General features: G+C 42.3%; 1 protein-coding gene across 1 annotated transcript; it reads right to left on the bottom strand.

Annotated features, from left to right (window-relative positions):
• Positions 1-8,738: 8,738 nt before the first annotated feature.
• On the bottom strand, positions 8,739-41,205 carry LOC126452546 (uncharacterized). The gene is made up of 5 exons (XM_050091112.1): positions 41,170-41,205; positions 21,415-21,662; positions 15,111-15,185; positions 14,942-15,022; positions 8,739-8,831 (listed from the first exon to the last, which is right to left on the bottom strand). The coding sequence occupies exons 2-5, from the start codon at positions 21,646-21,648 to the stop codon at positions 8,820-8,822; spliced, it is 402 nt and encodes a 133-aa protein (XP_049947069.1). The 5' UTR covers positions 21,649-21,662; positions 41,170-41,205; the 3' UTR covers positions 8,739-8,819.
• Positions 41,206-72,089: the final 30,884 nt, after the last annotated feature.

Consider the following 72,089-nt stretch of genomic DNA (forward strand, 5'->3'; position numbering starts at 1 on the left):
CGGCATTCGGGTCTACATCTACATCTACATCTACATCAATACTCCGCAAGACGCCTGACGGTGTGTGGCGGAGGGGTCATTGATATTCCTTGGGCTGCTCTCTTCACTGCAGTTGTGACTAACCTCAGGCGCAGCTCGACAAAACTCAGCGCCGCATCAAGCCCAAAAGGAATACTGATACAGACAAACCACAACAACAACGACAAAACGTAATCTACAAAATGATCCCACCTAGGAATGTTGTAATTCTCGAGAAGATGAAATCATTCCTCTTTCCACTAAAGCGAAATTCGTCGCCCTTATTCATTTATGTGCTACTACAGTACGTAATTTTCCCACCAGACTACTACAAGAGTCAGAATTACTACTTATAAAATTACTGAAAATCTCTTATCAGAAGTGGCTATCAGGACTGAAAGCTCCATCCAGCCAGTTAACACGTTGGGTATAAAAACAGTGTGTTTCATTTGAGGTTCCCTATAGGTCTGGCAAGCTACCTGGCCTGAGTCGGGAAATATATGCATTATGTAATGTGGAATGGCCGAAGGCAGAAGCCGCTGATGCCCAATATCAGCTATTTAGAACGTAACCACAGTTCACTGAGCATGAAGAGTGGTTAGGTAAACTACTCTCGGACGTCATATTGTGATACCTGCTACATTGTGAAATAAAGTGTTAAAACAGGTGCATGATCATATACTAGCAAGACAGCAAGACATGGTGCCATAGAACAACAGACTGACATGCAGGTGAACAGTATTGCTGCTGCACACATAAACAAGATTATAAGAGGAACTGTGTGCCATGTGTACATAACAGCTTGAATCAAATCAGTGTACTCCACTGCAAAAATTACTGGAAGCCAGAAAATTCTTTGAGATGATCTTATATCTTATGTCATTTTGAACAAATAACAGCACGGAATCACTATTTATTTACGATAATCGATCACTTTTGTCACTAGCTGGCGATGGTGTCACTTGGTTCAAATTGCTCTAAACACTATGATACTTAACATCTGAGGTCATCTAACCTAAGGACATCACACACATCCATGCCCGAGGCAGGATTCGAACCTGCGATCTAGCAGCAGCGTGGTTCCGGACTGAAGCGCCTTGAACCGCTCGGTCATAGCGGCCGGACGGAACAAAAGAAAGATACAAAAATTGGACATGGAACGGTTTTCACTGATGCACGGGAAAAGAAGGGAACTAGAGGAAAAACGTTCCTATTGGAGCACAAATAAAAGGCTAATACGCTCCTGTTTATTAAAAGACTCTGGCTGAAAAGTGGGGTAGCAGTTGCCTCCTCCTATCTTCCTCCACACCTTTAAAAATTTTCGTAAAAATTTTGGCATACGAACATATCCGCGATTTTTTATGCTGGGAGAGGAGGAGACGGTGACAGTGGCAAAGAGATGGGAAACTAATAAATACTGGAAAACCGTACACAGTGGTTATGGAATAGAAAGAGCGAAGGAGACAATGCCAGTGTGCGAAAAAGAGGAGGACACAGTGGCAGTAGAACATAATAAACAGTGCCAGAACAGTCCTAGGAAAAGCGTGAAGGCGAAGGAACACGTGGGAGAAAAATAAAGGAGAAAGTGGAAGTGGGTGAGAGCCACTGATAATGAGAGACAGGGTCAATGACAATGAAGAAGAGAGAGTTAGTGACAGTGAGAAGGGACAGCAGGAGTGGGAAAGTATGAATGAGATAGAAGCAGTAAGAGAGCGCAAGAGGGACACAGTGGCAGTGAGAGAAGACAGCATTAGTGGAACACAACAAAGGAGAGTGTGGCTGTGAGATAGGGACACAAAGAGAGAATGACAGTGAGTTGGGCTGAATGAGTGACAGAATGGACAATGGGAGAGTGATCGGTATGAGCGACTTACAGTGATGGAGTAGTGGCTATGAGCAAGTTGCAGTTACGGGACTCAGAGGTGAGTTGCATGTCGAAGAGCGTGAATACGTTCGCATGCCAAAATTTTTGGGAAAATTTTTAACGGTGCTAAGGAGGGTAAAACGAGGCAGCTGACACAACAATTTCCAGTCAGTCTTTTAATAAACAGGAGCGTTATCGCCTTTTTGTGCTCCAGTAGGAGAGTTCTTCTGCTGTTTATACTTTGTTTATTTTAGTATCAGTCTAGTGGCCTAGTTTCCTGCTGTCTTTTTATCATATTTCTATCCTATGCTTGGAGAAGGAAATCGTAGAGCACAATATGTTTTATTTTGTGTTTCAGATCAGCAACCACTTTCCCTTCTACACTTCACACCGTGAATAAACTGTATAATATGTGGATCCATCAGTAATTGAGTGTGCATTTGCGCTGGTAGGTATCAGAGTAGTTTCTTCCTCTTTCTGTGTAGAGTCGTGGAAATTTTCCATTGGATCCTGTTCATGCGTGCCCGGTAATCAGATGTGGCCTGGAGCCAAGGTCATCTCGCCTTTTAGCGGCCTTTGATTGGCCAAGGACGCACCGATTTTGAGAAAACGGTCGTCCATAATTTTCCGTTACACACTGAAATTCCAATTCACCGTCCTTGGAGATATGTTTTGCCTAAGTGCAGTATGCATTTGTGACAGTGTTAATAATGAGCATGTCACGAATATTAATTGAATGTCTTTGGCTTCAGTAACAATGATGTTTTTGCCTAGGTAAATGGAAATGCCGCGTGGCTAGGGCCTGCCGTCGGGTAGACCGTTCGCCTGCTGCAAGTCTTTCAAGTTGACACCACTGCGGCGACTTGCATGTCGATGGGGATGAAATGATGACGATAAGGACAACACAACACCCAGTCCCTGAGCGGAGAAAATCTCCGACCCAGCCAGGAATCGAACCCAGACCGTTAGGTATGACATTCCGTCGCGCTGACCACTCAGCTACCTTTTTTTTTTCATTAGATTGATAACTTCAGCAGACAGCAGAATTGCGTTTTAAAAATGTAGCAGCGAATGTAACAGAACTTGCGACGTATTATCTACAGTGCGCGACGCTTACTGTTACGCTTCTTTTTTATGTTTTTTATTTAATTTTTTTATTTTATTTTATATTATCTTTTGTAAGGAAGGGAAAATAAACATTTGCTCCAATTTGTAATGAGAATAGAATGAACAAAGTATATATCATTTCGAGGCTGCTGTTGCGCAATATAAGAAAGAAAAAAGAAAATGTCTTCTTGAGTGTTCTTTTTTTGTCGATTAGTGAACAGAAAATTTTATGGTGTACAAAAGACTATCACTTCATTGTGGAAGGAAAGTTGCTCCGCTGCTCTGCGAGAGAAGGAAAATGTTAAAACGAAAATGGGAAAGAAAAAATGCCTTCTGCATTGGTGCGCGTCTGGATATTATCTTAAAATTCCGACAAGAACTAAGTCCCAGGAAGCAATTAGGCTTCACACATACAGATCACTGGCAAACTCTGCTATCCGAAATATCATATTGGAAGTATTTAACAGTTAATTATGATTTTCAACATATTTCCAAATATCCTCCAGTAGTCACAATGTTGGCTCATTTTAAAGTGTTCAATTTCTATGTAAGAATAATAGTCTAGGAAAGTAGCAAGCCTATTCTGCATAATAAACGTTACAGTGTGGCCCAAGATCCACGTTGCAGCGTTGTTTTTTGCTCGTGGATATCTCAGTTTTTGTGGCTGAATGATCTCTAAAAGGTCTACACCACTGGGCGTCGTACGGTCTATCACCGACAATCGTTGACGAAGAAATGTAATTTGTTCTGCATGTCCGCACGTGAACCTATGAAATAGCATATCGACTCTTACGCATGCGTCACAGTTGGGCGTTGGATGAAGGCCTATCTTCTGTATCTTTTCATTTGTTGCTACTTTATCGTTGACTGTTAGATACAAGTCGGCAATGACGCATGATGGTAACATGTCGCTGTGCACATTCCGCCATACTACACTCCAATGTGTATGTGGATGTTTTTCTTCGAGACGATTCCTGTGGTTTGCTGTCATGAAAAGGTCTTAAAGTTTCTGTTATCGACGATGTTGTGTCGAATGTAGCTCATTTCCATGTAGTACAGTCGCACATGTCGGTAAGAAAGTGGATTGCCGGTGATATTAACGGGTGGATCAAGGCTATGAGGCTTTCACAGCTGAATGAGGTTTGTGATACTGGTCCTCCAGGTACGAAACTCCTTCCTGATGCGATTTAGGAGCAGGGTGACACATTCTTTTTGTACCTTAATGAGGTTAAGGCCACCTTTGGATCTACCAGGTTTGCCTACGTGTGGCAGGCCTTTTCATATCCATTTGTGAGATTATTACTCATCAGCAAGTCATGAACATTAATTGAAAGTTTACGACTTTCGCAACAATGTTTTTACCTACGTGTGGTATGCGTTTGTGCTTACATTTGTGAGGCTATTACTGATTACCATGTTATGAACATCCATTGCCTTCGCTAACAATGAAATAAATTTGTCAAACCTGGAGAGGAGGGGACACATAATTGGCTCAAGAAATTAAATAGCTGGAAGATGAAAGCTGTCGGACGTAAGCATCAGCAGTCTAGCGAGTGGTACTCGTGTGTACCTACTGATAGCACTTCTTCCTAGGGAACATGGGTAGTAAACTTTAATTGCATCGTGATTAAATCAAGTGGAGTTAATCAGAAGCAGGAAGGAAGTGGGGACAACTTTCTGTGCCTGGGAATGACTTTTCATGGGACTGGTACCTAAGAATCCAAGAGAGCTGCATGAGCTACACGTTTTTTTCTTCCCCCATGCCTACCATCCAAGTTGCCCTTAGAACAGACGCCCATCTCTACAAAACCCTTCATCGCGCCCTCCCGTTCCCCCTTCCCTCTTTTTGGACACAGTGAATTGCTCGTGTGAAAAATGTTGTAGTAAAAAAAAGAGTGCAATAAACCGCTCATTATAATTCATGTTTCCCTGTGACCTTCTGCTCTTTATACTTGTATTGTGATATTGTCCACGCCGGGACACTGTTTCTGTTAAATTTGTGCTTCAGGAAATTAGGTTGTCATTTGAGATAATTAGTTAGTTACATGTATCATAGATCATTTTAACAATTCTTTTATCGAAATGATGTGGAACGTGTTAGGATATGTCTGCAAAGCTATCGGTAACATTAACTGATCAAATTACTCACTTAGTCTTACTCATACAACTACACTTAAAAACAAGGGTTTTCTTTTTTATACAAGTTACCAGTTTTCAATTAAAATTCGTGGTTATCTGTCAGACATTTTATGTTACTGGGAAAACGATAAAAAAAATTTGTTGGAGTATATTGAACTCCTTTCTGAGCCACTGACAACCTTTATAATCGGTAATAAAGGCCATGTTTCCCTCTAGTGTTGCAGATATGGGCATCACTGATCTTCTCAAATTGTGATGGATGATTTAAGACAAATTTCGTTGGCGCATATACGTATTGTGACGCCACAGTTAAAAAGCGTAGCTCGATGAAGAGCTATCTACATGACGTCTGTGGGTGAACACCACGTATTATTCTCACTGTTCGGTTTTGTGCAATCAGTATTTTCTTTCTAAGTGGTGAATTACACACGAAAATTATTCCATAGGACATTATTGAATATAAATTTGCAAAGCATGTCAAGAAGTTCAAATGGTTCAAATGGCTCTGAGCACTATGGGACTCAACATCTTAGGTCATCAGTCCCCTAGAACTTAGAACTACTTAAACCTAACTAACCTAAGGACATCACACACATCCATGCCCGAGGCAGGATACGAACCTGCGACCGTAGCGACCGCGCGGTTCCACACTGTAGCGCCTAGAACCGCATAACCACACCGGCCGGCCTGTCAAGAAGTTAATTCTTTTGATTCAAAGAGTAGCAGTTATACGAAGAGCAAAAGTAACTGAACTTAATTGTTTGAGAATCTCAATAATATGCTTCTCCCACATTTCATCAATATGTACACCCAAAAATATGGAGCATTCTACTCTTTTCACTGACTCCTGCTCATGTGCTATATCAGTTGTTGGTATGACTATTTCCTGTACAGATCTGAATGTAGCATTTTTTTTTTCAATTTTTAGGGAGAGTCCATTTTCAGAAAACGACTTCATAATTTTTTATGAAACATCATTAACAATCTCTTCTATAGCAATCTCTCTGATATGATTTATAATAACAATAGTATCGTCAGCAAAAGCTAGCAATTTTGCTAGTGTGAACATTAAATGGAATGCCATTCAAACATATAAAGAATAGAAGTGGATCCAAAGTTGAAACCTATAGAACTCAATTTGTAATATTTTTTCACAGATACCAAAGTTTTCTACTCTTCCGACGTAGCTTGAATTATTCATCAAAACGCTTTGCATTCTGTTTATTAAATATGCTTCAAACCAGCCTCGTGTAAAACCGTCAGTTTCATAAGACTTTAGTTTTTCTAACAGTGTAACATGATGTACGCAATCAAACGCCTTGGAGGGCTCACAAAAATACCAATCTGCCATAATTTATTATTTGAATTTTGTACTATTTGTTGAGTGAATGTATAAATAGCATTCTCAGACGACCTACCATTCACGAATGTGATTTGTTAAGAAAATTGTTTGTATTTAAATGTGAGAGTACCCTTGAGTATACTGTGTTTTCGAATATTTTGGATAAATATTTGTCAGTAAGGATTTCGGACAATAATTGATTAAATCTTTCTTGTCACATTTCCTCAGAAGATGTTTAATAAATATTTATTTTAACATATTTGGAAATATTCCCTGTGATACATTACATACGTCCCTACGGACATTATTTATGAAGTTGGAACAACTTTTGATAATTCCATTTGAAATTCCACCAACACCACATGACCTTTTGTTTTTTGGAAATTTTAGAGTTCTATTAATTTCTGTGAAAGATGCTGGTGCACTTCAAGTTCCATAAAGTTTTGTAGAATGCCATTTTGACACACTTATTTACGTCGTCCGCTGCTCGTGGTCGTGCGGTAGCGTTCTCGCTTCCCACGCCCGGGTTCCCAGGTTCGATTCCCGGCGGGGTCAGGGATTTTCTCTGCCTCGTGATGACTGGGTGTTGTGTGATGTCCTTAGGTTAGTTAGGTTTAAGTAGTTCTACGTTCTAGGGGACTGATGACCATAGATGTTAAGTCCCATTGTGCTCAGAGCCATTTGAACCATTTTTGAACTTATTGACGTCGATATTAATTTTACTGTAAAAACTTTCTCAGTTTATTGATTTCGTAAATGGTATTAGGTTTGATGCTGAACCAGTGCCTTCATCACCATCCATAGTTGTATTCAGGACTTGCTTCTGTGGTTAATAGTTGATTAAAATGTACATGCATTGCACGTGGTAAAGTAGGCAATATTTGGACAGATTTCTCTTGTTTTTTTTTTCTTATTTTTGTGAACTATGAGAGCAACCCTTTGTACCAAGTTAACACTGTGTAAAGTCTTCAAGCCATTCAGTTTACTGAGCGGCTTTAGCGAATTATCTGCAATTTCTGTTTTCTATTTTGATCATTCTAATTGTGTTTCTGGACATTTATGATTGTTCAGTTTGAAACTGTTCATCTGTGCAGTGCCAACCACCACGTGCATTCTGAGTAGTTTTTTTCAGCCAGGAGACGGACTAATCGAATAATTCGTACGTCATTGAGCAGGAACAATGCCTACATGCGTATCCAAACTGGAGTGTATCAAACATTATCAATTTTAACATATTTTGACAGGGTGAGTAAAAACTGGCATCCACCGTCAATAGCCACACATCATATCCAACTCAACTCTCTGAACAGAATGAATACTTATACACTGGGCGATGTTTCGATAGGTTGGGATTTATTTGAATTATTGATAGTGGGCTTAGATTTCAGTTCTTCAAAACCGTTCTGTAATAGTAGTGCTTGCTAATATGAATGCACTATATGTTCCTGCACATGGTTTTCTGTCGCATGAATGATTGTGTGTTGTGAGATTCAGAGTTATTTCACGCCCTAAAGTAATCACATTCCCTATTTCTTTCCACGAGGTTCGTGTGCTGGTGTTAAAATTGCTAGTAGCCATCCCCTATGCACCGTGTGTTACCATGTGGGTTTAGTTTTTTTTTTTTCACAATACACGATGTGCGACATAAGGATGAAGAGATTTTTCTGTTAGTAAATGTTCATTTTATGGAATGTTTGTCACTTTTGTTCTCAATTTCACTTATAGTCTACCATGCTCCTATTTTGTTCGTGAAATCTCTCATAGAAACAGAGCTCTGTTTACGAAACGTGAGGCGAACATGTAACGAGACATTCTCGCTGAATCGTCGTGTTGAAAGCTCCTCATTAATTCCGTTGTGCATTCGATTAACTTACAAGGTCATAAAATAAATTTTCAGTGGGATTTTGTATGACAGTGCAGACTGTGGAACTGAAGTATAAAAATACCGCTTCCCCAGCTGAGTCATGTAATTTTCCTGGTGAATAACATCTAAATGCAATTAAGAGTGCCGATCACCTTCGGCTGGATATGGCAGACCTGTAGAATTTGGATGACTGTTTTCCTCGTCAAAGTGGGGCCATTATCAACGCTGGACGTGATGTTACACTGTATTAGAGTGATGTCTCCCGTGGAAGATAATTTTTTTCCGGTGTGCTTACACTCTCAAAATTCCCCAACGTGTTCTGTGTGACAAATGCCCCAAAAATCTTATATTCATACTACCTGGAAGATATAAGGAAAAATTAAACTCTTTGCCAGATGTTGGCGCTCAGTTCATGTATTTCTGTTCAGATAAGATTACAGCATTAGTTATTTCCTTCACCGCCGTTTCGCATCTGTTGTCGTCCATTAAGGAAGAACCTGAAAAGAAAATGAGGACATAAGAAATAGGAACATTATCACATACACGAAACATGTTCGATACTTACAGCTGTATTGAAGAGCTGCACTTGAACCAATGACATCTCCTCAAATGCAATTAGTTGACAATATCAGTAAGAGAATAGAGTACCAAAAACTATTTCAATCGTTAAGAACTGTTAATACATAGGTGAAATAAATACTACTCCACTATAGCAGCATATGCAACATTTCAAATGGGCGGATCCCAATTGTGAGCAGCATCACATGTTGCCACTTCGTTTGTGAAGCTTTTTAAAATTTTTATTATGTGACTAGCATTTATGTCCGTTAAATGAAACAACACATTTACCTTGAAACTAGCCCAATGCTCTAAGTTCATCCTCAACATGCATCAAGCTGCTGGATTATTTATTTATTTATTTATTTTACACTTGTGCTCGTATATCAGTAGTTTAGCTATGATAACTGATGATGGGTAAGTAAGCTGTTGTATGTGCAATTAAGTCAGCTGCCCTCACGTGTCTATCTGTTCCGGTAAACAGGGCTCCTCAGCCCCCCCCCCCCCCCCTCACCACACACCTATCAACTCAGCACGCACAGTGTCACTGCCGAACGGTGCATTCGGAGTTTTGTGGGCAGGTGCATACACCTATACAACGCGCTATTGTAGTAGCGATATATTATATAGGCTGATTGTGAAAAGGCTTTACAACTTTACTTACGTACAGGATTTTATTTAGAAGGCTTGTACAGTGAAAGCCTCTGTTCCCTTCTGACTTTTTACTGTCGACGTTTCACATACGTGCAAGGCTACACTCCAGAAAAATTTCTCCAGAATTCGGTATTAACAAATTTCCCTTGGAGGAAAGCTTTTTTTCTGCTCTAAATCTGCATTTTGTAGCCTCTCTACATCGACTATCATCATTTCTTTTGTTGCCCAAACAGCAAGGTGCAGTCCATTCCACTGAACTGAAGTGATAAACTACAACATTGCCTCACTCCCTTCTCAACCACTGCTTCCCTTTTATGTCTTTTAACGCTTGTAACGGCAGTCTGGTTTCTGTACACGTTGTAAATAACTTTTACTCCCTGTATTTTATCTCTGCTAGCTTTAAAACTTCAAATCATTCTGTTCAGTCAACATTGTTAGTAATATTCACACCAGTTATCATCTGGTTTCTTTGGAATTGGAATTATTAAATTTTTCTAGAAGTCTAAAAATATTTTTATGTCTTATGTCTTGTGAACAAGCTGGAAAATTTTTCTCATGGTTGGTTGCCAGAGAATATCAATAATTTTGAGGGTATGTCGTCTACTCCAGGGGTCTTGGTTCCCATCTCACAATCGTTTACTTCCTCTTCTCTTTCTATAGTACTGTCCTTAAGTTCATTTTCCCTGTCCAACCCTTCTACATATTCATTCAACTTTCCAATTTTCCCTTTAGTGCTAAGTACACGCTTGTCATCTGAGCTCTTGGTAATCATACAACTGCTTTTCTCGACAGGTGTCTTTAACATTCCTTTAGGCAGTATATATTTTCATTTAGTCATGCCTGCTTTTATAGCACACTGCATTTATCCTCTAGCTGTACCTGCATAGCAATTTTTAATTTTCTGTCAGTCTCATTTTTAGGACGTCTGTATTCCCTCTCGCCTGCTTCATTTGCAGCATTTTCACATTTCAGTTAAATTTAATATCTCGGATGTTATTCAGTTATGTCTACTTGATTAGATTAGATGTGCTTTCTGTTCCAATTGATCCACAGTGAGGAGATGCTCCAAGGTGCAGGACACGTCAGAAAACCAAGAACACATAACAAAAATTTACAACGAATAATAAATATGTTAAGGTACTGGGTGGTCATAAATAAAGGGCCACTACTCACAGAGATCCAATGTGGACTGTAATTAGCGTGTGGCAGCGAAATTGATAGATATTCTAATATCAACAAGTGGAACTTAGTTACACTGGAAAAAAATAGTGGCCACTAGGTACAAGTCTGGCGCAGTGAATGCAAGCGAGGCATATAGACATGTTTCCATATGTAACAGGTTGCGAAAGGGAAGTGAGCAGTGAAGGTGAAACCAATGAGAAACACGTGATGTTGATTTTATTATTAACCGAAGTTGTTCAATATGAGCACCAGGGACGTCGGCTAGTTGCTGTATAATGTCATATCTGCTTCTGATGGTCAGAATTGGAACTAATTTTTTCCAGCTTAAATCGGTTCCGCATTACCGCATTGGCATATCTACCACGTTTCGCTGTAATACTATAACTACAGCCTACACTGGACCTCTGTGGGTAACTGCACTTCAATTATAACTACCTAGTATCTTCCACAGATCCGAAATGACATGATTGTCATGTATTTGGAAAGAGTGAAATAAATTTTAAATTTAGTTATATGTAAAAGGTAATAGATAGTAAACAGAAAAGACTTATTCACAATGATCACATTACTGCACTGAATTTGTACAGGAATGAATTTGTACTAATACTCACGTTATTTGATATTATTAGTAACACACACACACACACACCAGTTGGTTCTACTGAGGAATTCATCGATGGAGTAGGAGGAGTTGGCTACCAATACAGCCTTCAGTCTCCTCTTAAATCGAACTTTATTGGTAGTTAAACTTTTTATAGCTGCTAGCAAGTTACTGAAAATGTGTGTTTCTGAATTACGGACACTTATTTGGACCAAAGTAAGTGATTTTAAGTCTTTGTGAAGATTATTCTTTTTCTAGTACAGATTCCATAAACTGATCTGTTGGTTTGAAAAAGATATATATTTTTATTGACGTATTTCATTAAGGAAGGGCCATGTCTTTTCGCCTATTTGATCTTCTGTCCCCTTCACGATCCCATCTCTCACTGCCACTCATTCGTCTTGTATTTTTCCCCTGTTGCGTCAGTCGTTGCCTGATGCTCCCTATGAAATTCTCAACAACCTGTGATTCTTTCAATTTATCCAGGCGCCCGTTCCCACTATATCCTATCGTTCTTCAGTTTCAGTCTCCAGTTCGTAGTCAATAAATTGTGATCAGAGTCCACATCTACTTATGGAAACGTTTTGCAGTTTAAAATTTGGTTTGTTAATCTCTATCTTGCCATTATATAATCTATGTGAAGCAGTATGATGTCTCTATGAGCCTTCCACGTATGCAACTTTCTTTCACGATTCTTAAACCGAATCATATATAATATTAAAACATTGTCAAACTCGAAGTATAGACTTGAATGAGCAACAGTGTTTGTGAAACCCAAGCAAGAACAGGACCTATTCACACAGAATGTTAGACTATTCCTCGATTCAGACTGTGTATTTTAGGATTATATGCCATTTTAACCGAATGACACGCTATCATATCAGCTGTGATAGTTCGAACGTTTTAATCATAGATTTGACGTTTGACTCAAAAATACTAGATTCAGTGTTGTGCCTCGTGTACAATGAATACAGCAGACCAGTATGACAGAATTTTCATGGCCAAACAACCGACAAATATTACTTCCAAATCTCCAGTAGTGCGCAGATACGCTTAACTTTAACAGTTGGAAGCAGCACTGAATCACTTAAGAAATTACTGTGCCAGTTTGTTAGTGACAATATTCCATGCTTAGAAACTAACAATTTGCACAACGTGACAAGATTATCATTTCGCTTCTTTTACATCTAGAAAACTCCACATTTCTTAGATACTTTCGCCTGTATAATATGGAAGGTAGGAGACAGTGCTCAAAGCTTTTGCAGCAGACGACTGCTCTCTTTGCGCATGGAGTAACCCCGGTAATCAGTACAATGAAATGAACACCCTTAACTGTTTACAGGCGTTGACATACGTCAACGGGGACAGATGAAAATGTGTGCCCCGACCGGGGCTCGAACCGGTAATCAGTAATACAGAGGTCTGAATAGTGAGGGCCGAGTTTGGCCACACGACCACCATAGATCAGTTTGTGCCCGGTATAACCCAAGAGGGAGTGTGAATGTCGTCTTAAAAGTATTTTATTGTTGTCTCCAGGAAGCTACACATTGAGGTGACAAATGTCATGGGACCTCTCTCGCCCAGCGTGGTGCAGCATCTCAATGTGATATGAACTCAACAAGAAGCTTGAAGTCCCCTGCAGAAATATTATGTCGTGCTGGCTCTATAACCGTCCTCAACAGCGAAAGTGTTGCCGGTGCAGGATTTTGTGCACGAATTAACTCCTCGATTATGTCCCATAAATAACCGATGGGATTCTTGTGAGGCCTTTTGGTGGGCCAAATCATTCGCTCGAATTGTCCATAATGTTCTTCAGACCAGTTGGGAACAATTGTGGCCCGCTGAAATGGCGCATTGTCATCTATAAAAATTCCACAGTTGCTTGGGAACATGAAGTCCATGAATGGCTGCACGTTTTTTCCAAGTAGCCGAACATAACCGTTTCCTGTCAATGATCGGTTCAGCTGGACCAGAGGGCCCAGTCCATTCCATGTAAACTCAGCCCTCACCAGTATGGAACCACCATCAGCTTGCACAGTGCCTTGTTGACAACTTGGATCTATGGCTTCGTGCGGTCTGTGACACACTCGACAGTACCAACTGAAATTGGGACTCGTATGACCAGGCCACGGTTTTCCAATCGATATGGTCCCGACCGCAGGAGAGGCGCCGCAGATGATGGTAAAGGCATTCACTTCGGTCGTCTGCTGCCACAGCACATTAGCGCCAGATTTCGCCACTCTGTCCTAGAGGAGACGTTCGTGGTACGTTCACATTGATTACTGTGGTTTTTTCGTGCAGTGTTGCTTGTCTTTTAGCACTGACAACTCTACGCAAATGCTGCTGCTATAGGTCGTTTAGTGAAGGTCGTAGGGTCCGTGGTGAGAGACATTGCTCGAAATGTGGTATTCTCGGCACGCTCTTGATTTGTCCGCAGCTCGTGGTCGTGCGGTAGCGTTCTCGCTCCCCGTGCCCGGGTTCCCGGGTTCGATTCCCGGCGGGGTCAGGGATTTTCTCAGCCTCGTGATGACTGGGTGTTGTGTGATGTCCTTAGGGTAGTTAGGTTTAAGTAGTTCTAAGTGCTAGGGGACTGATGACCATAGATGTTAAGTCCCATAGTGCTCAGAGCCATTTTGAACACTCTTGATTTCCGAAACAGAATGTCCCATGTTTCAACCACTCCGCGTTCAGAGTCTGTTAATTTCCGTCGTACGGTCATAATCATGTCTGAATATATATAGTAGGATGGTATCGGACATGTCCGAAACAACAGATACCATCCTAGTATATATATAGTTAGGGCTCACCGGCCACTTGACCATCTTCTTCTTCTGTGCGAATGCACAAACAGTGCCTGAATTCTTACGGGAATCGGCAACGCGCCTCGAGTAATGAGTATAATGGGCGAGGGCACTACGAATGTAGTGCGGGACAATTCGTTGAGAATGTGGGGATTCGCGGGAGGCGTGCCAGAGATAAATCCCTACAGTCGCGCTATTCTCTATGTCCTCGGTGGCTCAGTTAGCCGGCACGGTAGCTCAGCGTGCTCGGTCAGAGGGTTAGCCGCCCTCTGTAATAAAAAAACTGAGTTAATAGATCAACAACGAACTTCAAAGGGTGTCTTACGACGTCCGCCCCGATCATATACACCGAATGAAAACGAACAAAATGAAACAAAAAAAAAGATGGACAGAGCGTCTGCCATGTAAGCAGGAGATCCTGGGTTCGAGCCCCGGTCGGGGCACACATTTTCATCTGTCCCCGTTGACGTATGTCAACGCCTGTAAACAGTTAAGGGTGTTCATTTCATTGTAATAATCATGTCTGAAACCTTTCCACATGAATCATCTGAGAACGTATGACAGCTCTGCCAAGCAGTGCCCTTTTGCACGTTGAGTACGCTATACTACCACCATCAGTATATGTGCATATAGCCATCTCATGACTTGTGTCACCTTAGTGTACATGAATTACCGCTACTTGCGAAGCAGGAAGGTGGGATGATATCGTTTGGGTTTTGCTTTGCCTGCATGCCTCCTCCCTGCAATGCGAGCACATTTTGTCCAACCACAACACGTCATTATCAAGCAATAGAAAACACACTTTACTTACATATGATAGCTGGGAGAAATACGTAACCCATTTTGACTTGCATGCCAGCATGTAAGAGCCAAGAACGAGGTCGTTTACAAGCTGTAACAAAAGAAAAGTGCCGTTATACACCGTAATAATAAAAACTTGGAAAAAACCTGAACTTTTTTTTCGAAACTGGGTTGCTTACCGCTGCGATTAGTGCAACGAGAGCCTCGACGACGATCGTCAATACAGCGAGGGCTGACGGGAACAGCTGCACAAACTGTAAAAGCGAAAAAGCGAGAGAACATGACTGCGAGCCAAATAATGGTGGAAGCAATATTTTAAATCAAACACAATATTTGAGACAACCCTTTGGGTGTCTTACATAAACATACTTGTACAATTGACAGCACAAAAAATGGCAATGGCTGTGATTTGTATTACCCATCACAATACACAGAAGCCTGTCCTATAGCAAGCTGTACAAATCTGCTCATAAAAGTAAAGAACATTTGTAACTGAGAGTGTAGTAAAAGAATTAACAAGTTTTTGACACTTATCATAAGGGCGCAACCTCTAAAAGCACGCAAGAAAACTGCGTTATCCATAGCATAGCAGTTAGTTATTAGCTACACGTTACATGGATCATTTTACACGACAGATCCCAATGATATGGAACGAGTCATTTTACATTGAGATAGCAAATTAATTTGTACATACGGCTACGTTCTGAACATTTTAAGGACTTTTTTACGATAAAAAATATATATACAGATGTGATTTAGTAATTCCTGCCCACCACTTTCTACGCATTATATTAAGAGAAATTCTTCTACGGAATAGAAGGAGGTGTCAGGGGGAAATTTTCTCAGTTTGTTACCAAACTTTATTTTTCTGTCTGTCAAACACGGAGACAGTGATCAAAAATTTTTGTTGCAGCACTGTGCACTCCTTTTGTGCTAAAGACAACCTTACTGTGGAGTAATGAATGTCATTTTTCCTTCTAGTGTTGTGATTATGTATCACATTGTTTCTTTGAACTGTAGTGGAATATTTACAAGAAACTTCATGAGAGCACATATATACTGTGAAGCAGCGGTCATAATGCCCAACTTCTTAAACAGATATCTATAACATGATCGTGAGTGAGCACCACATATTATTCTTACAGCACGTTTTTTCACAATGGTGACTTTCTTTCTTAATGATGAGTTACCCCAGAACGTTACTCCATATGGCATTATTGAATGAAAATATGAATAATATGTCAACTTACTGGTTTGTCTCTCTCCAAGATTTGCAATCAATCAAATGTGGCTGAACTACTCCAAAATATTTTTTTCCCTACGACTTTTGAAGTTTCCAGTCCTTTTATTATTTCCTTACCGTGTCTTACATTTGTCATTGGTGTAGTACCCCTGGATGTGCGGAACTGAACATGTTGTGTCTTTTTCAAATTGAGAGTGAAATCATTCAGAAAAAAGCAGTAAATGATACTTTTTATACTTTTGTTTACCATTTCTTCTATTTCTGTATGTATAATTGGACTGATTAAAATACTAGCGTCATCTGAAAAACGAACTAATTCTGTTTGTTGTGTACTAGACGGAAGATCTTTTACGTATATGAGGAACATTAGTGGGCCTAAGTTTTAGTCTTTGGGAACCTCATACATGATTTCTCCCCAGTCAGAATTATGTCCCTGAATTACACTGTTTGAATTACTAAGTACAACTTTCTGCATTATTTTGCTTAGAAATGACATTATCAGATCTAGTACAGGCAATTCATTTCGTGAGATGGAGTCCAGAGTGGTAGGAAGTATTTAAATATCCGCGGGCCAGCTCGTGGTCGTGCGGTAGCGTTCTCGCTTCCCACGCACGGGTTCCCGGGTTCGATTCCCGGCGGGGTTAGGGATTTTGTCTGCCTCGTGATGACTGGGTGTTGTGTGCTGTCCTTAGGTTAGTTAGGTTTAAGTAGTTCTAAGTTCTAGGGGACTGATGACCTTAGATGTTAAGTCCCATAGTGCTCAGAGCCTTTTTGTCCGCGGGCGTAGCATAACGCATTCGTAGAATACCGGCATAATGGGCGGTCTAGTAGACAACTTCCTGACGACAAGTTATGTTTCGTATTTGGCTCAGTGCAGAACTCTGTTAGTTTGTTTTAACGTGTAGAAATAACGAAACTATTACATACATCAACAAAATTGTTGCACCACCCAGATATGTCGAACAGGTTTGTTGTTATTGTGACTGTTCATTTAGCATGTGTTAGGTCGGAGGTCAGTTATGGGACAAGTCATGTGCAATTGGTAAGTGTGCGGTAGCATGAGCTACTTGTATGTTCCAAAACCCCGCGCATACAAACGGATTTTTGCGAAGTTCACGCCTCGGGTTCTATTGGTGACAGAAAGGTAGGGCCAAGTGTTTTCGATAGCTCACGGGCTAGGGACCATTTGTATACCCAACAGAAGGATCGTCTTACTGTAACCATCCTATATCGCAGGGTCAAAGTTTGAATTTTACACACTTCCTCCAGGTTAGGCAAGTGGAGCAAATCGGTTGGTTCTGCTTGCGTTGTTTGTAGTCTGTAGTATTGGTTCAACAAATATTTTACGCTTAATACCAATGTTACCATCATGATGATGCTCTCCCAATGGGAAACGCATTAGCATCCACAGTTGCTGAAATTTTTGTCAACTACTTCGAAAAGAAATTCTTTGGGAAACACAGAGATATAGCAGATAACATCATTCACCATGTCGACGATTTCATTGCGTTAAGCAGAGACGACGCTACACAGGTTGGACGCATAACAGGTGGATTAAATAGAATGCATCCAGAAGTACTATTTACAATGAGACTCAAACTGGAACACAGAACAAATTACTTGGATTTAACTATTTCAAGAGTTAACGGCAAGCAACCGTTTGCAATCTGTCGAAAACAAACATTCACAGACATTATCATAAATCTCCCGACCCAACATAAACATTCATTCTTTTGTACAATGACATACAGAATTCTATCACTTGCTTTAGATGGTTCCTAAATCGAAAAAGCAAGTAGTACTGCTCAACAGATAGTCCTTGCTAATCATCAAAAGACGGAACCTATAGTGTGGTGGGAGCGTCATTGACTTTAAAAAAATTAACGAAAATCATTTAGTGTCGGCCGCAGGCTTCCGGCGTAAGAAGTCACCTCTCATTCAGCCAACCGCCTTGACAAGGAGAGCGGAGGAGCGTACAAAGGTTCAGGACACACTCTTGGTTTTTGGGATGGGAACTGTCCCTACGGGTGGAAGGATCAACAAAGATCATCTGCATGAGGATGCAGAACACAATGGAAACCACTACATTGAAAGAAAGTTCATAATCCAATTCATAATTTTCAATAACTACTAACGTAAAAGTCTTAATTTGGCTGCCTAAACGTGACATTAGAAACAATACTGCTTTCTTCCATTTGCAATTTTTAAGTATAAATCTGATTGACAGAATCGATCGTTATTTCTCAGTAAATATTAGAATTAATAAAATAAAATTATCACCTCTAGAGCTTATCGACCGTAAGAACATAGTCATAACATTCATTTCAGAAAGTTTAGTAAGGTGAGTCACTTGCATCTATTTCCTTGCACATGCAAAGAGAAGCCGTTAGACTTGCGGATATAATCACTGTGTCAAAACGACATAGAAGGTAGTCAAAGCTAAGTTTAAGGTAGTGCTTTTGAAATAGTAGGTGAAATGTACGACCGAGTCCCTATATGCACCACTTACTTTGAAATCAGAAGTCGATCACCATTATCATATAATAACAATCCAGTTAGAGCACACCTGGTTCAACCGAGAAAAACAGTAATAATGATGTAGTTATTTGCCCAAGTAATAACATCACAAACCCTTCATTGAGTGATAGGGTGCTTTCTGTTTCTGCTTCACGGCCAAGGTCGTGCGCATTAGGCACACAGAGGGCAGCTATAACGTCCGATTTCGCGAGTAGCGGCCGGTGACGCGGAACAGTTTCCAGGACTCCTGAAGATAGACGTTGACTATGGATATTGTACCACAGACACAGTCCCTTTGACTGTTCAGAGATGTCACTAAACCTGCCAAAAGATGTTAACAACCACGCATGAGCAGCGCCTATTAGTCGGAGCGGGTCCGACAGCCGATCAGTTCCAATCATTCCACCAGGAATGTTGTTTGTACTTCGACCATGCCTAGATGGTCAATACCGTGGTTCGATCGCGTCCGCATTGTTACTTTGTGCCAGGAAGGGCTCTCAACAAGGGAAGTGTCCATCCGTCTTGGAGTGAAATAAAGCTATGTTGTTCAGACATGGAGGAGATACAGAGAGACAGGAACTTTCGATGACATGCCTCGCTCACGTCGCCCAAGGGCTACTACTGCAGTGGATGACCGCTACTTACGGATTATGGCTAGGAGGAACGCTGACAGCAACGCCACCATGTTGAATAATGATTTTCGTGCGCCCACAGAACGTCGTGTTACGACTCAAACTGTGCGCAATAGCCTGCACGATGCGCAACTTAACTTCCGACGTCCACGGCGAGGTCCATCTTTGCAACCACGACACCATGCGGCAAAGTACAGATTAGCCCTACACCATGCCGAATGGACTGCTCAGGATTGGCATCACGTTCTCTTCACCGAAGAGTGTCGCATGTTCCTTCAATCAGGCAGTCATCGGAGACGTGTGTGGAGGCAAGCCGGTCAGGCTGAACGCCTTAGACAAACTGTCCAGCGAGTGCAGCAAGGTGGAGGTTGCCTGATGTTCTGGGGTGGCATTCTGTGGGGTCGACGTACGCCGCTGGTGGTCATGGAAGGCGCAGTAACGGCTGTACGATACGTGAATGCCATCCTCTGACCGATAGTGCAACCATATCGGTATCATATTGGCGAGGCATCCGTCTTCATGGTAGACAATTCGCGCCCCAATCGTGCACGTCTTGTGAATGACTTCCTTCAGGGTAACGATATCGCTCGACTGGAGTGGCCAGCATGTTCTCCACTCACGAAGCCTATCGAACATGCCTGGGATAGATTGGAAAGGGCTTTTTATGGACGACGTGACCCACCAACCACTGTGAGGGGTTTAGACCGAATCGCCTTTGAGGAGTGGGACAATGTGGACCAACAGTGTCTTGATGAACTTGTGGATAGTATGCCACGACGAATACAGGCAAGCATCAATGCAAGAAGACGTGCTACTGGGTATTAGAGGTAACGGTGTGTGCAGCAATCTGGACCACCATCTCTGAAGGTCTCGCTGTATCGTGGTACAAAATGCATAATGTGGTTTTCATGAGCAACAAAATGGGAGGATATGATGTTTATGTTGATCTCTGTTCTAATTTTCTGCGCAGGTTCCGAACTCTCGGAACCGAGGTGATGCCTAACTTTTTTGATGTGTGTGTAATATATGTTTGTGAAGTGATGTAAAACTTTTTGTGATGTGTGTATAATACATGTGGGTGAATGGCATGTTAAGCGATTACAATCGTTTTAAATTGTCACATTCTGATACTGCATTCTCATATCATTTCTTATATTAATTTTTTATTTTAATCATATGATTATTCTTCAGTATGACTTGCTCCGTTCCCTTGGATGATACCAATCGTAGAAACATTTGAAATGCAAATTTCCTAACACCATGAGCATCAGAGGAAGGCAGGTTTGGCACAGTAGCATTTCTTCGTATGAATCTCACTCGGAAGGAAAGTACAGACCGAATTTACGTAAAATCATGAGCGTTCAGTCACAGGCTCGTGGCATAATATCACTTTTATGTATTTTATTGGATTTCAGTTTTGAAGTAACCTGCGTAAATCCTCTTTTAGCTTTTATATTTGTTTCTTTTGTAGAACTGATGATGGCCAATCTCGGCTGAAACCGCTTGTAACGTAAGAAATGAATGCGATATTCGTGTTTAACTAGATTATTCTGAAACACCTGGAAACGAATAAGGCAAGACAGAAAAGGGAAATATCTTCCAATAAGACAAAAATGACAGGCTGACTTCTCGAATATATGCGGGAACAACGACGGAGACACCATTCACCTCATTTACATGCTTGCTTATCCATAATTTACAGATCTGTGGATAAGAAATGTAGTGCTAAGTGAAATACTGATAATGGTCAACGCACACTTTGATTTTATGTTGATCTTGAAATTTACTGCCATTATAGTTCATAAATCAACTTGGATGACATCTGTACTTCTCAAATGTTGAAGTAAATGTTCTCGAAATACTGTATTTCTCAGACTGATATGTCTTGGAAGCTATGTTTGAGCGATGTACTGATCACTGCTGTAGTCAAATTGGTGTGGAGGTGATGGCAGTCTATATCTGGGGTGGACGCAGAAAGTAACAAACTGTGCCCACCCTCCCCCCACCCCCGTCACTAACTGAACTCCAGCTCTGTGTCGAATCCCTAACAAGTGCTACACGGACAAACAACCCCTGTTTCCATGTACTTACCGTAGATGCCAACAGGTGCACTGCTAAGACGGCGTAACACACTGCTTCCTCAGGTGGAAGGCCACAGTATAGTAAAAATGTGTTGCACCCTGTTAGCATAGCGTCGACAGCTGGTTTGTGATCTCCACATGCAGAGCACACCAATTTACTGCTGTAGTCGGCTGCAGCTGCTGGCTCCGTGAAGAAGCACGTGGCTCCCAAAACCAGAAGGAGGGGCAGTTTGCCACGCGCCATACTGTGAACTTTTCCTGTAACAGAACGAAGCGAAACTTACATGAAATTTGCATTTTCTGTCAAAAGTGGTACACTACACTATTTGCCAAACAAACTAAATTATGTCCCAGAGTCTGTGTTACAATTACCAGTATTCAATTTGTACATGGGATCTGTGGTCATCCTCAAAGTTGCGCAAGTTGTTTGAAATTCTCCAAAAAAAAAATCGATACATTACAGGGAAACTGTAGTAACGGTCTATATGTACAAGAACCGACTGGAAACAATAAGACTGGATGACCAAGAGCGGAGGAATACAATGAGTCTTTCTCCTATACTGCTCAACCTGCACCGTATGTACAAGTAATCTCTTTAACCCCCTCCTGGCATATAGAATGTTCCACGAAATTTTAAGTGAATTTTTGAATGTCCATAATCTTCTGCCAGTATATTTCATCACATGATCTTCTCACAGTCTTCAGTCGTATACTGGTGAAAGTATAATGAGCTCGCATAAGACTACCCCAGAACATGCCAGTACATGCAGTTATCACTGAGCACGCGCTACTTGACCGCATGTGCTTCTGTTGCAGGGAAATGTTGGTGACACACGCGGATTACTCTGAAGTGACGTCAGAACTACATTTAGGTGTCCAGAAGTACATTTCGAGTTAGCCAGGTGTGCGAGTGGACCTTCACAAATTGCAACATATTGTGAAATAAACAACAAGATATTTCTGGCAAGGAAGAACAGAGATGCCATTGCTGGTCCCAGAATCAGTTGCAACAGCGAATATGAAAGGAAGAAGAAATTAAGACACTGCAGGATGCGATTCTACTTCCTTCTTGTTTGTTATCTCAACGCCCCTAACCACAGGCCACAATGAATACCTGCTGCTCTCAATATTTTTCTTACCGGTCTTTGGATCTGAAAATTTTAATCGCTGATGTGTCAGTAATTGACTTTAAATTACAAGCTGTCGTATCATGGGTGAAGTGTTTCTAATAAATCTTCAGTGTACTGTCACCTTAAAACTGCTTACTAATATAACATTCAGGTTATAATATAAGAACAACGAAGTACGACGAAATCAAAACGGCGTCTCGACTGTAGTTGACACCATGATTAGCTTACTACACACGTCATTTTGACGTCACTTCTGAGTCCATTCTGCTGGAAGTTGGTACACTGCACCGAGTACACATCGTGGTGAAACATCACCCCATCGATACCAGGGTAATTAATTGTCTTCACATGGTAAAATCGGAGAATAACCCGGTCTATTCAGAGCATTAACTTTTAGTATGACAGGATTCCATGCAATATTGAAGGGGAAACTGCTGCCTCATTTGATAAGGGCTTCAGTCATATTTCTAATGACTAATTGATGACGGAGTTCCAAAAGTTCGACGCATCACTAATAATTTTTGTTTCCTTACGTTTCTTCGAGTAACCAGTGGACTTTTTGGCTCAGAGGACGCGAATATACCGCTGGTATTTCAAACTGTGCTCTACGAACAGTGAAAGTCGTTTGCCCCCTTGCGAAGGTGTAAGTTTCCTTTGACATTTATCTAAAGCACTGAGATTTTCGATGGAGGACTAAAGATCCCTTTAACCTTATGTCTTCTTAACACTGTCTGTTTTAACGGAAACATTTCCGGTACATGAAAGTTAAGCTGTTCATTTTCAGGCTTCATACTTTCCTTGTCCTGCCTTGGTAGCGCCCTCTGTACTTGCTGAAATCATTATCCATTGTCCAAGAACACGTTTTGCTGGTGTTCCAGTTCCACCAAAAGGTTATCGGCATCTAAGATGGTATGCACACTCGACTCAGCATTATTAAAACAGCTTTTTTTTTAGGATACACTGGTGACGCTTTTTCAGTTTTGCCTCATGGTCTGAGCAGCCTCCGAGAGTTACTTCAACATCTGTGCCCCCTGCATGGAAAAATGGTTTTAATAGTTGCTCCTTTATAAGAGGATTGCGTCTCTCTCCTCGCAAGACACATTGGTAGCGCTCACAAGACAAACAATGTTGGCTCAATATTGATTGTCATGCTGTTGTTTCTACATCTGCATCTACATCTACATGGATACTCTGGAAATCACATTTAAGTGCCTGGCAGAGGTTTCATCGAACCACCCTCACAATTCTCTATTATTCCAATCTTGCATTGCGCGCGGAAAGAACGAACACTTATACCTTTCCGTACGAGCTCTGATTTCCGTTATTTTATCGTGGTGATCGTTTCTCCCTATATAGGTCGGTTGAACAAAATATTTTTGCTTTCGAAGGAGAAAGTTGGTGATCGGAATTTCGTGAGAAGATTCTCTTGTAAGACGTCGTGGTCTCCTGACCTTCATTGCTTACATATTCCGCCCTCACAATCATATTCCACACATCAAGGCGCTTCATTCGAACCCAAACTCGATAAGAAAAAGGCAGTGTTGTATGAATTCATGTAAACGATATGCAAATAACAAGTAAATTGCAAATGCGCACCGAGATTGAAATACTCGAGGCTACCGTACACACACACACATTCAAGACACAACGGTCACAAAAGCTTTTAGTTCGGGAGAGGCAAAGCACATGACTGGAGGCTGGTACCTTCAGAAGATAAGTCAGCCTATCTATGTCGGACAGTGACTGCCCGTAGAGCAGACAGTGTTTGCCCAAGTGAAAGGGAGAACGATCCCGTGTTCAGCTTAAAAGCAAATTCCGCTACATTGTGTGGGAGCGCCCAGCCTACATATTCTTTACAAACATAGCACGCAGTTTCAGAGGTTTTCACAGGGAGACAGCAAACGCCAGACGCTGATGCTACACATATCCGGATTGGTCGCCTTAAACGAAACGTCATTCTCCCGTTTTAGAAGAGCAATGCTGATTGGCAGATGATATTCCTGATGCCTTGAGCTGAAGGAGTAATGGGAGAGACCAAAAGATATACCCCTTCACATCTGGCATGGAGAGTGGCCGTTCTGTTGTCGCTCTTGGAGTGAGAACACGTAACGAGAGCGTGTGCGCTCGTACGTGTACTCAAAGAGCGAGGAACAAGTCTCTCCTCAGTACTTGACTGGGAGAGCACCTCTGCCGAGAGCGAATTGGAGTGCGACTCTATATTGAGTCCTTGCGATTAAGCGTTGTTCACTGTGTTGGCCACCACACTTATTGTGCGGTGTGAATGGACAGAGTTATAGTTAAACGCTTGCGAGCGAATTTTTGAGTGGCATCGCGGTGGACTGGTTATCTGACTGGTGTACCACGCCAATAGTTAAACTAGGGGAGAATAGGAGACCTTAACTTCATCAAGGCGTAGGGAGACTTTGATTGGCGAAGGTCAATCCAGATAGAACGAGAGTTATCTTATTTGTCAGCAGCGAGCGGCGCAGACAGCAGTCATCGCAGCTTAGGGTATTGTGCGCTACAGCTATTGCGAGCCCCATATTTCCTCCACGACAGTACACTTCACTGCATTTCACATCCGACAGCCTTGACCGTACCTAGCAACATTCTAAAGGAAAGTTGAGTAGGCGCGTGTCTCAGCCATTCTAGCAAGTCAACAACCATCTTAAACTTTGTATAGAAATTTCATTAGCGAATCCTATCCTTAAGAAGTAACTTCACATTCTGAAGAGAACCTGGAAATAACTTGTTCAGTTCATAACTAAAAGTGCTATTGTGATTTCTCAGAATTTTTGCAAAAAAAAATAGTAATTATCGTTAGTTTTGTGTTTTTCTTACACTAACTAGCACAACTCCAGTACCCAAGTATCCCACTAGTTACGTAAGGAATTTTCTGAATTTTTGTGTCATTTCCTTACAGTGGACGACTCCAGAAGATATATTTATCGCTGAAAGTTTTTCAGGCATTTCTCTTTAGAACGTTAGGAGCGTCTGTCTGACTTCTGTAGTAGTGTGGGGGTGGAAATTGCATCTTGCAGGAGCCACAGGGTAAAGGGTACATCTCAGATTAATCCACAGCGCAGAATGACAGAATAGCACCCACACCTCGCTCACACCGTCGCAACGAGAAACGCCTTTCTTTTAATGACGTCCAGCCCAAATCCTGTATCATTTCTGTGACACTCTCAGCCATATTTCGCGATAATACAAAGCATGCTGCCCTGCTTTGTACTTTCTCGATGTACTCCGTCAGTACTATCTGGTCAAGATGTCACACTGCGGAGCAGTATTCTAAAAGAGTACAAATAGGTGTAGTGTAGGCAGTCCCTTTAGCAGATATTTTACATTCTCAAAGTGTCCTGCCATTAAAATAAAGTCTTAGGTTTGCCTTCCCCGCAACATTTTCTATGAGTTCCTTCCAATTTAAGTTGTTCATAATTGTAACACCTAGGTATTTAGTTGCATTTACGGCTTTTAGATTAGACTTATTTATCGTGTAACCGATGTTTAACGAATTCCTTTTAGCGCTCATGTGGATGACCTCACACTTTTCGTTATTTGGGGTCAACTACCAATTTTCGCACCATTCACATATCTTTTCTAAATCGTTTTGCAATTTGTTTTGATCTCCTCATGACTTTATTAGTCGATAAACGACAGCGTAATTTGCAAACAACCTAAGACGGATGCTCAGATTGTCTCCCAAATCGTTTATATATAAAAGGAACAGCAAAGGGCCTATAACACTATCTTGAGGAACGCCAGAAATCACTTCTGTTTTACTCGATGACTTTCTGTCAGTTACTACGAATTGTGACCTCACTGACAGGAAATCACAAATCCAGTCACATAACTGACACGATATTCCTTAAGCACGCAATCTCGCTACAAGCCACTTGTGTGGTACAGTGTCATAAGCCTTCCGGAAATCCAAATATACGGAATCGATCTGAAATCCCTTGTCAATAGCACTCAATACTTCATGTGAATGAAGAGCTAGCTGTGTTTCACAGGAACGAAGTTTTCTAAATCCATATTGACTGTGTGTCTGTAGACCGTTTTATTCGAGGTAATTTATAATGTTTGAACATAATATATGTTCCAAAATCCTGCTGCATACCGACGTTAACGATATGGGCGTGTAATTTAGTGGATTACTCCTACTACCTTTCTTGAATATAGGTGTTTGTTCCTACCAGCATTACGTTAGGGGACCAAACAGCGAGATCATCAGTCCCGTCAGATTATGGAAGGAAGTCCGCCGTACCCTTTCAAATGAACAAATGAACCATCCCGGCATTCGCCTGAAACGATTTAGGGAAATCGGGGAAAACTAAAATCAGGATGGCTGGAAGCGGGTTTAAACCGTCGTCCTGCTGAATGCGAGCCCAGTGCGCGCCACCTCGCTTTTTTTTTTTTCGTTGTACTAAGCATAAGAGTCACACCTGGAGAATAAGTTTGCACTTATTTCGCTGGAGATTTCATTGATTTTCTACTATATCCACCATTTGCACAGTCACAGCGTCCGTTTTAAAAGCGTAACATTGCACCCCTTATACGATGTGAGGTGCGATCTGTTAGCACAATATTCGTTGTAGCAAGCATAAGAATCACACTTGAAGAATACACAATGCTAAAACTTCAGCCTATGGGAAGCCTCTAGAGACGTCACACAAGCGTCTGTAACAGTCACCTGGAAGGTGTAACCCAACTGCAGGTAATAAATTACTTATCATGTAAGCGAACGCTCAATATTAACTACTTGATCAGTCTGATATCAGTTATGTGCTGCCGGGTTCGTGGAAGCGAAGGCGGGAGAATCATGTACACTCCTGGAAATTGAAATAAGAACACCGTCAATTCATTGTCCCAGGAAGGGGAAACTTTATTGACACATTCCTGGGGTCAGATACATCACATGATCACACTGACAGAACCACAGGCACATAGACACAGGCAACAGAGCATGCACAATGTCGGCACTAGTACAGTGTATATCCACCTTTCGAAGCAATGCAGGCTGCTACTCTCCCATGGAGACGATCGTAGAGATGCTGGATGTAGTCCTGTGGAACGGCTTGCCATGCCATTTCCACCTGGCGCCTCAGTTGGACCAGCGTTCGTGCTGGACGTGCAGACCGCGTGAGACGACGCTTCATCCAGTCCCAAACATGCTCAATGGGGGACAGATCCGGAGATCTTGCTGGCCAGGGTAGTTGACTTACACCTTCTAGAGCACGTTGGGTGGCACGGGATACATGCGGACGTGCATTGTCCTGTTGGAACAGCAAGTTCCCTTGCCGGTCTAGGAATGGTAGAACGATGGGTTCGATGACGGTTTGGATGTACCGTGCACTATTCAGTGTCCCCTCGACGATCACCAGTGGTGTACGGCCAGTGTAGGAGATCGCTCCCCACACCATGATGCCGGGTGTTGGCCCTGTGTGCCTCGGTCGTATGCAGTCCTGATTGTGGCGCTCACCTGCACGGCGCCAAACACGCATACGACCATCGTTGGCACCAAGGCAGAAGCGACTCTCATCGCTGAAGACGACACGTCTCCATTCGTCCCTCCATTCACGCCTGTCGCGACACCACTGGAGGCGGGCTGCACGATGTTGGGGCGTGAGCGGAAGACGGCCTAACGGTGTGCGGGACCGTAGCCCAGCTTCATGGAGACGGTTGCGAATGGTCCTCGCCGATACCACAGGAGCAACAGTGTCCCTAATTTGCTGGGAAGTGGCGGTGCGGTCCCCTACGGCACTGCGTAGGATCCTACGGTCTTGGCGTGCATCCGTGCGTCGCTGCCGTCCGGTCCCAGGTCGACGGGCACGTGCACCTTCCGCCGACCACTGGCGACAACATCGATGTACTGTGGAGACCTCACGCCCCACGTGTTGAGCAATTCGGCGGTACGTCCACCCGGCCTCCCGCATGCCCACTATACGCCCTCGCTCAAAGTCCGTCAACTGCACATACGGTTCACGTCCACGCTGTCGCGGCATGCTACCAGTGTTAAAGACTGCGATGGAGCTCCGTATGCCACGGCAAACTGGCTGACACTGACGGCGGTGGTGCACAAATGCTGCGCAGCTAGCGCCATTCGACGGCCAACACCGCGGTTCCTGGTGTGTCCGCTGTGCCGTGCGTGTGATCATTGCTTGTACAGCCCTCTCGCAGTGTCCGGAGCAAGTATGGTGGGTCTGACTCACCGGTGTCAATGTGTTCTTTTTTCCATTTCCAGGAGTGTATATTATTCACGAGTGGAGCGGTAATCAGGTGGTTTTTTTTTTCGTTGTGGCGAGATCTTTTAACGGAATTTCAATCTCCGACCTACACAGAGAGAGATGGCCATCGTAATAAAATCAACTGTATTACCGAATTTATGAAGTGATACATAGTATTAACCTGACATTTACAGCTCCTCCGTGCTGCTACCCTAGAGACTTGGTAGGTGACGAAGCTGGCTACCTTAAGAGAGTTCGAAGGTGAAGAAGCATCCTGTGACAGAGGTATAGTATGGTCTTAGCACTCCATTATGAGATAAAAATTAGTTTAATGTTCTAGTCCTGTGATGCAGTATGTAACAAATATTAAGCTGATGAGAACAAATATCCTGATGAGTGAGTACTTTGAGGAAATACAGCCTATGCTAAACTCATGTACAGGATTTTCACAACAAGTAACGATACAACGATACTTTAGCGACGTGAAAATGCGTGTATGCTCTGCTTTCTTCTGCCTTCGAAAATAACTGGTATAAAGGGGAGGAATCTACGTTTTGCGTGAGAAATTCGAGGTGTATCGATAACAACATCCCTGCTTCGGATTGCGTAAAGTGGATTTTTCAAAATGGGGAGATCTACGTTGGAGATGGAACTGCAGTTAGAACTATTCGTCCAAGTCGCTCCTGTTTGTCTCGCAGCGTTCACTGCCATCAGCCGACTGGAGGCCGCGGCTTAGCCTCGCGTGACTAGCAGCTATGAGAAACACTCTGACCTATCAGTTCTTGCCGGTAGCCGTGCGGGCGGAGGATGGCTGAGCTGTGAACGAGCCAGTATTCTGGTTGAGCGCCAATAGAAGCGGATGTGTGAGTCGCGTGAGAAGATTTAATATGGCAAGTGTTTGCGCTTGACAATTATACCCCCATGTAAGTTTATTGGTTGGCTGTTTAGCAGTCGTGCTGACAATCTCTCTGGTCACTGTGCATCTGGTATGGCTGGTAATGTGCACACAGTGCGGATGTTGGTCTCTAGTCTTCTCCAGGGTCCACGGATGTGGCTCTCATGTAGTCGGCGGAAGGTGTGCACTTCGCGGTAGCAAGTGTGTGATCGTAAGTTTTTTTCGCCGGATATGTTTCGTGTAAAGTGAAAACATTGTGGTGAAGGAGAGTGCTTGTGTTCTCAAACCTTAGTGCACACAAGACGTCGGTAATATTTAGCGCTAAGATCTATTAATGCTGGAAGTTTAAATACCTGTGGCGGAAGGCGAGATACGTGAGCTCTACCCAAGTGGGTGGAGTCCTGTCTCCTGCAAAGTGATTAAATAAACAATATGCAAATAGAATTGAACAATAGATTATTGACATTGATTTGAATTTCATGTCGTGAAATCATTCCTCTCCAGGGCAGACTGAGTCTTTTTCCCACCAATTCACAAGTGAATAAGAGAAGGGGAAGTAAAGTTGGGGAAGGGGGTGGGGGAGAGAGGGATGGGGTACTTCTCAGGAGCAGGAAAAGTGGCTCAGAAATGAACTGGGACAGGGTGATAAAAAAATGTCCCTTTCCACAGAGAGGTGGGGAGAAGGAGGGGGATGTGGAGGGGGGTTTCTCAGAAGGATGGATTATCCCCAGGGAGTCTTAATCAGTTAGCAAAAGAGTAGGTTAAGGGGAATGTATGCTTTCCCCTGAATGTATCCAACCTGCACAAACAAAATGGCCCAGTACTAATGGTCAGATTTATCCTATGGGAAGGCATAATGTCACATGGGTGTATTAAACTTTGAACACAGCACATTCAGCTTTCAACATTACTATGACACCAAACCCCTATCTCATGTTTATCTTTTCAGGGTTGCATTCTGCCCTGACTTCATTTTCGTGGATAACACTAGGCAGAGGTTTTCAGCACCTTCTGTATCCTCGTGCCACTGATTGTTGCTGATTCTTCTGCGTTTCAGAGGCAGCTTCCCACACCTGCAGCATGACTGTGTACCACTTCTCTACCATTTTGATAAGGTCATTGGCAGAATTATGGTGACCTGTTATACCGGAAGTCTTCCAACTGTCATTGCTGATGATTTCTATTCAAAACTAGCTGAGTATCTCGTGCTGTCTATAAGATATTTATCCCAGCCTTCTATTTTCCATCTTCTCCTTTCCCTCTCTCATCTCCTTCATCTCCTCTCTGTCCACCTCCTCCACCCTCTCTCTCCATATACTCCTCCCTCCTCTGTCTATTTACTCCTCCCCCTCCTCCAACAGTCCAACTTTATCTCTTCCTCTCACCCTCTCTTGACCCTCTCTTCATCCCCTTCTCTCTGTCCAGCTCTTCCTTGCCCCTCTTTCAGTCCTTCTCCTCCTCCTCCTCCTCCTCCTCCTCCTCCTCCCTCTCTTTGTGCATCTCGTCCTTCCCCTCCCCTGTTCATCAATTCCTCCTTCCTTTCTCTGTCCATATCCTCTGCCCCCCTCTATCTGCTCTCCTAACCAGGAGTGAATTGTACAATTTCCTCTGTGTTCTTTGGTAGTTTGGTTTCTTAAATTTCTGTGTGTCAATTTAATATTTAATAGATACATTTCTCTCGTTTTCGTTTAGTCGGAAAGTAAAAGGACTTTGTTACATATTACAAGTTCCTAATCAAGAGCGAATTATTTAGTCTTTCCTGAGTACTTTGGTAGTTTCGTTCTAGAATGTCTGCGTGTTAATTTAATTTATTAGACACAGTTCTTGCATTTTCCTCAGTGCCTACAGTAGAGATCCATAGCACAATCCGATAGTCCTTTGTGTGTTGATGTGAACCATGTTGGTGATACTTCGCTTCCAGGTCCAAGCTGTAATTGCTTTGGTTACACAGCTTCAAGCTGTAGTGGATGGGTATCACTGTTGTGAGCCAGCGATGAGAACCCAACGGACGTCCAACACGTCTCAATCCGCTGATCGGTATGCACTGGTGGTCAGCCCAGGTTCTGCTCTCACTAAAGGTGACCTCTCACCTGTTGTCGCGTTGGAGGACGCCTAGGGGCATACCAAGCGGCGAAAGTCTTCCCAGGCGTCCGAATCCCAGGCCTCCCCACTTAGTCTTGCAAAGAGTACCAGGTGCTGTTTGTGGCTAACACTGCATCTCAGCCAGACGCAATCACTAGTCCTGTTTCAGAAGAAATCTTTCTGTCTGCAAGATTCGGGCAATCACAGAGGGTGGAGTTATTGGTAGTTGGGAGCTCCAATGTCAGGCGCGTTATGGGCCCTCTTAGGAGCATGGCTGCCAAGGAGGAGAATGAAGGCAGCGTGCATTCCGTGTGCATTCTGGGTGGAGTCATTTAAGATGTGAAATGTGTCCTTCAGAAAGCCATGAAACGCACAGGTACAGCCAACTGCAGGTGGTGGCTCACGTCGGTACCAATGATGTGCTTTGGATCGGAAGAGATTTGCTCTGGTTTCGAGAGGCTGTCAAAAGTGCAACTCAGACCATACAATTGCTGAAAGGTTCAAGAAAAACTTGAGTCTAGTTCCAGACACTACCTTGACTCATATAATTATAGTTGTAGGTGAATTCAACTTACCCTCGATATGTTCGCAAAAATTCATATTTAAATACGAAGTTATGCATAAAACATCATGCGAAATTGTGCTAAACGCATTATCTGAAAATTATTTCGAGCAGTTACCTCACAGGCCCAATCTAGCAGTAAATGGTTGTGAAAACACACTTAACCTCCTAGCAACAAAAATTCCTGAGCTAACAAAGAGCGTCAAAACGGATGCAGGAATTAGTGAAAACAAGGTTGTCGTAGCGAGACCGAATATTGTAACTCCCAAAAATAAATTAAAAGTATACCTATCCAAAAAAAAGCAGACACAAATTCTCTTTGCACCTTCCTGAGAGACCGTCATCGCTCTCAGATTAACAATGAAAGTGTAGACCACATGTGGCTTGAATTCAAAGAAATAGTATCGGCAGAAATTGAGAGATTTATACCGAATAAATTAATAAACGACGGAGCTGATCATCCTTGGTACACAAAACGGGTTAGAACACTGTTGCAGAAACAACGAAACAAGTATGCCAAATTTAAACAGACGCAAAATCCCCAAGATTAGCCATCTTTTACATAAGCTCTAAATTTATGGCGGACTTCAATGCGAGATGCCTATAACAGTTTCCACAACGAAACTTTGTCTCGAAACCTGGCAGAAAATCCAAAACGATTCTGGTCGTTTGTAAAGTATGCTAGCGGCAAAACACAATCAATGCTTTCTCTACGCGATAGCAACGGAAATACTATTGACGACAGTGCTGCTAAAGCAGAGTTACTAAACGCGGTTTTCCTAAATTCCTTCACCAAAGAAGACAAAGTAAACATTCCAGAATTCGAATTGAGAGTTGTTGACAACATGAGTAACTTAGAAGTAGATGACCTTGGAGCAGTGAAGAAACTTAAATCACTTAATAAAAGTAAGTCTTCCGGTCCAGACTGTACAACAATCACGTTTCTTTCAGAGTATGCTGATGCAATAGCTCCATACTTAACAATCGTATACAAACGCTCGCTAGACGAAAGATCCGTACTCAAAGAGTGGAAAGTTGCACAGGTCACACCAATATTCAAGGAAGGTAGTAGGAGTAATCCACTGAATTACAGTCCCACATCATTAACGTCGATATGCAGTGGGCTTTTGGAACACATATTGTGTTCTAACATTATGAATTACCTCGACCTTGACACACAGCCAACACGTATTCAGAAAACATCGTTCATGAAAAACGCCACTAGCTCTTGAATCACAGGAAGTGTTGAGTGCTATTGTCAATGGATTTCAAATTGATTCTGTATTTCTAAATTTCCAGAAGACCTTTGACCCTGTCTCTCAGAAGAGGCTTGTAGTCATATTGCGTATTTATGGAACATCGTCTCACTTATGTGTCTGGCTTCGTGATTTCCTGTGAGAGAGGTCACAGTTCGTAATAACTGACGAAAATTCATAGAGTAAAACAGAAGTGATTTCTGGCGTTCCCCAAGGTAGGGTTATAGGCCCTCTGCTGTTACTTTTCTATAAAACAATATAAACAAGCGGCAAAGAAACTGGCGTAGGCATATGTATTCAAATACAGAGCTATGTAAACCTGCAGAATACGGTGCTGCGGTCGGCAACCCCTACACAGGGTGGTCGAAAATTCCCGTTACAAACTTCTAGGACATGTAGAGGGTAGTGAGTACATAACATTTTGAACAGGAACCCATGTCCGGAAACGTATCGTTTCCGTTCTACGACAGTTTCAATGCAGATGATTATCTCATCCACACCCACGTGAGAAATGTATTTAGGCGTGACCCAGTACAATTGTTGCAATCCATTTCAAAAGAATACTGACTCGCTCCGTTATTTTACTTACGCATTTGCATTACAACTTACACCTTATGGTTTATGTGGTGTCACCGCCAGACACCACACTTGCTAGGTGGTAGCCTTTAAATCGGCCGCGGTCCGTTAGTATACGTCGGACCCGCGTGTCGCCACTATCAGAGAGTACAGACCGAGCACCGCCACACGGCAGGTCTAGAGGGACTTCCTAGCACTCACCCCAGTTGTACAGCCGACTTTGCTGGCGATGGTTCACTGACAAAATACGCTCTCATTTGCCGAGACGATAGTTAGCATAGCCTGCAGCTACGTCATTTGCTACGACCTAGCAAGGCGCCATTACCAGTTACTATTGATGCTGTAAAACATGTACCGTCAAGAGCGATGTTCACCATTTATGGATTTAAGTTAAGTATTCCAGCAGCTACGTACGTTTTTTGCTAGTCTAATTTCCTTGACCTGTTCCAGACCTCACGCCAGCATGCGTGAGCTAAAACGCGTGCCTTTCGGCTTCCTCTCATACTGGGTTGGCTATTCTTCCAATCCACAACAGTTTACATTAGTTGACAACAACAAGGACCCAGCATCTACGGTACCAGCCGCAACGTACCGATGCATTACAAGAGCAGCTCTATGTGGCGACCACTAACGTAGTTACACACATTGTACCTCCGAAGCATGTTCCCACCTGGTGTCTCTTCAATGTCTTGTGCAGCGGCCAGAACTCGTGCCAGCAGATCTTCCTCTGTCTCTACAGGTGTCTCATAAATTAGGTTCTTCATACGACCCCATAAGAAGTGATCCATAGGGGTTAAATCCGGCGATCGTGGCGGCCACGCGGTTGGACCACCACGGCCTATCCATCTTTCAGCCTACCGTCTGTTAAGATGTCTCCGGACAGCCAGTGAAAAGTGAGGTGGTGCTCCATCATGCTGAAATCACATTTCCTGACGGATATTCAATGGCACAGCTTCCAAGAACGGGTCCATTACGTGTCGTAGGAAGACTTAGTATGCGGGACCCGTGAGCTTGGATGGAAGGAGGTATGGTCCAGAATACCTGCCCACACGTTAATTCCAAACCTGTCTTGAAATCCCAGAACATGCATCGCATGAGGGTTTTCGTCCACCCAGACATGGCTATTTCGAGCATTCAGAACACAATCCCTTGTGAACCTACATTCATCTGTGAAGAGAACTCGACGTGGAAACAGGGGCGCGTCGATCCAACGGTGCAGGAACCATGTGCAGAAGGCGACGCGTTGTGGAAAGTCTGCTGGACCCATAGCGTGTACCCTTTGTAAGTGGTACGGATGTAATTGGTGCTCATGCAGGTCGTCCAAGATGGTAACGTGACTAAAAGCCATTGCACGCGCAATTGTTCGCGAACACCTCCTTCAAATTCGAGAGTGCGGCGTCGCCGTGGAGCACCACAGTCCTGCCTCCTCACGGTGAAGCTATCCGATTCTCGTAGCCGTTGTGTAACTTGGGCAAACAGTTTCTGAGATGGAGTGTGACGGTGGAACCTTCTTGACACAGCCGACTAGCAGCTCTTCCGTTACCTCCAGCTTCTCCATACACCAGGAGCATGTCTGTGTATTCCGCAAACGTGTACTGCAGCATGTTTCCTCTATCGGTGATGCACAGGTATTGACTCGCAGACAGTAAGTGACATCTGGGGATCGTTTGACCTAGTACACGTCATCGTGTCTACCCTGTTGCATAGCAGGACAGGAAACTCTGAGACGTTTCTCTTGCCCTAAGCAGACGTTGACGAGGTACACATCTGAAATGAAACTGTCGTAGAACGGAAACGATACGATTCCGGACATGGGTTCCTATTCAAAATGTTCTGTACTCACTACCCTCTACAAGTCCTAGACGTTAGTAACGGGAATTTCCGACCACCGTGTATAAGACAACAAGTATCTGCTGCTACCTTGGCAGGTTATCAAGATTTAAGTGAGTCTGAACGCGGTGTTACAGTCGGCGCACAGTCGAAGGGACACAGCATCTCCGAGGTAGCGGTGAACTGGAGATTTTCCCGTACGACCATTTCACGAGTGTACCTGAATATCAGGAATCCAATAAAACATCAAATCTCCGACCGGCCGGAAAAAAATCCTGCAAGAACGAAACCAACGACGACTGAACAGAATCGTTCAACGTGACAGAAGTGCAACCCTTCCGTAAAATGCTGGGCCATCAAGAAGTGTCAGCGTGCGAAACATTCAACGAAACATAATCGACATGGACTTTCGGATCCGAAGGCCCACTCGTGTACCCTTGATGACTTCACGACACAAAGCTTTAATCCTCACTTGGGCTCGTCAACACCAACATTGGACTGGAAACATGTTGCCTGGTCGAACGAGTCTCGTTTCAAATTGTATCGAGCGGATGGACGCGTACAGATAGGAGACAGCCTCATTAATCCATGGGCTCTGAATGTCAGCAGGAGACTGTTCAAGCTGGTGGAGGCTCTGTAATGCTGTGGGGCGTGTACAGTTGGAGTGATATGGGATCCCTGATACGTCTAGACACGACTCTGACAGGTGAAACGTTCGTAAGCATCCTGTCTGATTACTTGCATCCATTCATGTCGATTGTGCATTCCGATGGACTGGGGCAATTCCAGCAGGACAATGCTACACCCCACATGCCCAGAATTGCTACAGAGTGGCTCCAGGAACACTCTTCTGAGCTTAAACACTTCCGCTGGCCACCAAACTCAACGAAAATTATTGAGCATTTCTAGGATGCTTTGAAAGTTGATGTTCAGAAGAGTTCTCCACCCCCTCTTACTCTGACGGATTTATGAACAGTCCTGCAGGATTCGTGGTATCAATTCCCTCCAGCACTACTTCAGTCGTTAATGCCGCGTTGTGTTGCGACTTCCGCGTGCTCGCGGGGGCCCTACGCGATATTAGGCAAGTGTACCAGTTTCCTTGGCTCTTCAGTGTAGAACACAATCTGAGCAGTTGTCTTACGCTGTCTGCGGATGATGCTGTCGTTTATCGGTGGTACAGTCATCAGAAGATCTAAACAAATTGAAGAACTATTTAGAAAAAGTATCTCTATGGTACAATAATTGGGAATTGATACTAAATAATGAAAAGAGTGAAGTCATACACATGAATGCTAAAAGGATTCCGTTAAAATCAAATCTGAAGGCCATAAATTCAACCAAATACCTGGGAATTACAATTAAGGACACTTAAACAGCAAAAGCACGTAGAAAATGTTGTGGAGAAGGCGAACCAAAAACTGCGTTATATTGCAGAGCACTTAGAAGATGCAACTGATCTACTAAATAAACTGCCTACACTACGCGTGGAGTACTGCTGCTCGGTCTGTGATCCTTACCGGATACGTTTAACGGAGAACATCGAGAAAGTTCAAAGACCACCACCACATTTTGTATTATCTAATAATAGGGGAGAGATTGTCACTAACATGATACAGGATTTGGGGTGGACGTAATTAAAACAAAGGCATTTTCCATTACCGCGGAATCTCCTCACGAAATTTCAGTCACCATCTTCATTTTCCGAGCTTGAAAATGCTTTGTTGACGCCGACCTACATGGGGAGAAACGATCATCGTAATAAAATACAGGAAATCAGAGCTAGCACGGAAATATATATGTGTTCGTTTTTCCCGCGCACTGTTCGAGACTAGAATAACAGAGGATTATTGTGAAGGTGGTTCGATGAACCTTCTACCAGCCACTTAAGTGTAATTTGCGGAGTATCCATCCAGATGTGGTTGTAGACATCTATTTAACACATTTCAGGCATATTTCACCTGTATGTCTAGCGAATTCCGCTCCGCAGTTTCATTTTCACAAAAAATGGCTCTGAGTACCATGAAAATTAACAGCTTAGGTCATCAGTCCCCTAGAACTACTTAAACCTAATTAACCTAAGGGCATCACACACATCCATGCCCGAGGCAGGATTCGAACCTGTGACCGTAGCGGTCGCGCGGTTCCAGACTGAAGCGCCTAGAACCACTCGACCACACCGGCTGGCTCATTTCCACACAGCTCAATGCTTGTGACGGCATATCTTGTGGACTATGCACTGTAGAATGACATAATTTTGCAGGTATATTCAGTGGTATACGTGACTACTGTCTGCCAGATGTATTATGAATAAATTTAGTAGTAAAGAAGTAGCAAATTTAAACGTCTTTGGTGGTGTGGCAGTTTTCACACAACTCAGTGCGTATGACGTGCTTTATCCTGAACGATGTGTCGTACAGTGACATAACTTTTCTGGTACATTTAGTGGTTAATGTGAATACTGTCTGCAAAATGTGTCGTATATACAGTAAGTAGCAAAGAAGTAATAAATTAAAACGTCGTGTTTCAAGCGGAGGCTATACTGCATGAACAACGGAAGTGTAGGAAAAGATAAATCTCTTTTCCTTTCATCATTTTGTGGGTGTCGTTAGTGAGAAAATGTTTCGTAAAGTTTTGAAATTATATCTAGAGTTTGTTGTCAGTCTCTAAGTGCTGGATGACTGACGTATCTGTATTCGCTCATCGTGGCAGCACTGCTTTTTCACCTTCACAGCCACCCCATTGATAAGTAAGTGGTTCTCGCCTACACAGCGATTCTTTCTACACAGTGAATGATATAAATACGAAGTTTGGTTGAAATCGGGCCAGTGGTTTGGGAGGAGATGTAGAACATACACACATGTATACACACATCCATTTTTATAATTTTTATGGATTTAAGCAGTGGCTGGATTCGAACCCGCCACTTGCTAGGTGTTGATAACTATTCAAAAGTTACATACTAGAATAGAGCGTATGTCACAACAGTCCAAACCTCAACGTGAAGAGACCTATTCTACAAATGGCAGATCCCTTTTGGACACAGCTAACGAAGACGAAGAGGGCACATTGAGTGGAAGGTACTATTTGGGAACAAAATAGTTTAGCGATCTTAAAGAAACATAAATCACCAGTATCTGTTGGTCTAGAGAAAATATGTAACAGTGCAAGTAATTAGGGAGGCGAGCAAGGATGTGATGGAAGAAATATGAGGACATGCTGGAAATATTTGAAGATATAGTGATACAGAGTGATTGTGTTTCATAAGCAGATCTTGTTGTACTTGGTATTTCTTTACATTTACGGTAAGGTGAAATGTTGACCTGAGCAATCAAACTGTGCTAATGTGCACCTTTTGTTGTTATCCCATATGTATAATATAAATGCTAAAATTTATGTGTTTATGTTTGGTACTCCTTACGTTAAAGCGGCTGCAGAAATTTGGAAGAAATTTGCAATGGAATTAGCTAATACCCTAAATTAACACAGGCTACTTTGAAAAGTGTATAGGTCAAGTTGTTTATCGATTTTAAGAATATAATACGAAATGTAGAACAATACTTACTCTTAGAAAGAGTTATTTATTCTTTGACTTTTGAACTGTACCGTGTTTGTGAAAATGCTTTATTGTTTAATATGTCCTACATAATACGATTCAACGTAATGAATACGATGCTTAAACAATCCTCAAACTCTTTAATCCGTACTTCCGTACAAACCCATTGCATTTTAGCCTGCTTTTGAGACGCCTGAAAACTCGCAACGACCGCGTCATTTAAATGCTGTACGACAGAGAGACATGGTGACTTTCCACGTGGAACACGATAGGCTTTTAGTGAGGCTGGATTTGAGTATGATTTGCGAACATATCTGCTGGTGATAGGCACACAGTTGATTGTAGACGACGTTGTCGCACGTACAAATATTCAAAATTGACGCTACACCAAATTAGAAATTGCTTGGCTTCTTTCTTCGTCGAGTTATTATGTTCGCTACACCTTCCCGCTAAAACGGCTGGACTGATTTGTATGAACTTTGGAACGGAGATAGCCTATCCCTGAGTTAAAGCACAGGCTATCTTTTATACCAAAAAAAGACACTGTTCCCCTGGAATAGTCAACTTGACTACTGTTCCCCTGGGATGCGTAACATGACTGGAAAGCCACCGGTGAAAGTTGACTGTCAAATGAATGCGTTAAATTTAGCATAAAGATTAGTTTTCTCCTTAAGTAAACGAGTCATTTGTGAGCGACATGTATTCTGTCTGCTTCTCCCAACATATCAAAATTTTGTGTGTGTGTGTGTGTGTGTGTGTGTTTTTTTTTCTTTTTTTTTTCCTACGTCGAACAGTTAGCTGGGACGCAAGTGACTTGCTCATCAGTAGCTCCAAGAGGTAACTTTTGTGATGGCGCATAAGCGTGGAGAGTGAGTTTCGGCACTACCATTTCTTTATAAACAACTGTTTAACCGAAGGTAGCACAACGAGGCGCAGCTGCTCACTAGTAAGATTATCTTGTTCTTTATTTGTTACTTATCCTAATGTTTACGTTTCATACTCGCTGAAATATCTCTGTCGTTCAATATTTGGATAAAATTCATTTAAACACCTCTGTCTTTCACTTTACCATGTCATTGATAGTTCTGTAATCCAAACTACAAACAGATGGGTAACTAATAAGATTACGGTACAAAATTATGTGGAGATGGGTAGCTACAAGCATTACAGTACCAAAACATCAGAGGACACCCGCAAATATATATTCATTTGCGTATATTCACTCGTCAAAATATAACTATGTTCTGTAAAGTGCGTTTTTTCCTTCGTTGATTCCTTAGTCTTAAGAGCAGTGTGTGTGTGTGTGTGTGTGTGTGGGTGTGTGTGTGTGTGTTTGTGTGTGGGTGTCTGCTCTGCTAAGAAACATGATAGGTTCAATAAAATGAGAAGTCTAGTGTCAGCTGCGAGATGGAAGCAAAAGTATAGCACAAGAATTAAGATATTTCGTGCTAAAGACGAATAAGCTGTTCGGAAGAATTAAATTCATTTGTGATGTTGCATAACAGACGGACATTGCAACCAGTATGTAAACAGAAATCCATGTAAGTGCGTTCTTGTTAATGTATTAGCTGTCATTTGCATAATATTTCAGTCTTTAAGAAGAACGTTGTCCTCGAAATTTGAAACTTATGCTCTGTGCACAGTGTCTTACCTGTAAGTCGACCTGTACTCCGACAACCAAAGAATCTTGACTTTCGTGAGTAACGGCTCTAGTCTGTACACAATTGTCTTTAAATATCCCGAGAAAAAACGTTGTGTAACGTGACATGTCGATAAAAAGGTTATGGATCAGTAGAGCATAAATGTGCTGTTTTGTTTCTGTTTTGAAACGTGCTTTACTTCAACAACGTGCTACACTGGCGGCAAATACCCCTGTTTCCAGAAAGAAATTTTCACTCTGCAGCGGAATGGGTCGTGGGTCGTACTTGACTAGCTCAACCGGTAGAGCATTTTGCCGCGAGAGGCAAAGGTCCCGAGTTCGAGTCTCGGTACGGCAACAGTTTCAGTCTGCCAGGATGTTACAAACGTACCTCTCGGTTCTATAGGAAGGTGTCAACGTCGCGTCGCGTCGAGGTTTAAGTCATTAGAAATGTAGCACTAGCTAGGAACAGACTGTGATGGTAAAGTAAATGGGTCGTAGTATTAAAATTATTTAAATAGTGCACGCTGAGTCTGAACATGATTTTCTTATGGCAACTGAGAATGCTGTTAAATTTCTGCCTTGGTCTTTTTCAGCTGAGCAGGTGAGTCAGTACTCAGTTCATAACGACCTGGATGTTAAATTTCACCTTCTTTCCATCCTTTTTGATTTTGTTGTTCATTATCTCTATCAGCTGGTGTGCATCATCTAAGTTATCCTTTCTACGTCGTTCTTTCAAAGGTTGCGTTTCCCTTCAGGTGAATTTGGCTCAGCTAATGCGAGGCAGCATGAGGATTCCATTTCGTAGTTAGTGTGTTCCACATTGTTCAATTAGCCAGTATTGCGTCTGGCACTCCCTCGAATATAACCCTTTAATTGCTGACGACGTTTACAGTATATCGGTTCACAGCCAGCGTGCCTCCAGTGCTAACGAAGTATGCAGGCTGAATCACCTAAAACCTGCACTGCAGATATTGAGAAAATGGAATGTGCTATTAACGTGCGGTTTTCACTGAATGGATATAAAGTCTGGGGCTCTTACTGATAGCCAATAAACAGATAGAAATAATCCTTAAAAAGTGTGCCTTTTGTGCAAACACACAATTCCCACATCGATACTTGTACAATACCTGTGGTAGCACACACCAAAGAGCAACATAAGTGCATACGCTAGTTATGTAGATTCTGACCAGTAACGAGACAACCATCCGTCACAGTTTGTAGTTAAAATGACCACCGACAGCGGCACACGTGCTAGCATTTCGGAGGAGATGTCCGAGCAGGCTACGGTAACACGTGGTTGCATATCATCGACTGTTGCAGTAACACGAAGTTGGTATGTCCTTGTAAGCAGCGTCTTTCAGTTGTCCTCACAGAAAAAAGGTGTACGGGCGTCAGATTGGGGGAACGGGCCATGCGCCGTGCATGCTACGGAGGCCTACATAAACGACGATTTCCAGCCTTGGCGTCTGTTTTCGGTGGTATAACAACAGATGATAGAGAGATGGATCGCCGAAATATCGAGGCATGTTAATTTTAGGATCCGGCAGCAAATCCAAGGATACTATGAACACCTTTTCTATCGACAATCACTGGGCACTTTTCAATTAATGATTGATTTGCTCGATCCGGTTGTTAACATTAAAGGTCAAAATGAACGAACTCGCGAATACACCACCAAATACACAAAAGCGCCTTTTCGGGGTTGAAATGCGGGTTAGCTTACTTCGTGGCGATTCATTCGGAGAGAGCCACTGCCTTTTGTGCTTTGAATTGTCATAGAGGACCCATTTTTTATCATCCAGTTTTTCAGTTGGTTTTGATCTTCTGATGACCTTACTAAACGATAAACGACAGCATCGTCTGCAAATAATCTAAGTCACTTGCTCAGATTGTCTCTTAAATCGTTTCTGCAGATAAGAAGCAGCAGAGCGCCTATAAGACTGCCTTGGGGAACGCCAGAAATCACTTCCGTTTTAATCGCTGACTTTCCATCAATTACTACGAACTGTGAGCTCTCTGACGCGATTACTAGCATCTTCTGAGGTACGGTGTCAAAGGCCTTCTGGAAATCCAGAAATACTGAATCAATATGAAATTCCTTTTCGATAGCACTCAAAACTTCGTGTGTGTAAAGAGTTACTTGTGTTCCACGAGAACGATGTTTTCTAAATCCGTGTTGGCTATGTGTCAATAGATCCTTCTCTTCGAGGTAATTCATAATGTTCTAATACAATATATCTTTCAAAATCCTACTTCATATCGAAGTTAATGATATGGATCCGTAATTTAGTGGATTATTCCTATTGCCTTTTTCGAATATTGGTGTGAGGTGTGCAACTTTCCGGTCTTTCGGTTCGAATCTTTCGTTGAGCGAGCGGTTGTACATGATTGTTATGTATGGAGCCATCGCATCAGCATGCTCGGAAAGGAACCTAATTGGTCTACAGTCTGGATCGGAAGACCTGCTTTTTATTAAGTCGTTTACGTTGCTTCACAAGACCGCAAAATATAGATTTAATTAGTTACTAGTAAACAAGTCACTGTAACCTTAAACTGTCTTTGACACGACCCTGAAGTACGCAGTGAGCTCACAAAATGACAAACAAATATCGACAGGCACAGAAACTACATTTCTTCCCCGTCCCCTAATAATAACTACAGCCGATAGGATTTTACACTCAGACGTCGGTGTAGAATACGCCTGGCGGTTGACTGCTGTATTGCAGTCCTCTGCTCGCACGTGTCGATTTATTCGAACTGTTGACGACACACGCTCCGCCTTTTCTGCGGGCAGTCGCCGCCGACCTGTTTTCTTCGCTCCGCAGGCAGCCAGCCTCACAGAATGTGTTTTGCAACCCATGGACTGTTTCGTCTGTTGGTTCTTTTACCTGATGTGTGGTGTGAAATTGTCACTGAGCTGCGACAATTCACTCCAATGCAGCGACATCACAGCCACGAAAAATACGCATCGTTTATTACGTGCCATGTTCTAAAATGCTTACCCACTAGAAGGTAGCTCTTCGTGCAACTAAGCTACATTGGGTATTACGAATCGAAACTTGGAGGGATGCTGTATCCAATGACACGGAAATACGTGTTTTTTCTCTGAAGGTGTATGTGTATAACTCTTTGATTCAGCTCAGTCTGTCTGTATATTATGTCTGCTCTTTCTTGTGTATACAAATCGTAGTTCCACTTATTATCAATCAACATACCTGCATTCACTTTATCCAGCACTGACAGGGTATTTCATGTCTCCTAACTTTATTACTACTCGGCTTTTTTATGACATGGGTGGCTCCAGTTGTATTTCATTAATTTTGTGGTCAATGGTTGCTCTATTTTAACGTTCTGTGGGGAGCAAAACTTTACATTTCTCTACGTTAACAGCTATTTGTCAGCCGTAGTACCAGGCTGTTGTGCAGCATAAGTAACATGAAATTACGGTACTTCTTATCAGATAAAACTTCCTCCTAGGTAGCCGAATCGTCTTCGATATACTGCTTCATTAATAAACATTGAGCACCACAAATATTTTCACAAACATGATCTTCTCCATTATTTTCATTGGAGAATTCTTCTTACATGTCCTTAGCTAATAAATGATTTGTGGTGAATGACGACTACACATTCAACCGCTACCTGGGCGGTAAAGATGAATGAAGACTTGATAATGGAGTATCATCCCGAAACTAAAATAAAAGAAAAACAAGCTGTAGTTGTCGAAGTCCTATTTCGAAACAGACGCTTTCTGAACCTTAGCGAAGGATTCGTTACACTGAAACAGTGAAATGTGTCCCGCTCGGCTCTGAACAAAGCATGAACTCGCCAGATTATGATTTGAAGCGCATTTTAAAACACCTCCTGGCGCTCTTGAATGTTTTCAGAGGATTCCGCGACGTACTGACGATGCGTTTCAGCATACTAATGCCGTCCCCACAAACCATTTGCTTTAGGTAGTCAGACAGATAGTAATTCACATGACTGAGGTTGCAGGAACGTGTAGGCCATTAACTTGAGACTCCATTCTAAAACTTCAATTTATTTTTTCAAGAAAGTTTTATTGGCTATTTCGCTTTTTTGGGGTGTTTACTCTTAGATCCCAAAAGGATTTAGTTATATTCGAGTTACATGTAAGTCTGAGAAATATCTGACACATGGACTGTGCAAGGGACAGTAGTACACAAATAGCGGCCGCAGTGGTCAAGATAGTACCCGTGTAGCAGCACTATCGGCGCTAATGGCAAGACACAAAATGGCAATGGAAGTCTTCACAGCATCCTGTGGTACAAGTGTACAAAAGAAAAATTAAAAATGAAATATAGATACTTTTATGTCTTGGAGAAGCTGTTTCTCAGTTCAAAGTGGGCTGCTTGAAGATTGAAGAAAGCAAGAGTCCCAACGCCATTTTATCATCCTTCCAGAAGAAGAGCTGCTTATCTAGATAACAATAACAACATGAGATCAAGCAGTCTACAAAATGATGTCTGGAGATGGAAAAATTCAAGAAGTAGTTGCCCTAGTCTTGAAATTACAACAAGAAGAAGCCTCACAAGAGCACCGAGGGAAAACTTATAGTGCTGGTGAATTTTAAAGAGCTGTGTCTTGTACTAGCTTTCAGTTTTTAATAAAATTTCAAAACCGATCTTCCCATAAGTTTATTTTCCTAAGTTCAATGCGAACTTTTTTATCGTGAATATTAACCAATCTCATGAATCTTTTGATGGAAGTAGCCATGAAGTATTGGAGCACTTCCATGCGTTAATGATGTAGAAAATGTAGTTTTTCAGTTTTATTGACACATTTATACACCGGTAATAAAGTTATCGATATATAAATTAAATTTGAAAAAATGCTGAAAGTAATAACATTTCTCATGAAACAATGTCTTGTGAATGTACCTAAAGGTCTCGAACGTTGAAACATAGAGCAGAGTACCAAAAGTTGATTTTTAAAATACCATTCAGAATCGTATTAATAATTCCAAACTCAAAAACCATGAAGTTTTGAACTTCAAAGCTTGGGCATTGCTACATTTTTCGTGATAGACATGGTTTTAAAATTTGATTGAAATCGACAAGGTAGAAAGAAGTTAGGTTTTTTACATACAGGACTTTCACTGCCTATCCGTCAGAGTCCATATCATCTGGTGTAGATTTATCCACCTTGTGCATAGAAGTTGTCAACAACAATAAATTTAATTCAGGCTCTCCTACGATATCTTTATAAAGCCTTAGTAGTAAGGATGCGTATGTTTTGAACCAGAACTGAGTTCTCGATTTGCAGAGGCAGGGCTGTCAGTTGTGGGCTAGAAACTCCATAGCTCTACTACCAAAGACATTATATATCTATAATGTGAAAGTCGACGAAACCACCAGTTTCGATGTCTTTCACAGCCTCTCCACAAAGTTTCATTGTCTGGCGATGAATCGTTTGTCCTCTCAAGTAGGGGAAGTTTAATTGTAACCGCTCTGTACTTTAAAGCGTACTCAAAAGAGTCCTGGCGCTCTGATTTTTTAAATGTGTTATACAAAAAATTACGTAAAGCAGAATTTGCACACGTGCAAGGTTCGAACAAAGGCTTAAATAAATTTTTTTTCACATCTCAATTGTTGTCAAGTATCATAATGCAGGCAGGCAGGGAGCATGAAGGGAGCATGACCGCTGTCGGTGGTCGTTTTGAACACAACCTGTGATGGTTAATTCTGTCGTTACTGGTGGAATCCACGTATCTACTGTATGCAACTGCGTTGTTTTTTAATTTGCGCTACCACACGTATTATACGAGGCGTGTTTTTTAAGTAAGATCCGTTTTGTTGTAGACACTAGTAGTTCGCTCGCATACTGCAACTAGAGCGTGCCTCGGTAATAACTGTGCTCAGTTTCAGCTCTTTAGCTAACCTGTACGGTTCTCTTCTGTGCTTTCAAAATGTCGCGTATGAGGTTCGCTCAGTGGTACGGTTTTCGTCAGCAAGGAACCTGTCTGCTGCAGAAATTAATCGACAGATTTGCAGAGTGTACGGAGATACTGTTACGAGTGAAAGCAAAGTGCGTAAGTGGGTACGAGAATTCAAAGATGGCCGTGACAATGTCCATGATGAGGACCGCTCCGGTCGCCCTTCTTTGATTACAGACGATTTGGTGGCTTCAGTTGAAGCGAGGATTCGTGAGAACAGGCGCTTCACAATAACAGGTCTCTCAAACGAATTTCCTGAGGTGTCGATATGAGTGCTTTACAACATTGTTTCTGAACACCTAAAGTTGAGGAAACTGTGCTCCCGTTGGGTCCCGAAACTCTTAAGAGAGGACCACAAAAACCAAAAATTTGAGTGTGCGATGAAGTTCTTGGCTCGTTATCACGAAGAAGGTGACGGCTTCTTGAGTCAGACCGTAGATGGAGGTGAAATATGGGTTTCGCATATCACAACCGAATCGAAGCAACGGAGCCTGGAATGGAGACACACACACTCGCCTATAAAGGTGAAGGTCAAACAGACTCTGTCCCACTCAAAATCATGGCGTCGGTGTTTTGAGATACGCATGGTGGTTTGTTGGTCGACTTTATGCAGCGAGGAACCACTATCAATGCAGAAGCATACTGCCAAACCATGAGAAAGCTACACAGAGCGATTCAAAACAAAAGACGCGGAGTGCTGACAAAGGGAATTCTCCAAACCATGACAATGCAAGACCTCACACTGCAGGTCAGATCCACGATTTATTGGACAGCTTTGGCTGGGAAGTTTTAGACCACCCACCCTACAGTTCTGATCTTACACCGAACGATTATCATCCGTTCCTCCACCTCAAACAACACCTCAGTGGCAACCGTTTCAATTATGACGACGACGTGTAAACGGCAGTGAGCTCTTGGTTGTCGGAGCAGGCGGCAAGTTTTTATGAAGAGAGTATTTTTAAATTGATGAGGGGTGTGATACGTGTTTCGACAATCTTGGCAACTATGTCGAAAAATAGGGTGAAGTATGTGCTTTCTGAAAATGAATTTACTTTTTTGAAATAACCTTTTGTTGTGTACTTATGTTCAAACAGACCTTACTTAAAAACACGCCTCGTACAAGTATCGACGTCGGAACATATCAAAATACAGAATTTCGTAAACAACTCGCTCTAGAATCCTGCAACAGAACCACTGACATCCCAACAACACACACCCACTTACCGCTGTCGTAACCCAACAGGCACTACTTTTAGTTTGTTAATGTCAATAGATATTGTTCCTTTTAAAAAAGGGTATGTTTGCACAAAAAGTACATTTACTAAGTACTGTCACAATCTGTTGATTCGCTAACAGTAACAGTTTCCATTCCCGCAATATTTGTGGAACAAGTTTTAGGTGAATCACTGTGTATATGCGATTGTTTTCATTTTATTTGTTGAAATTTAAATCTTACCTGTCACCGAGCAACTCTTACAGGTCCCATTTTCACAATATTAAATTGTAAATGTACTTAATTTGAATCTTTTTTGTTTTCTTGGTGTCTTAAGAAACTAGTAGCCGTATATTTTTTGAAACTTAAAAGTAATTAGGAAATGAAAACGCTTAAAATTAACAACTGAGGCATTAAGAGTATAGGAAATAGTTTACATTTGCAGACTGCCTTATCAGTGCTGTCCAAGGGGGGAGGGGGTTACAGCTTTGAGCCTCTAGCCCGCAGTCGGCGTTATGCTACATTTATATTCTACTTTTCATCTGCACTACGAGGCAGCGTATGCTGTCCCCAATTTACACGTTCGTCTTACAGCCTGATGTTATGGCCTAGTGAACACTTTCCTCCGTGATGGTCTGGTGACAATCACCGGCCAAGTTTAATTATGTTTCTCAACATTCTGGGTTCCTTAGACTTTTAGCATCTGAGTATGCGTGTATCCGCTGATGAGCCAAAGCATTATGACCACCTGCTTCATAGCTTGTTTGTCCGTCTTTGGAACGAAATCCATCACTGATTCTGCGTATCAGGGATCCGGGAATCTGTTGATAGGTTTGTGGAGGTACGTGGTATTAGAGGTCTGCGCACAGGTCATGTAATTTACGTCAATAACGGGCCGCTGATTTGCGTACGCGCTGATGGCGCCCTTCAGCGATCCAGATGGATTTCGTAGGCTTTACATCAGACGAATTTAGTCCCAGAGACATCAACGAGAGTTCGCTATAATGTTCCTCAAATCACTGTAGCACGGTTCTGGCTCCGAGACACGAACAGTTATACTGCTGAAATATGACATCACCGTCAGAGAAGACGTCAAACGAGAAAGGATTCAGGCGGTTCTCAGCTGTCAGCGTGTCTTCGCTTACTACCACAGGCCCCATGCAAGCGCAGGAGAACGTCTCTCATAGCATAATATTGCTCCCACCAGCCTGCGTCCGTAGCATGCTGTACGTTTCGAGTCGCCGTTCACCTCAATGACGGAGTTTTTGGAGACGACCAGCAACCTAAGTATGAAAAATGTGATTCACTCGAAGAGCCGACACGTTTCCACTGATCGACTGTCCCTATGGTCCAGTGCCAACTGCAGTCGTAATAGAGGATGTCGTTGGGTCAACATGTGAACCCATAGAGGAGGTCAGCTGCGGAGCTCCATGATCAACAATTTACGATGAAAGGTGTGCTCCGGAACACTTGAGCGTGTATTAGCATTGTGCACTTTCGGCAGAGAAGCCACACATCACCATCTATCCCACAGTACAGAGCAGACAACCGTCCTAACGCCATGTTCCGTGAAGAGTCGTGGACGTCCAACCATTTAGCGCCTAGTGGTAGTTTCACTGTTCTGTCTCTTTCCATAGATACTCACGACAGTAGCACTTGAACATTCGACCAGCTCCGCCGTTTCCGAGATACTCGTTCACAGGCTGCGTGTAATAATAATCTGCCCTTTGTCAAAGTCGCTTATCTCAATGGATTTCGCCATTTGCTGCCCACATCTTCTCTAAGTTGATCCACCGTCAGTGTCAGCTCCACTTACATACTTCGGTTGCTTTGCTTCACGTGCCCGCAACGCCACCAGGGGGCGTCAAACGTCACGGTGGACAGTGATCACAACGTTTTGGCTTACCAGTGTTTGTTGCGTCATGTACAATGAAGTAGGCAGTATGGTTTCATGCATAAGATACAGATTTCACTTTCGTTAATAGTTACACTACTGGCCATTAAAATTGCTACACCACGAAGACGACGTGCTACAGACTCGAAATTTAACCGACAGGGAGAAGATGCTGTGATATGCAAATGTTTAGCTTTTCAGAGCATTCACACAAGATTGGCGCCGGTGGCGACACCTACAACGTGCTAACATGAGGTAAGTTTCCAACCGATTTCTCATACACAAACAGCAGTTGACCGGCGTTGCCTGGTGAAACGTTATTGTGATGCCTCGTGTAAGGAGGAGAAATGCGTACCATCACGTTTATGACTTTGATAAAGGTCGGATTGTAGCCTATAGTGATTGCGGTTTATCGTATCGCGACATTGCTGCTCGCGTTGGTCGAGATCCAATGACTGTTAGCAGAATATGGAATCGGTGGGTTCGGGAGGGTAATACGGAACGCCGTGCTTTATCCCAACCGCCTCGTATGGCTAGCAGTCGAAATGACAGCCATCTCACTCTTGACGCTGAATCACAGCCAGGAGCGCCTGCGATGGTGTACTCATCGACGAACCTGGGTGCACGAATAGCAGAATGTCATTTTTTCGGACGAATCCAGGTTCTGTTTACAGCATCATGATGGTCGCATCCGTGTTTAGCGACATCGCGGGAACGCGCATTGGAAGCGTGTATTCGTCATCGCCATACTGGCGTGTCACCCAGCGTGATGGTATGGGGTGCCATTGGTTACACGTCTCGCTCGCCTCTTGTTCGCATTGACGGCACTTTGAACAGTGGATATTACATTTCAGATGTGATACGACCCGTGGCTCTACCCTTCATTCGATTCCTGCGAAACCCTACATTTCAGCAGGTTAATGCACGACCGCATGTGCAGGTTCTGTACGGGCCTTTCTGGATACAGAAAATGTTCGACTGCTGCCCTGGCCAGCACATTCTCCAGATCTCTCACCAATTGAATACATCTGGTCAATGCTGGCCGAGCAACTGGCTCGTCACAATACGCCAATCTCTAAGAGTTATGATGAACTGTGATGAACTGTGGTATCGTGTTGAAGCTGCATGGGCAGCTGTACCTGTATACGCCATCCAAGCTCTGTTTGACTCAATGCCCAGGCGTACCAAGGCCGTTATTACGGCCAGAGGTGGTTGTTCTGGGTACTGAGTTCTCAGGATCTATGCACCCAAATTGCGTGAAAATGTAATCACATGTCAGTTCTAGTATAATATATTTGTCCAATGAATACCCGTTTATCATCTGCATTTCTTCTTGGTGTAGCAATTTTAATGGTCAGTAGTGTATAGCCGGCCGAAGTGGCCGTGCGGTTAAAGGTGCTGCAGTCTGGAACCGCAGGACCGCTATGGTCGCAGGTTCGAATCCTGCCTCGGGCATGGATGTTTGTGATGTCCTTAGGTTAGTTAGGTTTAACTAGTTCTAAGTTCTAGGGGACTAATGACCTCAGCAGTTGAGTCCCATAGTGTTCAGAGCCATTTGAACCATTTAGTAGTGTATATACATTGCCGGAAAAAAATTAGTACCCCATCTAGAAGCTAACAACACACTCAAGATGTACTGTTGCAAATATGGCAGCTGAAATGAATGCATGTTCATTTACCCATGTTAGTATGTGGTGTAGCCTCCGCGGGCGGCAATGCAGCCGCTGACTCTGGTGTCCAGTCTATTTCGTGCAGGTGGCGAATACTGTCTAGGGGTACGTTATGACACTCCTGGTCATCCTGTTCATGTATTTCTGTTTGAGTTGCTGGTTGATGAGTCTCACGAGTTACTTCTCGTCCCATCACGTCCCACATGTACTCGATTGGAGACAAGTCCGGAGATCGTGCTGGCTAGAGAAGCTGCGGCGCGTCTTGCAGAGTATGTTGAGTTTCGTGGACAGTAACTGGGCAAGCATTATCTTGTTGGAACAACGCATCACCTTCCTATTACAAGAACGGTGGAAGAACGTGTCTGATAACATACTCCACGTACCGATTTCTGGTTAGCGTTCCCTTCAGAAACACCACTGTGGACGAGAGATGCAGAATATCGCAACCCAGACATAAGCCCCAGGGTTGAACCCGTGTGTCTTGAATGATTGCACTCTAAGAGACAGCACTCACCAAGTCCATATAGGCCTACCCCAAACGACTATCACTTGCGTACAGGCAGAATCTGCTTTCAGTGCTGAAGACCACGGCGACGCATTCCATATTCCAAGTAACAACTCAAATCACTTAAGAAAGGCAAGTCTTCCGGTCCAGATGGTATACCAGCCAGGTTACTCTCAGAGTATGCAGACACAATAGTGCCTTTCTTAGCAATCATATACAACCGCTCACTTGACGAAAGGCCTGTTCCTAAGGACTGGAAGGTAGCATAGGTCACACCAATATTCAAGAAAGGAAATAGGAGTAACCCACTGAATTAAAGACCCATATCACTGACCTCAATTTGCAGTAGGATTTTGAAGCATATACTGTACTCGAACATTACGAATCACCTTGAAGAAAATGACATTGATACATAACCAACACGGATTCAGAAAATATCGTTCTTGTGCCACACAGCTCTTTATTCCCATGAAGTAATGTGTGCTGTCGACAAGGAATCTCAGATCGATTCCATATTCTTAGATTTCCAGAAGGCTTTTGATACCGTTCCTAACAAGCGACTATTAATGAAATCGCGTGCATATGAAGTATCGTCTCAGTTGTGTGACTGGATTCGTGATTTCCTCCCAGAGAGGTCACAGTTCGTAGTGATAGACTGTAAATCATCGAATAGAACAGAAGTGATACTGACGTTCCACAAGGTAGTGTCATAGACCCTCTGCTGTTCCTGATTTATAAAAATGATCATATAAATGATAATCTGAGCAGCCCTCTTAGATTGTTTGCAGATGACGCTGTAATTTACCGTCTAGTAAAATCATCAGGCGATCCAATTACAAAATGATCTAGAGTGAATTTCTGTATGGTAGGAAAAGTGGAAATTGGGATTAAACAAAGAAAAGTGCGAGGTCATCCACATGGGTACTAAATGAAAGCCGATAAATTTTGGGTATACGATAAATCGCACAAATGTAAGGGCTGTCAATTCGACTAAATACCTAGGAATAACAATTAAGAGCAACTTAAATTGGAAACACCACATTGATAATATTGTGACGAAGGCGAAACAAAGACTGCGCTTTGTTGGCAGAACACTTAGAAGATGCGACAAACTCACTAAAGACACAGCCTACATTACACTTGTCCGTTCTCTGCTGGAATATCGCTGTGCGGTGTGGGATCCTTACCAGGTAGGATTGACGGTGGACATCGAAAAACTGCAAAGAAGGGCACCTCGTTTCGTGTTATCGCGCAATAGGGGTGAGAGTGTCACTGATATGATACGCGAGTTGGGGTGGCAGTCACTGAAACAAAGGCGGTTTTCTTTGCGGCGAGATCTATTTACAAAATTTCAATCACCAACATTCTCTTCCGACTGCGTAAATATTTTTCTGACACACACGTACGTAGGGAGAAATGATTATCATAATAAAATAAGAGAAATCAGAGCTCGAACGTGAAGATTTAGGTGTTCGAGAGTGGAATGGTAGAGAAGTAGTATGAAAATGGTTCGATGAACCCTCTGCCAGGCACTTAAGTGTGAACTGCAGAGTAACCATGTAGGTGTAGATGTAGATGTAGATGTAATCATGTGACAGCACCAGTCGAGCTGTGAACACCGATGTTGTGACGTGAGTGGAAGAGGGGTTAAAGCTGTGCGTGCCCATAGTCCTACTGTTAATATCTGGTTCGTAACAGTTTGTGTTGACACGCCTGGGCTCACAAGCCCTCTTACCTGTGCTGTGGTTGGGGTTGGGTTCGTTGGGGAAGGAGACCAGACAGTGAGGTCATCGGTCTCACCGGATTAGGGAAGGATGAGGAAGAAAATCGGCCGTGCCCTTTCAGAGGAACCATCCCGGCATTTGTCTGGAGCGATTTAGGGAAATCACGGAAAACCTAAATCAGGATAGCCGGACGGCTGTGGTAGCTGAACGATAAGCCCTTGCTGCCCTACAATACGACGATCCTGGCGGGTGTCTGTGCTGCGTGGACGTCCAGAACCTCGTCTACTGGTAAGAGAATGTTCGCGTGACCACTGATACCAGCATCGCCGCACAACTGACGCAACACGTTCACCTTGTGTGGCAATTCTCCTAAGGACCATCCCGCCACTCGGGAGGCCAGAATTTTACCACTTTCCAACTCGCTCAGTTGCCTGTAGGTAACATGAATCCGTCTCCTTGGCATGATTGCCTAATTTCTTCACATGTTTGCACCACTCTGAACTTTCAGGCAGTGAGCATTCCCTTTTAAAGGTTAGACACAGTTGCTACTCTGGCAGCTATGGTACCACGCTATCTGTTGGATTACGACTTTGAAACAATTATCAGTGCAACTACAATCCAATAGGTGGCATATGCCATCGTCGGATCAACATCGACGCCTTCTTCACAGGTGTACTGTTTTTTTTCCGGCAGTGTATTATGGCGCAGAGGTTCTAAAACATTTTTGGTGATAGGATCCTTTTGAAATACTAAATATTTTACAGAGCCCTAAAATAAGCAAACCTGGCTTTATGTTCCGTTCTTTAATAACAACTATTTAATGCAAATCATACGAAATAGGTACATAATATACAGGGCGTAAATTTTAAGTTGACAGACCATAATAACTCGAAAAATAAGCTTCACACGAAAAAATGTGTAGAATCCAAAGTCGAATATTTTCGAGGTGGACATCTGTTGGTGCTAAAATTAGACCGTCACGCCAGCCCCTGGAGGTAGGGTGGGAGGCAACTTCAAAATTTCAAATGGGAACCCCCATTTTTTATTGTGTGGCCTCATGACCACGAAACAAACAAAACTTATCCGAATCTGCGGAAAAAATTAATATTTGGGTCAAAATTTGTAAAACTCTAATTCCTCTCTCTCAGACGCCATCCTATGAGGAGAGAGGGAGAGTTTTAGTTTTAGCGAATCAAAATTTACGAAGTAAATAAGTATTTCTTATTTAACCGTAACCATTTTCCACTCAAAAATGAGGACATAGATTTTCTTGAATTACAGTGCCAACTGCCAAGAATAAAAACAAATGTTTAAGACAGAATTTACGTAGTTTTTTATGTATAATCTCATTCTGAAATAAGAAATGGGGGTTCCCATTTGAAATTTTAACGTTGCCTCCGCCCCACCCCCAGGGGGCCGAGGTGGCTGGCTAATTTTAGCACCACAGATGTGCTCCTCGAAAATAATCAACTTTGGATTCTACACATTTTTTCGTGTGAAGCTTATTTTTCGAGTTATTCTGGTTTGTCAACTTAAAATTTAACCCCTTTTTACATTATACTCTACTGGCGTCCAAAAAAATATACAAAACAACACAGAGTAGTACAGTACACAAAATAAAACTGTATTAATTCCACTGTTAACTGTTAGAATTGTTTCCATTTAGTAAGATGTATGAAGTTGTTTTTTTTTTTATTTTTGACCATCTGTTTGATGTCAGACTTGATAGAAGGGAGTTGAAGACGCATGTCAGGTTTAGCATCCAGTCTATTGCGGTATTTTGTGTTTGTAGCTGCATCTCCTGCGAATCCCGTTTCACAAGTTTGTTGTTGGGAACAGGAGTACCACAGAGCCTGCGCGGCAGACTGTGGACATTCATCACGAATCCCGCATCAAAAATCGTCAAGCGAAATCATTACTTTGAATAATGATTTCATGCTTTAACCTCATGTCATTTCGAAAAGGATTCACAGCTTTCGTTTGACATATTTTCTGGCTTCTGGAAATTCGGTACAAAGGATTGTGCACCCATGAAATCATTTTCAGTTCTGTATTCTTATTTTCAGCAGAATATGTCTTAAAAGATGCACCCATATCACGGAGACAATGGACTGATTCCTCAACACATTCATTGTTAACTTTCTAGTCTTTTGTCAACACAAACAATGCAATATTCTACTTTTGTAAGCTGGTTATTTTGTTATTAATATTGAAACCGGTTGTCTGTTTTCCTTGTATAGATAGAATTCATTAATCAATTTTTCCAAATACATCTGCCGAAAAATTAGTCAGCACAACTAGGTCACTTCATTCAAACAGTCTTTAAATTAAAAGAAATATCAGTTATAAAAGCTTGCAATTCAGTTCAGCTCTTAATTCGGACAATCTTGTTAAGATCTTACTCCGAGATAGCCATCTAACTTCAATGTGAAGCGTTTTATGCCTGCTCCCATAATCTTGACAGTACACTGAAAACAACCGGCACAGAAGACGAAGTAATTTAACATAACTGATTATTTTTACGTCCTCATCAAGGACCAGTTGTAGATTTGGCAGCATCTTCTTTATCGCGAGTGCTTGTATATGCAGGATACAATAGCTAAAACTATAGTTTAGACCTTTACCTTTTATTGGTGATACCGCTCCTGCTGTTTCACTAGTCATTTCCTTGCCTCCACCTCTGCAAATATGGATAAAATCGTTGCAGTCGAGATAATTTATTTGAAAAATGTTAATGGTGTTAAAAAAAAATTTCTGACAGTGTTACTTGGCACTGGTGCGCACGTAAGTATCTATATGGATATCGTACAGTTACCTGCAAGACGGCCAGTCCATCATCAGTCCATTCGTCCATTTGCAAGACGAATCTGGTGTGTTGCAGGCTACCAACTAGTTCTTGTTGGATACAAAGTGCGAAACATTGTCGTTTGAAAGTAGCTCTATAGAAAGATCCTTTGCAGATTTTTCATCGAGCATATCATGTGTTATGTCTTGCCACACATGGTTTTATTAAATCCTCTGCGTTAGTGAGCGCTTCGCTCGCTTTATAAGTAGGTTGTTTAGGTTTTTACATTGGTGACGCCACATAGCGCTCTGTATTCAATTCGCTGACTGCACTGTGTGCAGTCTGTGGCTGGTTGGAAAATTGTTGAATTACTTGCTAGTGTAGTGTTGCGCAGTTGGATGTGAACAGCGCGTAGCGTTGGGCAGTTGATTGTGAGCCGCCAGCAGTGGTGGATGTGGAGAGAGAGATCCCAGAGTTTAGAGATGTTAATATGAGCGGACGATCTGGACGTGTGTCAGTCAGAAAAAGGGAATTTGTCAAAGTAGATGGTTACAAAAAGGTACGGCAAAACTTTCAGGAAACATTCCTCACACACAAATAAAGAAAAGATGTTATGTGGACATGTGTCCGGAAACGCTTAATTTCCATGTTAGAGCTCATTTTAGTTTCGTCCACCTACGCTCAGTGGAGCACGTTATCATGATTTCATACGGGATACTCTACCTGTGCTGCTAGAACATGTGCCTTTACAAGTACGACACAACATGTGGTTCATGCGCGATGGAGCTCCTGCAATTTCAGTCGATGTGTTCGTACGCTTCTCAACAACAGATTCGGTGACCGACGGATTGGTAGAGGCCGACCAATTCCATGGCCTCCACGCTCTCCTGACCTCAACCCTCTTGACTTTCATTTATGGGGGCATTTGAAAGCTCTCTTGTCTACGCAACCCCGATACCAAATGTAGAGACTCTTCGTGCTCGTATTGTGGACGGCTGTGATACAATACGTCATTCTCCAGGGCTGCATCAGCGCTTCAGGGATTCCATGTGACGGAGGGTGGATGCATGTATCCTCGCTAACGGAGAACATTTTGAACATTTCCTGTAACAAAGTGTTTGAAGTCACGCTGGTACGTTCTGTTGCTGTGTGTTTCCATTCCATGATTAATGTGATTTGAAGAGAAGTAATAAAATGAGCTGTAACATGGAAAGTAAGCGTTTCCGGACACATGTCCACATAACATATTTTCTTTCTTTGTGTGTGAGGAATGTTTCCTGGAAGTTTGGCCGTACCTTTTTGTAACACCATATATATATATATATATATATATATATATATATATATATATATATATATATATTTATATATTTATTTATTTATTTATTTATTTATTTATTGAACACTATTACGGTAAGTAAGGTGTTTGTTCTCTATCAAAATCTTTCATTTGCTGAGAATATGCCTATCAGTAGTTAGTGCCTTCAGTAGTTAGAATCTTTTATTTAGCTGGCAGTATTGGCGCTCGCTGTATTGCAGTAGTTCGAGTAATGAAGATTTTTGTGAGGTAGGTGATTCATGAAGGGTATAGGTTATTGTTAGTTGGGCCTATTCTTTTGTAGGGATTATTAAAAGTCAGATTGCGTTGCGCTAAAATATTGTGTGCCAGTTTAGAAATGATCAGAATAAGTAAAGAGAAAACTGTCTGAGTACGTTCGGTTTTACTCGGCTGTTTCTGTATCAAATAAGGTAGAAGTTTACCAGCACAGTCTTTCTTTTCATTGAGAGGGGAAGTTTCAGCTTGTGCCGTGCGATAGCTCGTTAGATACGATACCTCCGCGGCTTTTTCATTCACAGGTTGGATCGTGTATCTCGTGGTTTTCTGACTACTGAATAATTTTTTTTCATTGTTATATGTAAAAAGTTCTTCTTTCATGTCCTTGCTTTCGGGATGTATAGTTTCCAAATGTCGCCATATCTTAACACGTCTCACGGAACTTTTCGGAGGTAGCTTGCTGCATAACATACAGATAGGTGAGCCCTTAGATTCAACAAATCAAAGATTCATGCAAGATTTTTCTTCGTTTTTGGTGATTCGTTAGATAACTTAGTGCTTGAAACAATGTAGATTGAAGCCTTTAAGTCACCTTCTTCAATCTCATACCCTTGATTAGAAGTCTTTGAGGTTGATGCTGCATCCTCTGAGCGCACCGTATTTAAACGTTTGATGCAAGGTTCTTTGTAGCACCTTTAAGCCAACGCTTCATTCTCTCTTTTAAAACTGACAGTTTAATTTTACAGTCGACAGACGTAGAATAATAATATCAAACAAGGTAATGAATTTTACTGGTCAATATTAAATACGAATCGCATATCTTGCAGTACGAGAGCTGTGCCGAATGGATTGTACACTATAATCGGAAACTCGTGTAGAAACTGTACTCTGCTCTTCACGACGCTGATTTAAACAGCCCTGGGCGGTGAAACATAGATAGTGAAGCAACGAGGTGTTCGAGGTTATTTGAGGTGTTTGCAAGTTCCATTACTTGGTGGACGATTTCAGCATCACACATGCCAAGGCATCTATTTTTGACAAGTAATGATCTTAACTCTGCATTCTCAACCACGATAAACATGTATGTTCGTTGTCCTCACGCATCCACTTCAAGCTAGAGCATTATACTGACGAAATTAATAACACTACACTTTTTAACAAAAAAAAAAATAAAAAATAAAAAATAAATTTAAAAAATCTTTGCGATTCTAATATTAGCTTCCATTTTAATTCATGTTGTTGCTATTCATCTAGGCTTACCTAATGGTTCCATTGCACGTTAGCCATTATATCTGCGATTATTGTAATATGAAGAAGGAAGGAAGGAAGACTGGGTTCAACGTCCCGTCAACATCAAGGTAATTGGAGACGGAGCAGAAGCTCGGATTGTGCCAAGGATGGGGAAGGAAATCGGCGGTCCCCTTTCAAAGCAATCATCCCGGCATTTGCCTGGAGTGATTTAGGGAAATCATGGAAAACCTAAACCTGGATGGCCGGACGCGGGTTTGAACCGTCGTCCTCCCGAATGCAAGTCTACTGTAATGTGATTACAGTTGGTCATACTCATGTGACATTTTAGCTTGTGATGGTTGTAAGCTTATAAAAGCTATACTGTTATTACCATCCAATATTATACCACCACGCTTTTTAATTTTTTTAAAGAGTTTAAATTGTAGTATTAGCTTCTAATTTATTTCAGGATGTCACTCAGCTAGGCTTACCTAAATGGTTCTGTTATGTGACTTATTACATATTCAGCTATTACAATAAGATTGTATATGGTCATACTCATGTTACATTTCAGCTTGGGATAGTTGGCAACTCATTCTTTTACACCATATATTTTTATTTTATTTCGTGATCTATATCGGTTTTATATTTACATTGTACTACACCAGTTAATGGTTGAAAATATGTCATCTGTTTTCATTCCTGGACAACGAATATCTCTATTATGTCGTTCACGCTGATATTTTACGACGCGCATTTCATGCTATGTAAATGTTATGTAATACCACTACAATACAGGGTGAGTCACCTAACGTTACCGCTGGATGTATTTCGTAAACCACATCAAATACTGACGAACCGATTCGATAGACCGAGCGTGAGGAGAGGGGCTAGTGTAATTGTTTAATACAAACCATACAAAAATGCACAGAAGTATGTTTTTTAACACAAACCTACGTTTTTTTAAAATGGAACCACGTTAGTTTTGTTAGCACATCTGAACATATAAACAAATACGTAATCAGTTCCGTTTGTTGCATTGTAAAATGTTAATTACATCCGGAGATATCGTAACCTAAAGTTGACGCTTGAAACCTTCGACGTTCAGTTGCGTGTTGTAACAAACACGAGCCACGGTCGGCGAGCAGCATCTGCAGGGGCATGTTTACGATGACGACCGTGTTTACGAGTGTGGCTGTAGTGGTTTGGTCTAGCTGTCGTAGTGTCCGCATGTAGCGCTTGCTGCTATTGTTATTCTGCATTCGTCTCCGCACGCAGACCAACTGTAGTACACCGTGTTACCAGACGTCTGTGATAGTGTAGTGTTGTAGAAACTGTGACCATGGCGTATTCGAACTCTGAAAAGGCGGAGATGATACTCATCTATGGCGAGTATCGACGAAATACAGCTGAAGCCTGCAGGGTGTATGCAGAACGGTACCCGGACACAGAGCATCCAACGTGCCGCACATTGCAAAACATCTACCGCCAACTGTATGCAACAGGTATGGTCGTAGCACGCAAACGGGTCCGTAACAGACCCGTCACAGGAGAAGCGGGTGCAAGTTGGTGTGTTAGCTGCTGTTGCCATGAACCCACACATGAGTACACGGGACATTGCGAGAGCCGGTGGACTGAGTCAAAGTAGTGTCATGCGCATACTGCATCGTCACCGCTTTCACCCGTTTCATGTGTCGCTGCATCAGCAATTACATGGTGACGACTTTAATCATCGAGTGCAATTCTGTCAATGAGCATTAACAGAGAATGCGTTGCAGTTCTACCTGTTCACCGATGAAGCGGGTTTCACAAACCACGGGGCAGTGAATCTACGGAACATGCATTACTGGTCCGTGGACAATCCTCGCTGGCTCAGACAGGTAGAGCGACAGCGACCGTGGACTGTAAATGTATGGTGCGGAATCATTGGCGACCACCTCATTGGTTTAAAAATGGTTCAAATGGCTCTGAGCACTATGGGACTTAACATCTATGGTCATCAGTCCCCTAGAACTTAGAACTACTTAAACCTAACTAACCTAAGGACATCACACAACACCCAGCCATCACGAGGCAGAGAAAATCCCTGACCCCGCCGGGAATCGAACCCGGGAACCCGGGCGTGGGAAGCGAGAACGCTACCGCACGACCACGAGATGCGGGCCCACCTCATTGGTCCTCACTTCATTGCAGGGGGCCAAACAGCTGCAACATACATCGCGTTTCTACAGAGTGATCTGCCAACGTTGCTCGGAAATGTCCCATTAGAAACGTGTCGACGTATGTTGTATCAGCATGATGGTGTACCTGTACATTCCGCAATTAACACTAGGCTGACCCTTGACAGGATGTTCGACGGGCGTTTCATAGGACGTGGAGGACGCATAAATTGGCCAGCCCGTTCTCCTGATCTTACACCTCTGGACTTCTTTCTGTGGGGTACGTTAAAGCAGAATGTGTACCGTGATGTGCCTACAACCCCAGAGGATATGAAACAATGTATTGTGGCAGCCTGCGGCGACATTACACCAGATGTACTGCGGCGTGTACGACATTCATTACGCCAGAGATTGCAATTGTATGCAGCAAATGATGGCCACCACAATGAATATCTATTGGCCTGACATGTCGGGACACACTCTATTCTACTCCGTAATTGAAAACGGAAACCACGTGTGTACGTGTACCTCACCCCTCATGGTAATGTACATGTGCGTCAGTGAAAAAGACCAATAAAAAGGTGTTAGCATGTGGACGTAATGTGCTGTTCCAGTCTCTTCTGTATCTAAGGACCATCACCGTTCCCTTTGGATCCCTACGTAATTCGGTGCTCTCCGATACACACGATCGAACAGCGGAGGAAGGGTACTCAAGCGTCAACTTTAGGTTACGATATCTCCGGATGTAATTAACATTTTACTATGCAACAAACGCCACTGATTACGTATTTGTTTATATGTTCAGATATGATAACAAAAATAACGTGGTTCCGTTTAAAAAAGCGTAGGTTTGTGTTAAAAAACATACTTCCGTGCATTTTTTTATGGTTTGTATTACCCAATTCCACTAGCCCCTCTCTTCACGTTCGGTCTGTGGAATCGATTCGTCAGTATTTGATGTGGTTTACGAAATATATCCAGCGATAATGTTAGGTGACTCACCCTGTATAAGTGGCACAAATATATCTTCGTCAAGTTCTTTTTATCTTTTAACAAAAATATCTTATGGGACCAAACTGCTGAGGTCATCGGTCCCTAAGCTTACACACTACTTAATCTAACTTAAACTAACTTACGCTTCGGGCAACAGACACACCCATGTCCGAGGGAGGACTCGAACCTCCGACGGGAGTTTTGTCAGGTCTGTCATAATGTCCTGACATATAGTTCGTCCCTATATATGATTTCTTTGTACAGTTACTCTTGGATTTCATTTCTACGGTCAGTGCTAGCGCCACCTACCGGCCATCATTTACTTCGTAGCTAGCTTAATGGCCAGAGTCAGTTTGGCACTGGTTCCCTTCGAACAGACAAGCACACTGTCGAATATACTTGTTCATTAGAAGAGTAGTGCTTGTAATTAGCGAAGATGAACATTTGTTCATAGCTCTGAAGGTATGTATTTCAAAGCACACGTTTACTGGACATATTTTTCTGTTTTGGTCCATATTATGACTCCCCAAAATACGGAAAGCAAAGATTTTCCAGTAGAAGAGACTTGTTTCACAGTATCGATGATCAAGAATTGCTCATAGCTCTTAGGGTATGCGTTTTATAGCACATGTCTACTTGACATTTTTGTTTCGAATGATCATTCCTGTCATATCCGTGAATATTGACCATCACTTCTGAAGCACTGTGTATACATTTGCGATCGTTAATTCCTCTGTGCACTTTATCCCACAACTTCTGTCTGATAGGGAAATTTTCAAGAGAGTAACGCTTAATAAAGAAATGTGCGATCGAGGCCCTTCAGAAATATTACAATGCCCAGTATCAAGTTGCCACTCGTACAATGTAAATTCTTTTGCTTTTAGTTTATGACTGTAGAATTATTGCACATTTATTACGCTGCTTGTCACCTCATTTTCATCTATTACCTACTGAGGAAAAAATAACTTCTTTTATACTTCTTTCCATGCACTATTCGCGAGTGGAACAGGGTTGGAGGGATCAGATAGTGGTACCGAAAGTACCCTCCGCCACACAATATTAGGTGGCTTGGGGAGTATGATGTAGACGTAGATGCAACCAACATTGATATATCTACATCTACATCTACATAGAGGGTTCATGAAACCACCTTCACAATTCTCTATTATTACAAACTCGTACAGCCCGCGGAAAGAATGAACACCTATATCTTTCCGTACGAGCTCTGATTTCCCTTATTTCATCGTGGTGATTGTTCCTCCCCATGTAGGTCGGTGTCACCAAAATATTTTCGCATTCGGGGGAGAAAGTTGGTGATTGGAATTTCGTGAGATAATGATTTCCAGCTCAAGGCCTGTATCATTTCTGTGACACTCTCTCCCACATTTCGCGATAATACAAAACGTGCTGCCTTTCTTTGAACTTTTTCGATGTACTCCGTCAGTCCTACCTGGTAAGGATTCCACACCGCGCAGCAGAATTCTAAAAGAGGACGGACAAGCGTAGTGTAAGCAGTCTCCTTAGTAGGTCTGTTACATTTTCTAAGTGTCCTGCCAATAAAACGTAGTCTTTGGTTAGCCTTTCCATGTCTTCCTTCCACATAATATTTAGAAGAGCTCTTTTTCTGATTGTAAGACAAGACTTGATGTGATCTTTAGGTTGATATTGTTTTCGCAGAGTGGTTACGGAGTCTCAGAGCACTGTGAAACACACTTGAGTATTATGTATCACCTAACCTATTTTAGTAATTTCCATTTAATCCTTATCCTATGTTGCTCCATCTTCGCCTGTACCGCTTTCATCTGCTATTACTAAAACTACTACTACTATCTCACTTGTATTGTCTGTGGAGTCATTCATTGCTCGCGCTGTTGTCGCTGTAAGTACTCTTTATGTAGCGCTCTAAATATTGTACCTGTACACTCACTGAGATCGATCTGCAAGGTCTGATCTCCAGCTGATTGTGTCACGTCTTCGTGTGAGTGTATTGGTAGTCTTTATTTGCGACCTACTGTCACAGTATAGGGGTGGGTTCTGCGGTCGTCCTCTCTTCACAGACACAATTAGTTTCCTGATCACGGTTTGCACGCAGCAGATGCGTGGCCCTGACCGGTTAAGAATCAAAAACATTCCCCGACCGGGAGTTTCCTGTTTCGGCTGCAGCCACTCTCTCATATTAGGGAAAAACATGTATACGACATCTATCATCTTTAACTGCTCCCTCATCCTTCCGCAACTACATCACTCCTGTAGGACCACATAGTAAATTATGTCTCCCATTTTGCAGGTGCATCAGCACAAAGTGTTCACCGTGTTTACAAGCAATGGTGTATCACCCACAGCTGTATAAGACGACGTAAGAATGGCAGAAGTAAAAAGACACTAAGCGAGAGGTACCAGACACCAGTGTTACGTCTTGTCAAGGGCAGCCGGTTTCAAACGCGACAGTGGTTGCTGCTGTCAGTGAATGCTGAGCCACCTCAAACAGTTTCTGGGCGAAGATTCCGAAGGAAACCTCACACAGCGGACATCCGTTAAAAAAAATAAAGGACTTAAAATCTCTTGTTAGAGGAAGACGGAAATTAATGTACATAAGTCGAGATCCGACATTACTTGCATACTACAGAAAGTACTGTAGCATATTAAGAAACCTCATTGAAATGTCCAGCAGAATTCACGTCCTGACACAAATAAACATTGTAGATAATACAATACTATATGGGACATTGTCAAACGGGAGAAAAGGCAGCCAGTCATTGTACAAGTTACCATAACAATTGAACTTAATAAGACAGTTGTGACTGATAATTCACAAGTTGCAAGTACTTTTAACAATCACTTTATAAACGCAAAGAAAATATAGCATTAAAAGATTCAGCTGAGGAAGCAAGAGAATACATTGAAAATGTCGTCCCACAAAACTGAAAAGAACCAAAAGTAGCACAAACATCTTCCACTGAAACTAATACAATTATAAAAATTCTCATATACAAAAGTTATTGTGGGGCTGGTGAAATTTCAAACAGAATTCTGAAAAAGGTGTTCCAACTTAATAAGTAATGCCCTTAGTCACATATGCAGTCCACCACTGGCACAGGTAATTTTTCCAGGCGGGTTAAATTATGCCATTAATAAACCACTTCATAGGAAAGGTGACAAGACAGACTTAAACAATTATAGTCTACTTTCCTTACTGACATCTTCTCCAAAGATTCGAAAAAGTAATGTACTCAACAGTAGTCGCCAGTCGCATGCTGAAGTGGAAACAATTTACTATGCATATCACAGTTTGCGTTCCAAAAAAATTGCTCGAATGAGAATGTTATTTATGCATTCGCTCATCAAACAGTACAAGCCTTAAATAATAATGTATCGCCAGCTGGTATTTCTTGTGATCGCACCGAGACCTTCTATTCTGTAGATCATAATGCTCTCTTAGAAAAACTCAAGTTTTATGGAACTTGTGGTTTTACACACAGCTGGTTTGAATAATACTTGACAAACAGAATGCAAAACAATGTTGGAAAGGTAAATAATTTTAGTGACTGGGATAAAATCACAAAGGCTGTCCCACAGGATTCAATTTTGGGTTCTCTCCCATTCCTTATATTTGTGAATGACTTTCGACTTAACATTCAACAGGTACAACTGGCACTTTTTGCAGACAATTCTAGTGTTATTATAAATTCCACTGGAGAGAAAGCAACAGAATTGTTATTAAAAGACATTTTCCGAGGAATTAAGAAGTGGTTCTCTGAAAATGGACTCTCCCTAAATTATGAAAAACTACACTCCTTACAATTCTGCACAACTAACAGAGTCATGCCAACAACTGGCGTAGCACATGATCAGAAGTCCGTAAGTAGGTTAGATTGCTCCAGATTTTTGGGTTTACATATTGATGAAAACTTGAATTCGATGAAGCATATTACTGAGCGTCTCAAACAGTTCAGCTACTTTAGCTTTTCGTACAATTGCTAATCTTGGAAACAAACATATCAGACTCCTTACATATTTTGCATATTACCATTCAACAATGTCGAACAGAATAATTTTCTGGGGTAACTGATCACGTAGAAAGAAAGTGTTGATTGCACAAAGCGAGAAGTAAGAATAACACGTGGTGTTCGCCCAGAGACGTCATGTAGGTACCTCTTCAAGGAGATAGGCATTTTAACCGCGCCATCACACTACGTATTTTCGCTAAGGAAATTCGTCATAAATAGCCCATTAGAATTTGAGAAGACCTGTAATGTACATACCTACAACACTATAGCGGAAAATGACATTTATTACTCACTGTTAAAGCTGCCAGTGGCTCAGAGAGGAGTTCAATATGTTGCAATAAAAATTTTTGGTCATTTTCCCAATAACATAACATGTCTAGCAGCTAGGGAATCAAATTTTAAATCTAATTTTAAATCGTTTCTCCTGGACAACTTTCTATTCCACTGACGAATTTCTTCTTAAAAACTGGTAGCCAGTAAAAAAGTAAAAATAGTCTTGCTCTTAAATGTAGTTGCTGAGTAGAAACAAAATAGTAATGGGTCCATTAATGTTAACACTAATTATGTATATGTATCCTGATGAAATGCCGGCCGAAGTGGCCGTGCGGTTAAAGGCGCTGCAGTCTGGAACCGCGAGACCGCTCCGGTCGCAGGTTCGAATCCTGCCTCGGGCATGGATGTTTGTGATGTCCTTAGGTTAGTTAGGTTTAACTAGTTCTAAGTTCTAGGGGACTAATGACCTCAGCAGTTGAGTCCCATAGTGCTCAGAGCCATTTGAACCATTTGAACCTGATGAAATGTGTTCATTAATGTTAACAATAATCATGTTTACGTAACCTGTAAATTGACTCGTTTCACATCATTTCGATAAAAGAACCTATCAAATGATCTATGAAACATGTGGCTAACTAACTAACGAACGTTTGGAGTCTGATATTTCGCAGAAGACCATTGCTCACAACACAACGTAAAGTCAACATCTTCGGTGGTTCAAACTGCGAAGATACTAGACAGCAGCTGATTCCAGGTGTGAACTGTGGTTCGACATGCCCCGATTTCGCCTCTTCTAGAATGATGCAAGACGTCGAATGAACCGCCGACCCAATGGTGCTTTTAATCAGTATAGAGTGTGGTGGGTAACGTTCATGCCAGTGGTGGTTGTGTGATGTTTCAGAGGTGTACCGGGACTTGGGCTCAATCATTCAAGTTACCGTGAACATCAACTAAGATGTTTATTTCAAAATTCTCGGTGACCAAATGTTGTCCTTACTTTAAAATGTTCATGATGAGTACTCTATGGACGCTTCCGTCTTGCAAAATGACAGAGCACCCATGCCCACAGAGTTGTATGCATACGCTTCTTCTTTGACGATCAGTCAGGTATCCTAACGCACCTCATCAGGATTCAATCACCTGATGTTAACCCCTAGAAACAATCTGGCACTGAAAGAGCACATAAAATATAACAATCAACACCACGAAATTTTGTGGCTCTAAGAGCTCTAACCATCAATGCGTGGCTCCAGCTGGATATGCACTGCCTGAAGAGACTTGTGAACTATCGAACTCGTCGAAATAACACCATCTACATCTTCATCTGCTTACATACTATGCTAGCCACCGTAAGGTGCATGTCGGAAGGTACCATTGCTAGTCATTTCCTTTCCTGTTACACTCGCAAATAGAGCGAGCAGTAAACGACTGTCTATATGCCTCCGTATGAGTCCTAATTTCTCGTATCTTCATGGCCCTTATGCGAAATGTATCTTGGTGGCAGAATCAGTCTGTAGTGAGCTTCAAATGCGGTTATCTAAATTTTCTCATTAGTGTTCCTCGAAAAGAATGTCACATTCAAATGGTTCAAGTGGCTCTGAGCACTATGGGACTTAACATCTATGGTCATCAGTCCCCTAGAAGAATGTCACCTTCCCTCCAGCGATTTTCATTTGAGTTCCTGAACCATCTCCGTAATACCAACGTGGTGTTCGAACCTATCGGTAACAAATCTACCAGGAGGCCTCGGAATTGCTTCGATGCCTTCCTTTAATCCGACCTGTTGCGGATACCTAACACTCGAGCTCTGCTCGAGAATATGTCGCACTACCGTCCTGTATGAGATCTCCTTTGCGGATAAACCACACTTTCCTAGCATTCTCGCAATAAACCGAAGTAGAACATTCGTCTTCTCTACTACAATCCTTAACATGAGCGTTCTATTTTATATAAATTTGCAGTGTTACACCTACTTATAGAGGGGTCCAGAATAACGTAGACAGTTTTTTATAGTTAATATCTTCGGAAAAAAATGAAATATCGTTGCAGTTTTGTGCGGTAGCATATTCCATTGCTTTTTCAACAGATCTTGGAATGCGTTTTCCAACAGATGACAGTGCAGCAATGAATGAAGTATAGGGTGTCCCAATCAAACCTCCCTAATTTCACGGACCCAGGAGAGAAAAACCACAGTAGATACGACAGTGAAAAATGCACAGTATTGTAGAGCATCTTACAGAATTTATATTCCCACATCATCGCCAGAGTGCAGCATGGTAGCGTGAAGTGAAAACGGCGACTCCACAGCAGCGCGCGTAGAAACAAAATCGCCGATTATTGTGCAAAGAAATTATCGTCGTGTGTATTAACGTGGTCTACCTGATGTGAAAACAATTAAGGAATGGTATAGGAAGTTTCTGGCAACAGGAAGTGTTCTGAAACATTCTGGCGGTGAACGTTACGGAGTTCCAGAATAGCAAGTGGAGGACATCAGACAAACGTTTCTCAGAAGCCCACATAGGTCAATTCGTCAAGCATCTAGGCAACTTGATGTACCTCGATCAACATTGTATCCTGTAGTTCACCAGCTTCTTCGTATGTGTGCTTACGAAGTGCAAATTATGCAACATCTGATACCGAACGACAAAGCACTCCGACAACAATTTGCTGCAGATACCCTTCCTGGAGAGATGTTGATTCTCAGATGAGTCAACCTTTCATATATCAGGAAGGGTTAATTGGCATAATGTTCGGATTTTGGGTTCGCAAAATGCGCACGTTATCATTGGACATGTTCCTGATAGCCCTAAACTAAACATCTGGTGCGGGCTAATGCACGACAGGATTGTTGGACTGTTCTTCTTTGCGGAACAAGCAGTGAATGGGTCAGTGTATCTGAACATGTTGGAGCAGTTTGTGTACCCTCATATATAATACTTGCAACCCAACATCATTTTTCAACAAGATGGAGCTCGGCCGCATTGGTCAACGGCTGTTCGCAAGTTCCTGGATATGAAATTCCCCAATCGTTGGATCGCACATGGAGGACCCATTGCCTGGTCACCACGTTCACCCGACATTACACCACTTGATTTACTCATGTGGGGATTCGTGAAGGACCGTGTGTACGCGACCAAAGTGGACGATATTCCTACGTTGCGACATCGTATCACTAATGAGATTGCAACAAGAACAGAGGAAATGTTACAAAGAACTTGGCAAGAAATCGAATATAGACTCAATATTCTTCTTGCTACAAATGGTTCACATGTAGAGGTGTATTGATGATAAATAAATAAATTCTTTGAGATGCTCTACAATGTGGTAAATTTTTCATTGTTGTATCTACTGTGGTGTTTTTCGTGCGTCTTTGAAATTAGGGAGGTTTCAGTGGGACACCCTGTAAGTTTGTCGCTAGACCAAAGCAAGGTCATATTGAAGTGGTGCTGGAATTACGCAAACGTGATGGGGGTACAACAGCAATGGCGTTATGTGTACGGAATTTAACCACCAACACGTGCAACAATTTATCGTATCCGGGATAAATTTGAAGCCGACGGTATTGTTCATGATTTGCATAAGAAAATGTCTGGTCGACCATACACATCAGGAAGTCCAGATTCCAGCGCTGCTATGTTGTAACATTTAACTAGGTCATCTCAGAAATCAGTGGAGCAGGGTGCACGTGAAGCCGGGGTAAGCCGATCAAGCGTACGACGACTTCTGAAGGCTGCAAAGCGGAAAGTGTGCGTTCCAAGACCACTGCACGCTATGAACGAGAACGACTCTGATCGAAGGATGGAGTACTTCGAGTGGTTTGAAGGCCTGCTTCGGAAGTATGAACTGTTTGCAGGAAAGGTTATATCACCTGACGAGGCGCAATTCAAACTGAACGCCACTTAAACCTCCACAACTGCGTGTACTACGCTTCTTAATACCCCCCCCCCCCCCTTCACGTGGACAAACATATTAATCTACCTGATGTTAATGTGGGGTGTGATCTGCCATAGGGCGATTTGATTGGCCCATTGAAAGTACCATAAATGGTCAGGTGTATCTTTATACGCCGCAAACATCGATATTACCTGCCATATGAGAAGTGTTTGGAAATTAAAGATTTTTACCTTCAACAGGATGACCTCCTATCACAGAGATGTCAGAGTCTACTTGGATGAAAATCTACATGGACGACGGATAGGTCGAAGATGAGCCGTTGATTACCCGCCACGGCCTCCAGACCATACACCTCTTGATTTCTATCTACGGGTGACTTTAAAAAATGAAGTGTATCAACAGCAGCTGATCGAGCTACGAAAAACCGTCGAGGCGTCCTGTGCGGCTGTCACACCGGCAACATTGACAGCCATAGCTCGGTCAACAGCATCGACTTTATTTAGTTGCTAATGCGGTCACTTTGAGCACACAAAATAACCGCTTCTCCTGTGCAAGAATTGTAACGGCGTGTTATTTTTCTCCAATAATATCGACTATAGAAGAGTCTCTACATTTTTCTGGACGCCTCTGTGCTTAATCGACCTGGCTGTGTTAAGTAACACCCTACTAACACTGTATTCTAACACTACCGTTTTGTTTTTCGTACTCATCTGTATTATTTTACATTTCCCTACATTTAGAGCCAGCTGCTATTCATCACACCAACTAGAAATTTTCTCTATGTCGTCTTGTATCCTCCTACAATCACTGTACGTCGACGCTTACTATACATCACAGCATCATTAGCAGACAACCGCAGATTGCTGCTCACCCTGTCCGCAGGATCATTTATGTTTGTAGAAAATAATGGCGGTACTGTCACAGTTCGCTCGGGTACGCCTGACGATACCAGTGTCCCTCTGATGAACATTCGTCATCGAGGATAACATACTGGGTTCTATTACTAAAGATGTCTCCGAGCCACTCGCGTATCTGGGAATCTATTCAATATGGTCGTACCTTCTTTAATAG

Source organism: Schistocerca serialis, unplaced genomic scaffold, assembly GCF_023864345.2.
Source record: "Schistocerca serialis cubense isolate TAMUIC-IGC-003099 unplaced genomic scaffold, iqSchSeri2.2 HiC_scaffold_897, whole genome shotgun sequence".
NCBI lineage: Eukaryota > Metazoa > Arthropoda > Insecta > Orthoptera > Acrididae > Schistocerca > Schistocerca serialis.

Excerpts from the sequence above, each read along its gene's own strand:
- LOC126452546 (XM_050091112.1), bottom strand. The coding sequence starts at position 21,648 with ATGGCGCGTGGCAAACTGCCCCTCCTTCTGGTTTTGGGAGCCACGTGC. Across the intron at positions 15,186-21,414 it reads TGCACCTGTTGGCATCTACG|TTTGTGCAGCTGTTCCCGTC; the intron begins GTAAGTACATGG and ends TCGCTTTTACAG. Across the intron at positions 15,023-15,110 it reads TCGTTGCACTAATCGCAGCG|CTTGTAAACGACCTCGTTCT; the intron begins GTAAGCAACCCA and ends CTTTTGTTACAG.